At 53.2% G+C, this 70,077-nt stretch overlaps 3 long non-coding RNA genes across 3 annotated transcripts; 2 read left to right on the top strand and 1 right to left on the bottom strand.

The window, feature by feature from the left end:
• Positions 1 to 38,038: 38,038 nt before the first annotated feature.
• On the top strand, positions 38,039 to 43,556 carry LOC147649246 (uncharacterized). The gene is made up of 3 exons (XR_015279332.1): positions 38,039 to 39,536; positions 39,678 to 40,109; positions 40,171 to 43,556. It is a non-coding gene; the product is annotated as an uncharacterized LOC147649246 (long non-coding RNA).
• A 14,758-nt stretch (positions 43,557 to 58,314) lies between these two features.
• On the bottom strand, positions 58,315 to 62,879 carry LOC111939044 (uncharacterized). Its single transcript, XR_002869156.2, has 2 exons — positions 62,203 to 62,879; positions 58,315 to 61,513 (listed from the first exon to the last, which is right to left on the bottom strand). It is a non-coding gene; the product is annotated as an uncharacterized LOC111939044 (long non-coding RNA).
• On the top strand, positions 61,641 to 67,686 carry LOC147649245 (uncharacterized). The gene is made up of 2 exons (XR_015279331.1): positions 61,641 to 66,351; positions 67,075 to 67,686. It is a non-coding gene; the product is annotated as an uncharacterized LOC147649245 (long non-coding RNA).
• Positions 67,687 to 70,077: the final 2,391 nt, after the last annotated feature.

Raw genomic sequence — 70,077 nt, 5'->3', positions numbered from 1 at the left:
GTGCTCAGCCGGGAGCTCTGCACCTTCCCAGCGCTGCTGAGGTCACTCCCCAGCTCGCTGTGTGCCAGTGACAGGGCCAGGGTGGCACACGGGGAGCACAAACGAGCCACAGGGGCCCTGAGCTGCAGCAGAATCCCGACAGCAGGAGGGAGCTGCCCTGGCCTGGCCAGGAGAAGGGTTTGCTTCAGCCCCAGGAGAAGGGTTTGCTTCAGCCCCAGGAGAAGGGTTTGCTTCAGCCCCAGGAGAAGGGTTTGCTTCAGCCCCAGATCAGACACCTGCCCAGCCCGAGGTCCCCCTGAGCCCAGCTCCATCACCCCGGTGGCCCCAGCCGGGCTCTGCTGCCTCAGCAGCGTCCTCCCACCTTGGGATGGGCTGTGGGGAACCTGGAGCAGCCCCAGGACGTCCCCAGACCCAGGGACAGCCAGGAATTGCTGGGGACACCCAAATCCAATCGATTCAGTCCCCACAGAGGGGAAAAGTGTGGGTTTGTCTGAGATAAAGAAGAATTGCATTCCCACAGAGGGGAAAAGTGTGGGTTTGTCTCAGCCAGAGGGCCGAGAGGACCCTTTAATGGAGCCTTTTATTCACAGGCAGCCAGAGAGGCCCTGGGTTTGGTCCTTCCTGGGTTCCCAGGAGCTGCAGGAGGCCCTTCAGCCCCAAACCTGGGCAGGATGGAGGGCCCAGGGCAGGCTCCACACCTGGCAGGGAGGAACCTGCACGAAGGAACCCACCTGAGCCTCCTCCTGTGCCACTGCCAGGCCTCTCTGAATCTCTGATTGCAGGGATGAGCTCTCAGCACAGCCCCCACCGGCACCAGCAGCTCCGGGCTGAGCTGCAAGCAAAAAAAATATCAAATCCTGGCAGATGAGCTCCATTTCTGGGTGCTTTGCCATCTCCTCACCGCTGTTTTACACTGATGAGCTCGTTATGGAAAATGAGCTGTCGCCTCCCCATCGTCCCAGCGACGGGAAGCGGCAAACAGGGCCTGGGTTTATTTCTCCTGACAGCTTTGGGACACGCAGGGAGCTCGGCTGGGGGATGAATTTCCCTGGAAGTGAGGAGGAATGAGGTGTGGGATATCTCCCAGTTTGGGAGCAGTCTGGAAGCGCATCCCACAGGATGCAGTGACAGGGAACATCCACGGCCTCAGCAGAGCTCCTGGAGCCCTCCTGGAGCCCTCCTGGAACCCTCCTGGAACCCTTCTGGAGCCCTACTGGAATCCTCCTGGAATCTTCCTGGAACCCTCTTGGAATCCTCTTGGAATCCTCTTGGAATCCTCTTGGAACCCTCCTGGAATCCTCTTGGAATCCTCTTGGAACCCTCCTGGAACCCTCCTGGAACCCTCCTGGAATCCTCCTGGAACCCTCTTGGAATCCTCCTGGAACCCTCTTGGAATCCTCCTGGAACCCTCCTGGAATCCTCCTGGAATCCTCCTGGAACCCTCCTGGAATTCTGGAATTCTCCTGGAACCCTGGAGTGCTTACCCAGAGCTGGAGCAGGTGCCAGAGCATCTCCTGTGCGAGCACCTGGCTGCTGGGAGGACACAGAGCAGCACCAAGAGCCAGGGAATCCTGCTGGGGTCCCAAAGCTGGGGCTGAGCCCCTGGGGACGATGGCACTCAGCCAGAGCCACTGCTGGCAGAGGGGAAAGAAACATTCCGTGGGTATTGATGGATTGTAGCTCTGGTTTCTGTGGGGAGAGCTGGGGGATGGATGCACGGCTTGGGGACGTCGCTGTTTGGTTTTTAACTGCAGTGGAGAGCTGATGATGCTGAGGGTGAGCTTGCAGGGCAGAAACACTCCCAGACAGGAGCTCTGCATCAACAAGAACTTTCTGCCTCTTTCAACTCGGCCTTTTTTACCTGTGGAAATCAGCAGCCAGGATGGGAGGCTTTTAAAAGCCCAGCAGCCCTTCTTTTTAACCAGTTAGGGAGAGATTCATGTCACCTGCTGGCATCTCCAGGGTTGAAGGAGTGATTCCCCTTTCCCTGCCGCCCTGCCCTTGCCTTTCCCACGCTCTTTTCACACAGGGTCTGCTGCTGGTGTCGATCCTCACAGGAGTAAAGACAAACTCTGCTCCCAGTTATTTAAAACCTGCTGTAAAATCTCTTCCCAGGGCCCTGAAGGCTCCCAGGCCTGGCCTGGCTCTCCAGAGGGGCAGTAAAGCCAAGGCGAGGGGCTGAGGTCGTTCCTGGGGGTGTCAGAGCATCCTGAAAAGCCCAAGCCCATCCTTGGCCAGCTGCAGAGTCGGACAAGCGAGCCCTCAATGAGCTTTTGGGTTTTGTAGAGAAATAAAAATAGCTGGGAAGGAAGAGGAGGAAGCTGCCGGCCCAGAGCCGCTTCCTGAGCGTTCCCAGCTCAATGGGGTTTGATTGCTCCACACCTGCCCGCTCCTCCCAGGCTGAGGCAGGAAAAATAATCTCCCCTGATATGCAAATCCAGCAAATCTCGAAACGCAGCCGAGGAGAGCGAGAAATAAATCTGCAAATCTGAGCCACCAGCTTCAAACCGTTCCTGGAGAGAGATTTGGCTGATCTCCCCCTTCTCCCTGGCTCGGGAGTGAGGGAATGAAGGATTCTCATTCCTTTCACACCATTGGGAAAAATGTGAGCACGTTCTGTGTTTCATGGTCTGGGCACAGCCCACAGCACCAAACTCCTGCCTGCAGCCTCTCCCCGTGGATGGATCCTCTGCAGCCCCAGAACTCCCCAGCAGATAAAGGAAACATCCCTGGTTTCACGTCCCTCTCCTAAATCCGGTTTCCTTTCAGTGTTTTTATGTGTCCAGCGTTTCACCGGTTCTCCAGCAGCAGCCAATTACCGTTTTAATTTAATTAATTAGCAATTACAGTTAATTAACCCCATGAAATATTCTGTGTTTTTAGGAAAGAGCCCCGGCATCATCACTTACCTGAAATCCAAGCGCTGCCTCGGGGTGCAGTGCTGACAGTGGGGATATTTTATATTCCTGATTTCAATACAAGTGACTGCTGGAAATATTCATTTCCATTAACAGATGTTGGAATTATGTATTTAGGGAACACTCCACATTCTCCATCCACACTGCGACTCTGGAGAATGGAGTCATAAAAATGGAAATATTTTAGCTTTTTTCCTCCTTCAAAGCAGGAGCACCTTGAAGATTCTTAGAACTATTTTGGGCTGGGAAACCCATTTTTCTGATCAGCAGTAAGTGCACCTGACTGTGCTGAAAGCAGTGGTCCTTAACAGAGAGGCAGGAGGGTTTGTGTTCATTAAGCAGACCAGACTCTCGTCTCTCTGGCAGATAAATGATGTGGATATTTTTAATCCGCTGCCTTGACTTAGCATTTTCTCCTCTCTCAGCCTCTCCAAAAGATAACATCCAGATGAGCAGTTGATAATTAGCCCCCAAGGGCCACATGTACAATTTGATTTCAAAGGGAGACTTTCATGTTGGATATTGATTTAAAAACAAAAATAAAAGTGGCCTTTTCATCAAAAAGCAGCCTAAGAGTGCTCTGTGTGCCTGGAGCTTCCCTTCCCCAGCCCTGCCCACGTGGGGCCACCTGGCAAGCAGAAAAACCTCAGGTTTATTTATTAAAACTCATTTATTTTCTCCAGACAGGCTGGAGAATTTATTTGTTTGAAGGGCAGGCCTGGGTGTGATAATGGAACTGTGCCTGTTCCCAGCCTGGTGCTCTCTGTGATGGAGGAGCTGGAGCTTCCCAAGCTATGGAGCTCAGAGGAGCAGGAGGTGCAGGAGGGAAGAGCTGAAGCCGCTCCTGGAATGGGGGGGATCATCCCAGGGGGTGTTAATTGATCATCTCGGGGTTATTAATTAATCTGGGATGGTGCAGGGGTGGGAGAAAGCTCCAAACCCCCCCCCAGGGTTCTTGGATTAACTCCAGGTTTATTACCTCTGTTATTCAGAGTTAATTACACCTCGATGGATGTGTTTTAAATCTCAATTAATGTCCTGCACAATCAATTCATAGTTAATTAATCCAAGGGGCTGATCAGTGGGAAGAGAACCCACTGTGCAGGAAATCCCTGCCTGTGCCAGGACCGACCCAGCTGATTCAGGGGGGTTCAGGGGCCAGAACTGAGCTGAGCTGCGGCGTCAGGCTGGGATTGCTCCCCTCTCCTCGGAATATCTGAGGTGAAAAAGCAAGAAGGAGCCCAAACCCAAAGGAAGCTCCTATCAAAGGGGACAGCAGTAAAATCTCAGATATTTATTACAGATATTAAATTCTGTATTTCATTCTAATTAAATTTCATGCTTCATTCCAATCAGGAGCAGCATTGCCTGCCTAAGCAAGGAGGGTGTTGTTCTCTCTGTCAGCCAGATTTTGTATTTTTGGGTTGGATTTTTACCTTGAAATCCTTGGGGTTTGCAATTAGACCTATTTTTTCCCGGATTTTTTAATCCTCTTCCTGGGAGTGTTGGGCCAGGCCGGTCCTGGAGCATCCTGGGCTCTGCTTGGGCGCTCCTCTCTCTTTTAGGAAAATGAAATTTCTCCTGGAATCGTTTCCCTGCAGGAGCTGAAGCTCCCAGGCCCCAGCCAGGGAGCCCTTCCCACAGGCAGCTGGAGGGAAGGAAAACATCCAATTCCATGGAATTTGGGGACCCAAGCTCTCCTCAGCTGTTGGAACCCCCAGCAGAACCCCAAAAGGCTTTGAAGGAATACAGAATTCCCACATCAAGGATTCCCTCCTCCCCTCGGAGCGCAGAAAAGGAAATTTCATCAGGCACCATCGCTGTGGAAGGGAAATGAAAGACTGAGTCAAAGAGACAATGACTGAAGATTTAATTCTTCTCTGTCCTGTGAATTCAGAGCAAAAACTGACAGTTTTATGTTCTTTCAAGGGAAGCCTCTTAAATAAAAGCAAGAGCAGGGAGGGGGAAAGAGGGGAAGGAGGAGGGAGAGAAGGAAAAAGGGAAAACTGCTCGGAGCTATAACACGACCACAGGCAAGAACTCTTCATTAGCAGCTTCATTTTCAGCCAGGTACATTGAAGGAGTTTTGCCACCCTCTTAAAAGTTCATTTTCTCCTCATGCAGCACTTTCTGAGAGCATAAATCTTTCATCCTCTCATTTCCACTGGCCCCACGCGGCCGCAGCTGGGCTGAGCAGAGCTGGAGTTGTCTCCCTCAGACACCTCTTGTTCTGCAAGGAAAGAACTTTCCAGCAAATCCATCATGAAATCTTTTCCAATTGGTGCCCTGGATGGGGGTGGTGTTGTTTTTTAACTCAGAGAATTTATTTTTCACTCTGAGGAAAGCATCTGGAGCTTTCATTTCCAACCAGGAGTTTTGGGATCCAATTGAGGAGCTGCTGTCACTGGCAGCTGAGTCAAGGCACTGGCACTACTGCAAAGCAATAACTTTCTACCCAAACCAGTGAAAAATGTGATTTTGCTCCGTGAAAAAAGAAAGAAAAACAACAAAAACCAGATTTCCTCTGAAAAGAGAATTTATTTTCAGTTAACAAAACCCAAAAAAACAACACTCCTGAGTGACTTTGCCATCTTGCCCTAAATGATAAAACTTTAATGATTCAGGTGAAAGAATAAATTGGGTTTTGTTATTGAAAGAATGAATTGTTCAAGGCCAGGTTGGGACTGTGGCATTTCATGCCCATGGGATTTATGATCCCTTCCAACCCATCCCGTGCTTCCTTCAGCCCCAGCAGGGCTGTGGCAGCCAGGGCTGGGGCTGGGCTGCTCCAATCCTTCCTGGACAGAGGGAGAAGGAGCCTGTGGATCTCTGATCCCTGTCCCTGGCACACCCAGAGGGAGCACAGAGGGATTTCAGCACCGTTCCAGCCCTTTGGCTCCATCCCTGCTCTCCTGCTCCTTCTCCTGCACGGGTGGGTTTTTGCCTCGCCTCTTTGTGAAGCATTTCTTGAATGCAGGATGAAAGAGAAAAAAATAATATTTTCTTCTATTTCATTGAAGGGAAAGGCAAAACCAAGAAAGAAATGGAAAGAGCCCACGAGCCCTGAGAGATGAACACAGGCTGGGTCAATAACTGAGAGAGCTTTCAGAGACCACAGCTGGCAAGTGCTGCTTGGCCTGATTATTTCTGTATTCTTTAAAGTCTTTGTTATGTTGTAAAGCTCCAGAGTCCCTGGGACTGCAGCATTCCTGTGCATTATTCCTGCTCCCTGTGCATTCCTGATTCCTGTGCATTATTCCTGATCCCTGTGCATTATTCCTGCTCCCTGTGCATTATTCCTGCTCCCTGTGCATTATTCCTGATCCCTGTGCATTATTCCTGATCCCTGTGCATTATTCCTGCTCCCTGTGCATTATTCCTGATCCCTGTGCATTATTCCTGATCCCTGTGCATTATTCCTGCTCCCTGTGCATTATTCCTGATCCCTGTGCATTATTCCTGCTCCCTGTGCATTCCTGCTCCCTGTGCATTCCTGATCCCTGTGCATTATTCCTGATTCCTGTGCATTCCTGATCCCTGTGCATTATTCCTGATTCCTGTGCATTCCTGCTCCCTGTGCATTATTCCTGATCCCTGTGTTCCAGCCTGGGTTCATGGCTCACCTTGGGATCTATTCCAACCCGATCAATCCTGTGGCTGGAGTATTTCCATCTCTCCATCCTCTGAGCGATTCCCAGCGTTCCCTTTGGAATGTGGAGGAGCTGCTGCTGGGAACAAACAGATGCTCCATCTAAAGAAGTTACCAAGTGGTTCTGCCTTTAATTCCTGACCATGTTTATGTAAAATTAATTGCATCACATGTTCCGTGTATCTTTTAATTGCAAAACCAATTAACTTTAAAATGTTCTGCTTTGTAGTTCTCCTAATGGATGGCGTGGTTTTAGCTGGCTTTACAAAATCCATCTTTTGTTGGGACTGGGCAGGGAGCCATCCCCAGTTATCCTGCGAGTGAGTTCCCCTCAGCTGAGCCGGCTCCAAGCGCTCGATGCGCTGAAGTTGCTTCTCAAACATCGGATTTTGAGGGAAGCGTCTGTCAAGAGAGCTCACAGCCTTCCAGGGAAACGCTGGATCCCTCAGGAGGAGCGTGGCCGAGGTGTTGGACAGGATGATCCCACTGGGAACGCCCATCCCTGCAGCTGGGATTGCTGCTGGGGGCTCCAGAGCAGCCTCCAGCTCTGATGGGCAGGGCAGGCTCAGGCTGGATTTAGGGCAAGGTTCTTCCCCCAGAGGTGCTGGCACTGCCCAGGCTCCCCAGGGAATGGGCACGGCCCCGAGGCTGCCAGAGCTGCAGGGATGCCCAGGCTGGGGGTGCTGGGGGTCTGGGCAGCAGCTCCACAGCACCCCTGGCTCTCCTGGAGCTCCCTCTCTCCTTTCCCAAGCTGATCCACACCCAGCTGGCTCCTTTAGGGTGAAACCACAATCACCCCTCGTGTCCCTCCCCTCCTGAACTAAAATTCCTTTTCAGGAAGGAATTTCAGGCCACAAAGGGGAAGAGCACCATGAGCAAGCCCCAGATTTCCCAGCACCGTGACGGTGTGTGGTGTTTGATTATCCATTTCCTACTGCCCAGCATTCCAGAACCTTCCACTTCCCCTGGACACAAAAAATCTCCTTCACCTCAGCCACTTCAGGTTTCAGACAGAGAAGTGAGCAGCAGCCACACGATCCAACACCAGTGGAACCCATAAAACAAAGCTGATGACCAGTTTAAGGCCTCTGAATCCCTTGTTCCCACCTTTCCCTGGGAGTCATGGACATCATCCAGGCAGGCTGGGATCACACAAATCCCAGTCTCCAGGGGAACTGCCTGCTCCTCTCCTCCATGGCAGCACCACAGAGCCACCTGAGCAAGCATAAAACCAACAAACGATCCTGAAAAACACCCACAGACCCCCAGGAAAACTGCTGGCTGCTTTATTCCCAGATTTCTCCCTGCAAATCACAGCTAATCCTTGCAGATTCATTTAGATCAAAGTCTCCTGAGGGTTGCTTACAGGGAGTATTTACAGACCAGCACAGCCCATTCCCCTCCTGGGGACTGGGAAAAAGCACAGGAAAATCCCCAGCAAAGATTCAGGCATGGATTTATGGCAGGGGTCTGGATGGGATCCATTGCCCTGAAAATGCTGAGGATTTGGTCACATTCCAAAAAAAAAGTAAAAAATCAAAAGAACAGCTTTGGATGCATTTTCCTAGCTCTGGTCAGAAGGGATTCAGAGGAGCTGGGAAGGAATCCATTTCTATCCCCCTCTCCTGCCTGGGAGCAGGCACAATCCCCCTCATCCCAGGGGATTTACATCCTTTAGGGGACTCAGGCAGCAAATGCAATTTAATGCAGACAAGTGCAAAGCGCTGAGTGTGGAGGGACAAAGCAGGAGAGAGAGCAGCTGAACAGGAGCAGGGATCAGCCAGGGAATGAGGATGGTGATGAGGGTGATGAGGGTGATGATGGCCAGGAGGGGATTCATGGATCTGTGAGGAAAAATCCTGCAGTGATTGACACCCTCCTTATCAGCACAGAGCAGGAACTGAGCGCTGTTATTGCAGCTGTGCTTCAAAACAGGATCCCAGATCCCAGTGAGGTACAGGATCACAGATCCCAGTACAGGATCCCAGATCCCAGTACAGGATCCCAGATCCCAGTGAGGTACAGGATCCCAGATCCCAGTACAGGATCCCAGATCCCAGTACAGGATCCCAGATCCCAGTGAGGTACAGGATTCCAGATCCCAGTGAGGTACAGGATCCCAGATCCCAGTGAGGTACAGGATCCCAGATCCCAGTACAGGATTCCAGATCCCAGTGAGGTACAGGATCCCTGATCCCAGTACAGGATCCCTGATCCCAGAACAAGATCCCCAACCCCAACACCCTACAGAGATTTTCTGTATAATTCCTGTCCCCTAACCCTGACTGTTCACCCTGCAGGGGAGGTTTTGGGGTGACCCCATTGTGGCTTCCAGGGCCTGCAGGGGCTCCAGGAGAGCTGGAGAGGGACTGGGGACAAGGCCTGCAGGGACAGGACACAGGGAATGGCTTGAGATTGGAAAAGGGGAGATTGGGGTGGGATCTTGGGCAGGAATTGTTCCCTGGGAGGGTGGGGAGGGGCTGGGCTGGAATTGCCAGAGCAGCTGTGGCTGTCCCTGGATCCCTGGCAGTGCCCAAGGCCAGGCTGGACATTGGGGCTGGAGCAGCCTGGGACAGTGGGGGTGACCCTGGGACAGTGGGGGTGACCCTGGGGACAGTGGGGGTGACCCTGGGGACAGTGGGGGTGACCCTGGGGACAGTGGGAGGTGACCCTGGGACAGTGGGGGTGACCCTGGGGACAGTGGGGGTGACCCTGGTGACCCTGGGGACAGTGGGGGTGACCCTGGGACAGTGGGGGTGTCCCTGCCATGGAACTGGATGGGATTTCAGGTCCTTTCCAGCCCAGATCATCCCACGGTTCCCTGATCCTCCACACTCTCACAAAGTCTATTTTTATGTCCCTTTCAGACAATCAGCTCCAGCAGCAGCAGCACCCCCAGCTGGAAATTCTCCTTTTGTTGAGATCCCTCCAGCGCAGGTCGGGAGCGTTCCCTGGCTGGGGCCAGCTCTGGCTGCTCCTCTGCAGCTCAGGACGAGAGGTTTCCATGATTTTGTGTTCTCTGAAGGAGGAGATGAAATCACATCAGGGACTGCAGCCTGAGCACTGAAACACTCCCTGCCAATCACTGCCAGAGCAGCAGAAATTGCCTCTCTTCTCTCTCCAAAGAGCCCTTGTGGAGCCTCCATATAAAAATCAGACCTGGGAAGGGAACAATACCAGGAAAAGGTTCAGGGAGATGAAGGCACAAACTGAAGAGCCCCGGTGCACAGCTGGCGTTGAGAAAAATGTGGATAAGGGGGACAAAAATCGGAGCTAAATGCAAGTTTTCTGGGGTTTGTTAAAGCCCAGCACCCAGAGTGTGAATTTCTACACAAGTTCCCCCTCAGAACAATCCTGCCAGAGGTTTCCAAGCACTCCCAAATTAAAAGGGCAGCAGCTGGGTCCTGCCAGGAGATTTCTGGGCAGGTCACGGATGGGGAAGGAGGTGCAGGAATCACCTGGAGGGACAAGGAGCCCTTGGAGATCCCTCTGAGCAGGAATTGGTCTCATCTGTGCTTCAGCAAGAGAAGCCCTTGTGGAAATCCGAGTTTCCAGCTGCCCTGAGCACACCCAGAGCTGCCTGAGCAGCTGTGGACAGGTCCTGGGCTGGCTGAAACTTCCCGGAATTTGTGCTCCAATGTCACCCTGGCGCCTCCCAGCAGCATCTCCAGCTGCATGGTGGGTTAATGATTTGTAGCAGGTTTTTATCTGCCCATAGATCCATGCCACAGAAATGGAAAGGTTTATGGGCTTTAATTTTCATCCTGTTTTATGGAAGGGACAAAACAGTAATGAAAAATTGAAAAAATGATTGAAAAAGAGAGCAGCTGTTCTGAAAAGGGAGCGGGGGGTTCAGGAGTGAAGGGGGAAAGTTGCTGTTGTGCCCAGAGCTGCAGAAGAACTGCCTGATCTCTCATTCCTTCTCTACTTTGGCTCAGGGTGATGCAAACAAGGGTAAAAATAACACCCTAAGTGATGTTTGCCATGGTTTCCCTCTGGAAGAGCTCCAGGAGTGAGAATCCATCCCTGTGTCCTCCCGTGGAGCTGAGCCTGCTGGAGCACATTTCCAGGGATCCACAGCCACCCCAAAATCTGGTTCTGGTGGGCCCAGAGAAGCTTTGCCTCGTGGCAGGAGGTTCATTTATTGCTTTGTTTGACACGAGAAGTTCTGACCCTCCCTGGGAGCTGCCCACGGCTCCCACCGAACATTCCACGTCAGGAGGAGCGGGGAGAGAGAACAGCACCAAAGCCTGGATGGAGAACAGAGCAGGAGGAGAGGAGCCCAAGGCAATCCCTGCTCAGGGGCAGGGTCTGTGCCTGCTCAGGGATGGGAGGATTTGCTCTCCACGCTGCTGGAGCTCCCCCCAGGGCCGATGTAAATCACAAAGCACCAGGGGAATAGCAGGAATCATCCCTGAAGGAGCCTCTGCCAGCCCCTGGAACTGCAGTTCCACCTCCACCACTCCCAGGTGCCACAAGGGGATGGTTTGGGAGGGATTGGAAACCTCTCCTCGTTCCACCTCCTGCCCTGGGAACGGGGAGAGTGGGGCAGCTGTGCCCTGATCCCCCTTTGCTCCAGGCTGAGCCCCTTTCCCAGCCCACAGGGAGCACCAAAAAAATGAAACTTTGCCTTTAAAGCAGCCTCATATTGCTGGAGTGATAAAACCCTGTCAGTGATATATTTATATATATATCTAAATAAGCAGCTGGTCAGCTGTACTTAAAATATTCAAAGTAATTCTCCACTTAGCACTTCTATCTTGGAGTTATAAAGCAAGGTTGGCTGGCTGCTGACATTATTGAATTTCAAATAAAGAGACTCTGGAAGGCTGCTGGGGTGAGTTTTTTTCCTGCATTCTCTTAAAAATGCCTTGACAAATTAAACCAAGTTGTCTTCAGCCCTCAGCTGAGACGAACCTGCAGCTCCTGCTGCTGGGGTCACAAATAACACGGGGGCTCCTGGTTCCAGCTCCAACTTTGCACTCACCGAGGCGTCCTCAGGAAACCACCAGCAGATCCACCAAAATTGGATTTTTAAAATAAGTAAAGATACAAGAAGAGGGGAGAGGAGTGAATAAACAGGTGACTGATATTTGTGATGAAACTGGTGGATATCACATTTTTCTCCCCGGGGGAAGGAAAGACTCACATTGGCCATGTCACAGAGTCAGGGAAATGTGGAATAATTTGTGTTGGGAGGGATCTGAAAACTCATCTCACCCCACCCCAGCCATGGCAGGGTCACCCCCACTGTCCCCAGGGTCACCCCCACTGTCCCAGGGTCACCCCCACTGTCCCCAGGGTCACCTCCCACTGTCCCCAGGGTCACCCCCACTGTCCCAGGGTCACCTCTCACTGTCCCAGGGTCACCCCCACTGTCCCAGGGTCACCCCCACTGTCCCAGGCTGCTCCAGCCCCAATGTCCAGCCTGGCCTTGGGCACTGCCAGGGATCCAGGGACAGCCACAGCTGCTCTGGCAATTCCAGCCCAGCCCCTCCCCACCCTCCCAGGGAAGGATTTATCCCAAATCCCACCTAAGGCTGCCCCTAGCTCAGCCCCACAGGTGGGAGCAGGCTCTGTGTGTCCGTCCCTGCTGGCTTGGGGCAGGGACAGACGGAGCTGGGTCCTGGCCATGGCTCAGCTGCCAGCAGCCCTCGGGCTCGGAGCTTTGGGAACTCTCAGTGTTGGCCACGAAGCTCTCCAGGCCTTTTTTCCATCTCCCTGCCAGGTCTGAGTGCAGCTGATAAGGGATTCCAGAGGCTGGCTCTGCAGGCAGGGAGCACAAACAGCTTTTCCCGAGTTTTACATTTCCCGGCCGTTAATTTCACGAGGCTGCGGGGTGGAGTGAAACTCCAGGAGGGCTCAGGTTTTGTCAGCCTTGTCACAGCCATAAACTCCTCTAACAAGTCCATTGTGCATCCCTGATCTCATCTGCCTGCTCCTCTGGGCCCCTCTGCCTGGTCCCCTAAAGGAGCAGGGGATTGAGAACTCCTCTCCCCACCCTCACCATCCTCAGAGTAAAAAACTTATTTTCACTCTGAGTTTAAACCCATGGCCCTAAACACGAAGGATTTGAGACGTGGAAGGTGTCGGAGTCAACAAAACCCCCACCCCATTCAGCCACTTCAATCCTCTTCCAGAGCATTTACTGAGCACTCCAAGAGGAAAACCTGGAATTCTGCTGGGTTTGAGGACCCCCAGAATCTGCAGAGGGATTTGAGGACCCCCAGAATCTGCAGAGGGATTTGAGGACCCCCAGACCCTGCAGAGGGATTTGAGGACCCCCAGAATCTGCAGAGGGGTTTAGGGACCCCCAGAATCTGCAGAGGGATTTGAGGACCCCCAGAACCTGCAGAGGGATTTGAGGACCCCCAGAACCTGCAGAGGGGTTTAGGGACCCCCAGACCCTGCAGAGGGGTTTAGGGACCCCCAGAATCTGCAGAGGGATTTGAGGACCCCCAGACCCTGCAGAGGGGTTTAGGGACCCCCAGACCCTGCAGAGGGGTTTAGGGACCCCCAGAATCTGCAGAGGGATTTGAGGACCCCCAGACCCTGCAGAGGGATTTGAGGACCCCCAGACCCTGCAGAGGGGTTTAGGGACCCCCAGAACCTGCAGAGGGGTTTAGGGACCCCCCAGAACCGGCAGAGGGATTTGAGGACCCCCAGAGCCTGCAGAGGGATTTGAGGACCCCCAGAATCTGCAGAGGAATTTGAGGACCCCCAGAACCTGCAGAGGGGTTTAGAGACCCCCAGACCCTGCAGAGGGATTTGAGGACCCCCAGAATCTGCAGAGGGATTTGAGGACCCCCAGACCCTGCAGAGGGGTTTAGGGACCCCCAGAATCTGCAGAGGGATTTGAGGACCCCCAGACCCTGCAGAGGGATTTGAGGACCCCCAGACCCCGCAGAGGGATTTGAGGACCCCCAGACCCTGCAGAGGGGTTTAGGGACCCCCAGACCCTGCAGAGGGGTTTAGGGACCCCCAGACCCCGCAGAGGGGTTTGAGGACCCCCAGACCCTGCAGAGGGATTTGAGGACCCCCAGATCCTGCAGAGGGGTTTAGGGACCCCCAGACCCTGCAGAGGGATTTGAGGACCCCCAGACCCTGCAGAGGGACACCCTCACAGCTGGAGCTCTGCAGGAGCCACTGACAGAGTTTGTATTTCACAAAAATAACCCTCTTTGTACACTCTGACCTTTACTCTTAGAGGGAAGCAAAATATAGGTTCCATCTCCTTAACGTGCTGCAATTTGAAGCATTTGTCTTTTCAGGCTGGGGCCAAGGAGAAATTGGTGTTTGGGACACTTAAAGGTGCATTTGTGATGTGTCACAGCAGGACAGAACCTGCTGGAGGCTCCCAAATCCCCTCCTGAATTGAAGAGCTGAAGGTCAAGCCTAATTTCCCCCATTCTGCAGCACAGAAGGATTTTGAACCCCCTGGATTTTCAGCTTGCAAGGCAAGGAGCTTGGATGCCTCTGTTGCATTTGGTGATTTGGAAAGGTTATTTCTGCCCTCTCTGCCTTTCACTCGCTCCTTCTCCAAGTTTTATTCTGGGCTGTAAATGGGCTCCGGGCTGGGATAAAGAGAACAATTTTGGTGGCAATGCATCAGCTGGAAAACAAAGCAGAAATCTGAGGTGTTAAACGTTAAAAGCGAGGCGGGAGAGCTTTTTATGAAGTAAAATGATGTGTAAAATTGCTGGAAACGGGGCAGGGAAAGGCCAGCCTGTCCCTGTGTCCCCCTGCCCTTCCCAAAACCCGGCACTTGCTGCATTTTTGGGGCTCTGAGCTCGTTCCCTCCGGGGCTGGCTGGGTTTTGTCACTGTTTTTATCAGTGTCACACGCTCAGACACTCCAGGCAGTTATTGCCAAAGTGTTTCAAGTGTTCCGAGGCGCTTCTGGGTGCCAACAGAATTTAGTTGACAACATAATAATAAATCCAGCCCCAGCAGCACTTTTAATGAGCATGAAAGGTCTGAGTGATTCCCTTCACCCCTGGTATCTCTCTCCTCTCTGCTTTGCTCCACACTAGACAGGATTTATAGGATCTGAAGGGTGTTGTGAAGATTGTGCAGAACCACAATGGGTGTGTGTGAGATAATAGGGGAATTATAATAATGTCATTTATAAGATTTCCATCTCTAGCACAGCAAACAAGGAGAGCGGATTTTTGGAGCTTTTTTAAGACTTTGAACTACGGTACAAAAATCCAGTAAAAGCTTGGAGGGTTAATTTATGGCAGAGCTCCCACACCCGACTCTGGGAATGGAAATTCCTGATGGGATCATTAATTACCTGTGTGGTTTCTGTAGAATTGCTCACTCTGAGAGAACTGGAGTCAAAGTTCCCGTTGTTGGTTGGGGTTGGGACGGTGCAGAGCAGCTCTGAGCTGGAGTCATTTTCCCAATACAGTCTCTGATTTTCCCACCAGAGATAAAATCTCCAGAGTGCTCTGATTAAATTCCCTGCTGGAGAATGGGAGAGGAAGCAGAGATGGGACATAAATGATATTGGGTGTGGTTATGGACATGGAAACCATACAGCTCCAAAGAAGGGCTCTGCTGTGACACATCCGCTCCTGGGGCAGCCAGATTAATTCTTATTCCAGAAGAATTAATTAGGAAAGCAGCTAATAAACGATGTCTGAGCCCTCCTGGGGCAGCAGGGCTGGGGTTCCTTCCTGTGCCCGCCGTGCCCTGCCCAGCCTTTCCCTGCTCATTAATCCCATTAATTAATCCCATTCATTAATCCCATTAATCCCGGCTGCAGACAGGCCAGGACCGTCAGTCAGCACGCTGTGATCGGTACCAGAGCGTGCTGCTGGTGGGTGACAGGCAGCAATTCCTGTCCTGCCTTCCCTCCCTTCGGCTTCCCCAGCCCTGTCTCCTTCCCATCAGCTCGCCCTGCCCAGCAGCTCCTTCCCCAAAAAGCTTCCAGCTTTCCTTCCCCACCACTGGAAAATCCATCACAGGCTGGGGAAAAAGGGGAAAAAACAGTGCCAGGCTGGCCCAGGAGACTGCTCCCTCCACAAAACCTGGAGGATATTGCTGCCAGCTTTGTTTATTTGTGCCTTATCTCCCTCTTTCTCTCTGTATCTCTGGCTTCATTCACAGCAGCCACGGAGGCATCACGTTCTCCTCTTCCCAGATGGGATCTGCCAGTGCAGGGCTGTTCTGGCTGAGGAGCTTCCTGAGCAGCCCAGCACTAATATCAGAGCCTGATACGGCAGCCGCAGGAAAATTGCGTTTTTTCTGGGAGGAAACATTGTTCTGCTGAGCAGTGCTTGAGTCAGGGCAGCCAGCAGGGAGATCAGATCCTTGTCAGGGGACTGGACACGTTCTGCTGAGCACAGGGAAAGCCAAGGCAGCCAAGAAAGAGTCCAGAGAGGAGCAGCTGTGCCTGGAGATCACATTTTAGGACCGATACCTTTCCCCATCCATGGTTTCATTTACATATCAGAATAATTTCCTCCTGAATTCCTCAGCTTGCTGCAGTCCTGGAGATAATCTGCCTTTCAAAGGCTGCTGAGGGCCCTGGATGAGCCCTGGGCACTGGGAGCTCCTGGAGGAAGCACAGAAATCCTTCAGGAAGGATCGATATCTCTGAGTGTGTGTGGATGTCATTACCACAGTGACACGAGCCCCCACAATATCCTCTGCTTTTCATCCCCCAGATCAATAGCAAGGGAAAAACACCAAAAACCAAACCCAAATCAAGGAGTTTCTCCCTTTATCCTGGAATGAAAGTGGATTTTGATGTGCTTCATTTTTGTTTGTGGTGGGGAGACGTTGGCTGTGGGCCCAGCTGGTGCGAGCTGAGGGGTGTGGAGGTGCCAGGGGGTCCCACAGGCCCCGGGGCAGGACAGGGGCTCAGGGCCCACAGGGACAATTGTGTGGGAGGTAAAACCTCGACTTCAAACGCTTCCCACTCTGCTTTGCACTTCTGCTTGGCACAAAAAGGGGAACTCGAGGAGAGCAGGGCTGGGGAAGAGGCTGCTGTGGCCTGAGGAAAGGCTGGGGGTGCTCAGCTGGAGAGGAGAAGCTCCAGGGAGAGCTCAGAGCCCCCTCCAGGGCCTGCAGGGGCTCCAGGAGAGCTGGAGAGGGACTGGGGACAAGGCCTGCAGGGACAGGACCCAGGGAATGGCTTGAGATTGGAAAAGGGGAGATTGGGGTGGGATCTTGGGCAGGAATTGTTCCCTGGGAGGGTGGGGAGGGGCTGGGCTGGAATTGCCAGAGCAGCTGTGGCTGTCCCTGGATCCCTGGCAGTGCCCAAGGCCAGGCTGGACATTGGGGCTGGAGCAGCCTGGGACAGTGGGGGTGACTCTGGGGACAGTGGGGGTGCCCCTGGGACAGTGGGGGGTGACCCTGGGGACAGTGGGGGTGACCCTGGGACAGTGGGAGGTGACTCTGGGGACAGTGGGGGTGACCCTGGGGACAGTGGGGGTGACCCTGGGACAGTGGGAGGTGACTCTGGGGACAGTGGGGGTGACCCTGGGGACAGTGGGGGTGACCCTGGGACAGTGGGGGTGACCCTGGGGACAGTGGGGGTGACCCTGGGACAGTGGGGGTGACTCTGGGGACAGTGGGGGTGTCCCTGCCATGGCTGGGGTGGCCCTGGGTGGGATTTCAGGTCCCCACTCTGGGATTCCCTCATTCCAGCTCTGCTGCTCCGAGCCCTGTTCTCCTGGGAACGTCTCCCTGCTTCCCTCAGGTGTCCCAGAAATCAGCCCTGGGCACAGCGTTCATCTCATTTGGAGCAATTAACACCCAGGAACTGCAGATGATGCTCAGGGGAAGCAGGGAGGGTGATTACAGTGTCTGTAATTAAAAACAATGCCTGGGGGAGCTCCTGTGGGGAAGAATCCCTGTCCCTGTCCCTGTCCCTGTCCCTGTCCCTGTCCCTGTCCCTGTCCCTGTCCCTGTCCCATCCCTGTCCCTGTCCCTGTCCCTGTCCCTGTCCTGTCCTGTCCTGTCCTGGCAGGACTGTGAAGGACAAACATCCCCAGCCCCTGGGAGCTGCTTTGGTGCTGCTTCATCCACAGGGACAATTCCCAACATCTGCCTCCACCCTGGGCTCGGGGAAGCTCCTGGGGACCGGGAACGGAGCAGTCTGGGCACAGCAGGGGAAGGAGCCGGCTCTGGAGCATCAAGTGGCCGCCTTGGCACCGCCAGCGCGTCCGGCCCTCGCCATCTGCACCAACCATCAAAGCTCCCTTCGAAACCCGCATTTGCTGTAAATTAGAACATGTAATTAGAAAATGTGTCTGCTAATTGAGTCCCTTTGATGTCGGCTCCAAGATGCGTTGCGGATCCCACAGAGAGGGGGTTTTTAATGCCTTTTATTTATACACATTTCCCCCATTTATTGTTATTTGCAGCTCCGACTCTTGGCTGATCAGAAATATTCGGAAATTCATCGTGCAGAGAGCGGTGTCACTGGGGCTATTTATAAACACGGAGCTGGCGCAAAATGCCATTCAGCAAATTCCTTTTTTTAGGTTGCTTCTCTCCACACCCCCCTCCCCGCTCCTTTTTTCCCTTTCTGTTTCCAGCTCCAAAGTGAGACGTTTCTGATCCGAGCGGGGATGCTGCGGTAGGTGGCACTCCTCCCTCTCAGCTCCAGCAGGATCCTGCTTTCCTGGAGCACCGGGAATGCCGTGCCTGCAGCATCCCTGGAGCATCCGAGGTGTGAAGAGCAGGTGCTGGGCTCGTTCCCGGTGGGAATGGTGTCCCCAGGGCTCCCTGCAGCTTTAACCGGAGCTGTGCCCTCTGATCCCAGCCCGGGAAGGCACCAGGCTCTGTCTGGGCTGCTCCTGCTCCTGCCCAAGGGGCTGGAGCTGCTCGAGGAAGGAAGCACCGCAGACACACAAAATAAATGAAAAATATCTTATTACCCTCATGTGAGCTGAAGGAATTAATGAAATAAATGCACAAAAATATCCTCTGAGGAAAAGAGAGGAGCCAGCCCAGAACTCAATTTCCTGAAACCGGCTCCAGCAGCGAGTGGGGCCTTCCCAAGGCTTTACTCCTTGTAGGAAACATCCCCAGCGAGGGGAGAGGGAGGAGGATCAAACCCTGGGGCTCTGCAGCTCCGGGCTCTGCATCCCGGGACTCGAAGGGATGAGGGAGATGAGGGAGGGAGGAAGGAGCCCCAGAGGGATTCTGCAGCTGGGTCAGGAGGGATTCACCCCAACCTCTGCCCGCTCCACACGGGCTGAGCACAGCCAAGGCTTTCCTGGGATTGCTCCGTGGGACCGAGGAGGAGCTGGAGAGCGCCACGATCATCCCAGGCTGCTGCACAGACAGAACCCAGGGAGCTTCTCCCTGTCCCTGGGAACCAGGGATTGCTGTGATGGAACCCAGGGAGCTTCTCCCGGTCCCTGGGAACCAGGGATTGCTGTGGTGGAACCCAGGGAGCTTCTCCTTTGGAACCAGGGATTGCTGTGATGGAACCCAGGGAGCTTCTCCCTGTCCCTGGGAACCAGGGATTGCTGTGATGGAACCCAGGGAGCTTCTCCCTGGGAACCAGGGATTGCTGTGATGGAACCCAGGGAGCTTCTCCCTGTCCCTGGGAACCAGGGATTGCTGTCCTGGGTGTTTGCCCGTCCCTGGGGCTGGAGAGCCTCTGCAGGAAGGATTGTCCTGCAGCTCCCCGATCCCTGGGAGCCCTCAGAGCCAGCCCAGCCCTGCAGGACTGGCTCAGGATTTGGGCCCCAGTGAAGGGAACGCTGCCGTTCCCAAAGCCCCGGTGCCAGAGGCTGGAGGCAGGAATCAGGAAGGATGCACATTGCTGGAGACACACCAGCACAGCACAGGAGTTTAGTGCTCCTAATAAAAAAATCTAATTCCCCTAATCTGGAGGAAACACTAAAAGCTACATGCTACCAATTATTTCCTTCTAGTTTTAATTTACAGCAATCAGTTATAATGGATGAAATTAATTCTCAGTTTAATTCTGTTGGCTGTGTGCTTAGCATCCCATTTTTTTCCATCTCCCCTTTTCCCAGCTGGAAGTTATCTACATCCAGCCCCAGTGGTGCTGCTCTGGGAGGAACATTGGCCCTGATTATTTACAGCCATGCCAGCCTTCGCTGTGATTCCCCATTTGCTGCAGCTCTGGGGGGTTCAGTCACATCACTTCTGCCTTCCCAGAGATTTCAACATTGAAATGATGAACATCAACATCTGTATCCTCCATCCTTGGATCCCTGAGTCCATCCTTGGATCCCTGAGTCCATACTTGGAGTCCATCCTTGGATCCCTGAGTGCATCCATGGATCCCTGAGTGCATCCTTGGATCCCTGAGTCCATCCTTGGATCCCTGAGTCCATCCTTGGATCCCTGAGTGCATCCTTGGATCCCTGAGTCCATCCTTGGAGTCCATCCTTGGATCCCTGAGTGCATCCATGGATCCCTGAGTGCATCCTTGGATCCCTGAGTCCATCCTTGGATCCCTGAGTCCATCCTTGGATCCCTGAGTGCATCCATGGATCCCTGAGTCCATCCTTGGATCGCTGAGTGCATCCTTGGATCCCTGAGTCCATCCTTGGATCCCTGAGTGCATCCTTGGATCCCTGAGTCCATCCTTGGAGTCCATCCTTGGATCCCTGAGTCCATCCCTGGATCCCTGGGTGCATCCATGGATCCCTCAGTCCATCCCTGGATCCCTGAGTCCATCCCTGGATCCCTGGGTGCATCCCTGGATCCCTGAGTCCATCCCTGGATCCCTGGGTGCATCCATGGATCCCTGAGTCCATCCCTGGATCCCTGAGTCCATCCCTGAGCCTGGGCTCTCTCTGGGGCTCTCCTGAGTTATCCCAGTTAAACTGAAGCTTAGAGAGTCTAGAACTGGTCAGGAACCCTGCACAGAGTGAGGAGCACAATTCACCTCATCCCCTGATGGTTCCACTTCATCCCTGAGGGTCCATCTTTGTTTTCCTGGTGGGCCATCTTCATCCCTCTGATCACCTCTCTTCATTCCTGGGGGTTCATCTTCATCCCTGAGAGTTCATCTTCATCCCTGGGGATTCACCTTCATCCCTGAGGGATCATCTTCATCTCTGAGGGTTCATCTTTGTTTTCCTGGTGGGCCATCTTCATCCCTCTGATCATCTCTCTTCATCCCATGGATGAACCTTCATCCCTGGGGGTTCACCTTCATCCCTGAGGGTTCACCTCATCCCTCAGACGCTTCATCTCCATCCCTGATGGTTTTCCTTCATCCCTGAAGGTTCTCCTTCACCCCCCTGATGGATCACTCACCCCCCAGCTCAGCTGGGGCGCAGCGAGGATGCTCCAGTGGAGGCTGTGAGGATGAGGATGAGGATGAGGATGAGGATGAGGATGAGGATGAGGATGAGGATGAGGAGGGCCTGGAGCATCTCCCTGCCCAGGAAAGGCTGAAGGAGCTCCAGGGTCCTGGTGGGTCCCTTCCAGCTCGGGAATTCTGTGATTCCGAACCCACAGCTGGGACACCCCCGTTCCTGAGCCCTTGTGGGGAGCTCTGGATTCATCCCCATTTCCCCAGGGTTCTGTCACTGCAGGGAGCTGGAGCAGAGTCCAGGCAGAGTCAGAGCGCTGGGGTTTTTACAGCCAGCCCTCTGCAGAGGGTATTTTTGCCTGGCAAGTGCTAAGGGATGGCACAGCCCGAGCCAAAGCTGGCACGTGAGGTTTGTGTGGTGCTGGATGAGAGCAGGGACACACCGACACCTCTGGGCACCCCAGAGCAGCTCTGGGGGAGGCTGGCAGCAAAGTCCCCGTGCCCAGAGCCGTTCCCAGCGCTCCATCCCCTCCACACGGGAATGTCCTGCTCTGGAATGCCCCGAGTGAAACCCAGCCCACGCTGCCTTCCCCTGCCCAGAGTGACTGAGCCGCTCTGGTGAGGATGCACAGATCCCCCTGGGGCTCGGGGAGCGCTGATCCCCACATCCCCTGTGCCTCCAAGCGGTGCCAGACAGCGGGAACGGATGGAACCTTCCATTTCCCACAGGAAAATGCCAGACACTTTCGGTTTTCAGTGCCAGGAAACTCCTGTGTGACGCCCAGGTCTGGAGCCAGAGCCTCAATCCTCCCTTCCCCTTTTCCCCCACGGTCCCCAGCACAGATCTGTGGAAACCCTCTGGAATGGGAGCGGGGCTGGGACCGTGCAGAGCCTCGAGGGGAATGCACGGATAATGGGTGCAGCGCAGGGGTAATGAGGGAGTTATAGGAACTTTATTTATGGGCTCCACATTAAAGTGATGTCACAGCATTAAATCTTCCCCCCATTAGCGCTGGAGTGGAGAGCAGCAGTGATCACAGGAGATCTCTGAGAGCCGGGAAAGGCTCTGGAGACACATCCCACCCCCGGGCTGGGCTGGGACAGACAGCCAGGGCTGCACCAGAGCCCCAGGGAGCAAATCTGGACAGATCCCTGCTCTCTCAGAGCCCTCGGAGCTCACCCCGCTCCTTCCCCTCCTCCCTGGAGCTTTCCCCGTGCTTTGTTCGCCTCCACTCGGGGTCTGAGCCCCTCTCCCAGGTGAGGGCACTCAGGTGGGGACTGAGCTGCTCAGAGCTCCAGGGGACATCGCCGAGGGGCAGAAAAACACAGATTTGTGCTGTGAAAATGGCTCTGGTTTCACTGGGCCTGCTCTGCCTGTGCTCTCCATGAGCACGGGGTCAGCAGCCTCCCCCTGCTCCGTGCCAAGGCCTTCCAGGCAAAAGGGATCACTGCAGGAAAGGGAAGCCACCCCTGGCTTTGGAATTCCTTCCCAGAATCTGGAATTCCTTAAAGCCTACCTCAGCTGGGGGTGCATGAGAAGGACCACTTCATTCATTCACTGCCACACAACAGTGATGGCTCTCATTAAACCCAAAGCAGAAATATTTTCCTTTTTCCATTGGCCAAAAAGTTCTGAAAGTCCTTTGTGGTTCGGTTTTCCCATGACTTTGGAGAGCCGTCAACAGAAAGCAAAGATCATCCTGTAACTCCAGAGGTTCCAGTGCAGGGTTTGCTTTCTGCTAAATGCCTCTTCAAATATTCATCTGAAATTAATGGGGGAATGGATTTCCGTTCTGTGATGGAGACAATGAACCCAGATGTTCCCTGTGCTGCAGGGATTTCAATCCCGGCTTCATTTCAGCTGAGCTTTCTCCTCAGAGCTGCAGGGACGGTTCAGCTGCTGCATCCAACTCCCATTTAACCCAGGAAACAGAAATGAGCTGTTCTGATTGAAAAGAGGCTGGAAAGGGACTTTGGACAGGGAGGAATGGCTCCCAGTGCCAGAGGGCAGGGCTGGGTGGGATCCTGGGATCAGGGAATTGTTCCCTGGGAGGGTGGGGAGGGGCTGGGCTGGAATTGCCAGAGCAGCTGTGGCTGTCCCTGGATCCCTGGCAGTGCCCAAGGCCAGGCTGGACATTGGGGCTGGAGCAGCCTGGGACAGTGGGGGTGACCCTGGGACAGTGGGGGTGACCCTGGGACAGTGGGGGTGACCCTGGGGACAGTGGGGGTGACCCTGGGACAGTGGGGGTGATCCTGGGACAGTGGGGGTGACCCTGGGGACAGTGGGGGTGACCCTGGGACAGTGGGGGTGACCCTGCCATGGCTGGGGTGGCCCTGGGTGGGATTTCAGGTCCTTCCAAGCCAGCCCAGCCCAGGACCCCGAGCTCTCCCTGTGCCCCCTGGTTCCCCCAGAGCTCTCCGGTTCCTGCTCGGTTCAGCTCTCCGCTTTGGCTCCGTGCAGGGAGGATTTCCCTGCCCTCCCCAGTCCTTGATCCGTGCAGGGGCTGCACTTTCACCCTGCCCTGGCTGCCCCCAAATCCATCCCGGTGTGTTCAGAGCATCCCTGCCCTGCTCGGGGCTGTCACCGACACAAACCCACGCTCCTTTATTAAGCAAATTGCTCCCAGGGATGGAAGGAATCCGCAGCTCTGTCAGCTCACACAATCACACACTTGGAGAAAATGAGAGCTGAGATAGAAATCTCTACTTTCATCTTGAAATAATGACTTTTTCAATGTGTAAATCTTGTTTTCCTCAGCCAGCCCAGTGTCTGGACACTCTGCTGCTGCTGTTCCTTCCCGAGCAGCCAGGCCAGCTCTGGCTGCAGTGCCTGTGACCTCCCCGTGCTGTCCCATCCCTTCCCAGCCAAAGTCACTTCTCTAACCCTGGCCCCTCCCGGGGTTTGCTTTTCACAAAGGATCTTTATCCGTGCGTGTCCTGCCGTGCTGAGCAGCCCCAGCTCCTCGTGTCACATCTCATGAGCTCTGAAGTCACTTAGCACAGGCGTTCATTCTGCAGTGGAACTCTGCTGTGTGCCGCTTGCTCTCAGCTCTCGGCCTTTGGGATCTCCGTGCCACCGCTCCGTGCCTCAGTTTACCTTTCTCCCCTGCTCACTGGAGGAGGAAACGGATTTTTATTAATTTTTATTAATTTTTATTAATTTTTGCTGTGTTTTATTCTGATTTTTCTAGAAGCAGCGCAGCTCCTGGCAGCTGTTTGAGCTTTTGCAGAGGAGCACAAAGGGAGAGCAGGCGGGCCCGGGGCTGTGGGAGGCTCTGGTGCCCTGCTGCTCCCTCCCTGCAGCTCAGACATCCTCGGCTTCCCCTGCCCTGCCGTGCCCCCGCTGCCCAGCCCTGCCAGGGTGACTTCATTAACACTTGTAGGAGGCACCTGGAGTGGAAAATCGTTTGTGAGTGCCGGCTTTGGGCAGCGGGGAGGAGCTGTCACCGCGGCTCAGGGCTCCCCTGGACTGTCATCAGGGGTCCCCTGGACTGTCATCAGGGGTCCCCTGAACTGTCACCAGGGGTCCCCTGGAAATGTCACCAGGGCTCCCCTGGACTGTCACCAGAGCCCCCCTGAACTGTCACCAGGGGTCCCCTGAACTGTCACCAGAGCCCCCCTGAACTGTCACCAGGGGTCCCCTGAACTGTCACCAGGGCTCCCCTGAACTGTCACCAGAGCCCCCCTGAACTGTCACCAGAGCTCCCAGCCAGGAGGAGGGACACAGCAGGGCTGGCACTGTGCTGGGGACAGGGGACACAGCAGGGCTGGCACTGTGCTGGGACAGGGGACACAGCAGGGCTGGCACTGTGCTGGGGTGGGACAGGGGACAGGGGACACAGCAGGGCTGGCACTGTGCTGGGACAGGGGACACAGCAGGGCTGGCACTGTGCTGGGACAGGGGACACAGCAGGGCTGGCACTGTGCTGGGGTGGGACAGGGGACAGGGGACACAGCAGGGCTGGCACTGTGCTGGGGACAGGGGACACAGCAGGGCTGGCACTGTGCTGGGACAGGAGGGACACAGCAGGGCTGGCACTGTGCTGGGACAGGGGACACAGCAGGGCTGGCACTGTGCTGGGGTGGGACAGGGGACAGGGGACACAGCAGGGCTGGCACTGTGCTGGGACAGGGGACAGGAGGGACACAGCAGGGCTGGCACTGTGCTGGGGTGGGACAGGGGACAGGAGGGACACAGCAGGGCTGGCACTGTGCTGGGGTGGGACAGGGGACAGGAGGGACACAGCAGGGCTGGCACTGTGCTGGGGTGGGACAGGGGACAGGAGGGACACAGCAGGGCTGGCACTGTGCTGGGACAGGGGAGCTGAAGGACAAGGACAGCCTGGAAGAGCCGAGCTGGCCCAGACAAGCCAGCAGAGCTGTTGGCAGCAGGCTCAGCAGGGTCCTGTGCCTCTGATGCATTTTCACACCGACTTTTTGCATTCCCTCCATGTTTCTTTCTATTTCTACACCTGGATCATGGCCAGAACGAAAAAGAAGAAGGACAGATAGAAAACCTAGTGCTTTTCAATTAAACAGGAAGCTCTTTGCCATTGAAAGTGAGCTTATTTAGACATTAAATCAAAATCAAATGCTTGCACTATCAGTGCTGCTCACAGTCTGATAATTAATGATGGCTCTCCCCAGCGAAACCCTCGGTGTTCTGTCAGCACCGCTGTAAGCTTTGATCAAAAGCTTTTTAAGCAGTTTCAGAAGCTGGATGTGTAAAATAAAAATAACCCAGAGTGGTAATTCTCTGCCCAAGAAATAAATAATAAAGGCTGGGAGCGTTTAAGTGTTGGCTGTCAGCTCATCAAGGATTGCAGCGTCACGGGCTGAGGGAGCAGCGAGGGAGGGAGGGAGGGAAGGGGTTTCTGGGCACTGAGGTGGGCACTCCTTTACATCCCTCTGCCAGCAGGAAGGAGTCTCAAGGCAGATGTGAATTATTTCTGCACTCTCTGTGCTGGAAAGGGATCTGAGTGCTGCTGAAAATCAGGCTCAGTTGTTATGGAAATAACAGAAACCCAGGCAGAGCTGCCCAGCCCTGGCTGCGAGCTGGGAGGGGATGAGGAAGGAAAAGGAAGGAAAAAAGGAAGGGAAAAAGGAAGGGAAGGAAGGGAAGGAAGGGAAGGAAGGGAAGGAAGGGAAGGAAGGGAAGGAAGGGAAGGAAGGGAGGGAGGGAGGAAGGGAGGGAGGGAGGGAGGGAGGGAGGGAGGGAGGGAGGGAGGGAGGGAGGGAGGGAGGGAGGGAGGGAGGGAGGGAGGGAGGGAGGGAGGGAGGGAGGGAGGGAGGGAGGGAGGGAGGGAGGGAGGGAGGGAGGGAGGGAGGGAGGGAGGGAGGGAGGGAGGGAGGAAGGAAGGAAGGAAGGAAGGAAGGAAGGAAGGAAGGAAGGAAGGAAGGAAGGAAGGAAGGAAGGAAGGAAGGAAGGAAGGAAGGAAGGAAGGAAGGAAGGAAGGAAGGAAGGAAGGAAGGAAGGAAGGAAGGAAGGAAGGAAGGAAGGAAGGAAGGAAGGAAGGAAGGAAGGAAGGAAGGAAGGAAGGAAGGAAGGAAGGAAGGAAGGAAGGAAGGAAGGAAGGAAGGAAGGAAGGAAGGAAGGAAGGAAGGAAGGAAGGAAGGAAGGAAGGAAGGAAGGAAGGAAGGAAGGAAGGAAGGAAGGAAGGAAGGAAGGAAGGAAGGAAGGAAGGAAGGAAGGAAGGAAGGAAGGAAGGAAGGAAGGAAGGAAGGAAGTGTGGGCTTGGTGCCCTCTGGAACACACGGAATGTGGGAACTGGGAGTTGTGTGGAGCACTGGAGGGACAAGAGGCCTGGATTTGTCATCTCCAAGGGTCGTAATCGTGGTAATTAACGGTGTTTGTAGGTCCTGAGCTGGCTGCAGTAAGATTTTACACAGTGCATCTTGCACAGAACGATTTCCATTACCGGGAGCAGATAAAAACTGACACGGGCTCAGGGTGACTGGGGAAATCAATAAACAATAACACTTAGCATGAAAACAAATAAATTAACCCAATCAGAGGAGCCGCTGAGAGCCCATCAGACTTGTTAGACAGATGAAGTCAAATGTCAGTCCCCGGGCTGAGCAATTGCTCCGGCAGACACGCCAGGCTCCTCCGAGGGTGAATTTCTCAAGCTCTTTAGGACTGAGCTTGTTTCCATCTGCCAAACTCAGTCTGAATCAAGCAGAAGGAGACAGACAGGCTCCAAAATCCCTCATGGCCCTGGGAGGGGCTGCTGTGCTCTGCTCTCCGCGGTGCCTGGCCAGGGGCTCACAGCCCCCGAGCTCAGCCCTGCAGGGTGAGCTGGGACGAGCCCCTGCCCCGGCGGGTGGAACCAGCCTGCAGGAGGGAATCACTAATTAAAGTGATTAAAGCTCTCCTGTAATTGCAGGGGAATCAGAGAATGGTTTGTGTTGGGAGGGACCTGAAATCCCATTCCATGAGCAGGGTCACCCCCACTGTCCCAGGGTCACCCCCACTGTCCCCAAGGTCACACCCACTGTCCCAGGGACACCCCCAGGGTCACCCCCACTGTCCCAGGGTCACCCCCACTGTCCCCAAAGTCACCCCCAGTGTCCCAGGGACACCCCCACTGTCCCAGGGTCACCTCCCACTGTCCCAGGGTCACCCCCACTGTCCCAGGCTGCTCCAGCCCCAATGTCCAGCCTGGCCTTGGGCACTGCCAGGGATCCAGGGACAGCCACAGCTGCTCTGGCAATTCCAGCCCAGCCCCTCCCCACCCTTCTCCTCTCCAGGTGAGCCCCCCCAGCTCTCCCAGCCTCTCCCCACAGGCAATACCTGATTTTAACCTCACTTCTGGCTCATTTCCCACACAAACCCAGCTCCAGTCCCTGCACCAAGCTGGGAATTTCCTCCCCAGTCCAACCCCCAAGGTGGCACCTCCAGCCCCTCTGGTCCTGCTCCCTCCCCACACAGCTGGGCTGGGACCCTCCCCTTCCATCCCCTGAGGGGGATGGAAATGATTTATTTAAAATGATTTATTGAGTGATTTAATGTCAGCTGGACTGAGCCTGGCCTTGCTGGGCAGGAACAGCCAGGAACCAGCTCTGGCTCCCAGGGATCCTGGGATGAGCGAATCTGGGTCTCACCTCCAGCCCCCTTTGGGCTTCAGACCTCGAAAGGGCGTTTCCAAGAGAAGTTCCAAGGAAAAAGAAGTGGAAATCCATTTTTTTTCACCAGTGGGTGGATAATCCATAAAGTGTTTGTGTCTAATCTGAGGCTTTATTTAGATCAGTTCTTCTGAATTTTGACCTTTTCATCCTTAATTGTTTTCTGTCTTCATAAGTTCAATTAAATTTTTAATTGGAAAATCAGCTTTAACAGCAAAGCAGGGCTTTAAATGGAGAAAATATCGGAAGTTTCAGACTTCAGAACTTTCTGAACACTTAAAAGTCCAGAAAAATCAAAATGGACTTTTTTCTTTGGAAACTTCTGGCTCCAGCACATCAGTATTTCTCCGTGGGGGAAAAGATGAGGGAATTTCCTGGGCGATTTCCCAACATTTCTGGTACCTGCAGTAGCTGTTTAAAACCCTTTCACATCCTTTCACCCTCCCACACACACTGCTGAGAAATAAATCCCCTGGAAATGGAAATCAGGCTTGAAGTAAACAGATTAGTAATGGTTATTTGGTAACACTTTATTAATTAAATGTCCTAAATACATTTAAACCTAGGCATTTAATTTAGATTTATTGGGATAATTTAGATTTATAAGAATCGTTATTATACCTTAAGTACAGTAAATGCCAACTGATTTTTATGGACAATATTTACTGAGGTGTAACCACAGTGCAAAATTTAATTATCTCCATCCTGAGTTAGAAGGACAGGACAGAGGGTTCAGCCCCAGGACTGCTGGGGGCTGCCAGGGCTGGGAGCTCCGAGCTCTGCCCTGTCCTGAGCTTCCAGATCCTTCCCGGGAGTGCCAAGAGCTCCACAGGGAAATCTTTCACCTCCTGGTTCCCCTGGAGAGGAGAAGCTCCAGGGAGAGCTCAGAGCCCCCTCCAGGGCCTGCAGGGGCTCCAGGAGAGCTGGAGAGGGGCTGGGGACAAGGCCTGCAGGGACAGGACCCAGGGAATGGCTTGAGATTGGAAAAGGGGAGATTGGGGTGGGATCTTGGGCAGGAATTGTTCCCTGGGAGGGTGGGGAGGGGCTGGGCTGGAATTGCCAGAGCAGCTGTGGCTGTTCCCTGGATCCCTGGCAGTGCCCAAGGCCAGGCTGGGTGGGTTTGGAGCAGCCTGGGACACAAAAACTGCTTGAACAGGGCCTCAGGCTCCCAGATCCTGCAGAGGAATAAAGAGAGATAAATCTCCTGACTCACACCAATGCTGTGCTGGAAATGAAGACGGTTCTGTTGTGTGAACGTTCCGAGGAGCACGGAGCGCTCGGAACATGTTCCAAATGTCAAACGGATTATACTCCAGTGCCCTTATTGTTTCATATAATTCTCATCTAATGTCACCCCTGGCAACAATAACACAATATTCACTCTGATGTGGCCTCGCTGAATGTTTTTAAGCGATGAGGAGATTGCTGGGGGAGCGGGGGGGATGGAGAGGAGCCCCCAGTTCCATCCCTCAGGATTATGGAGTTTGCAGCTCCTGACACCTGCAGCCTGAGCAGCTCGGGCAGAGCTCCCATCAGGAGCTTTTTCTCTGCTGGAATACAATCAGGGAGCTCTGGGCTGGGAGCAAACAGCCCAGGAACACGGGCAGAGCAGAGGCAGAGGAGGGGACACATCAGCTGAACTTCCCCAGGCTGAGCAGAGCAAGGCCAGGCCAAAGGGAGCTGAATCCGTGGGGAGGGAGGGAGGGAGGGAGGGAGGGAGGGAGGGAGGGAGGGAGGGAGGGAGGGAGGGAGGGAGGGAGGGAGGGAGGGAGGGAGGGAGGGAGGGAGGGAGGGAGGGAGGGAGGGAGGGAGGGAGGGAGGGAGGGAGGGAGGGAGAAGGACTGTGAAGGTGGAAATGCCAAGAGGCAGTGTGGGTTCAGCCTCTGTTGTTTGGTTACTCCCTGGACCCAGAGGTCTCCCTGAAGCGATTCACGGACCCAGCAGCCAAACCTGGGGCCCCCTCCTGCTTCCAGGAGAATTCCTGGGCAAGGCCAGTGGCAACCCCACCCTGCAGCAGCAGCCCAGGCACCGGGGGAGAAGGGAAAAGCTCAGCTCCCCCTCCTCAGCCTCAGCAGGGTGAGTTCCAGCTGGGGCAGGGATAACTCTGGAATCTCTCCTGGAACAAATCCCTGTCCTGTCCTGCACAGGGCACCCAGCTCTGAGCATCCCTGTCCTGCACAGGGCACCCAGCTCTGAGCATCCCTGCCCTGCCCTGCACAGGGCACCCAGCTCTGAGCATCCCTGCCCTGCACAGGGCACCCAGCTCTGAGCATCCCTGTCCTGCACAGGGCACCCAGCTCTGAGCATCCCTGTCCTGCTCAGGGCACCCAGCTCTGAGCATCCCTGTCCTGCACAGGGCACCCAGCTCTGAGCATCCCTGTCCTGCTCAGGGCACCCAGCTCTGAGCATCCCTGTCCTGCACAGGGCACCCAGCTCTGAGCATCCCTGCCCTGCACAGGGCACCCAGCTCTGAGCATCCCTGTCCTGCCCTGCACAGGGCACCCAGCTCTGAGCATCCCTGTCCTGTCCTGCACAGGGCACCCAGCTCTGAGCATCCCTGTCCTGCACAGGGCACCCAGCTCTGAGCATCCCTGTCCTGCACAGGGCACCCAGCTCTGAGCATCCCTGTCCTGTCCTGCACAGGGCACCCAGCTCTGAGCATCCCTGCCCTGTCCTGCACAGGGCACCCAGCTCTGAGCATCCCTGTCCTGTCCTGCACAGGGCACCCAGCTCTGAGCATCCCTGCCCTGCACAGGGCACCCAGCTCTGAGCATCCCTGTCCTGCACAGGGCACCCAGCTCTGAGCATCCCTGCCCTGCCCTGCACAGGGCACCCAGCTCCGAGCATCCCTGCCCTGCACAGGGCACCCAGCTCTGAGCATCCCTGTCCTGCACAGGGCACCCAGCTCTGAGCATCCCTGTCCTGCACAGGGCACCCAGCTCTGAGCATCCCTGCCCTGCACAGGGCACCCAGCTCTGAGCATCCCCCTGTCCTGGGGGGCTGCACATCCCACCCTCCTGCCCCTGCTGAGCTCCACTTCCCACCAATCCCTTCATTCCACATAAACATCATCCCTGGGAATCCCTCAGATGAAAATAATATCAACAGAACTGATTGCCGTTTCCTGTGTGGCTGCCTGAGTAACGGGAACCAGATGATGTTTATCTTTAAAAAAAAATGAAAATGCCAATAAAAAGGTAATTTAAAAAACAAAAAAATTCACCTCCTGGTATTTTGCTGTTGCAGCTGGAGAAACAACGGGGCTGTGCCACATCTGTGTGTTCAAATCCAGCAGGAAAAACGGGCTTTGTTCCAGGGTTCAGGGAAGGTACAACCTCCATGGCCCCGTTTCCGAGTGGAACTCCTGATATTCAGAGCATAACTCCATTTTAAGCATTTCTGTGGGATGAGCTTAATAAATGAAGAGCTTGTGAACATTCCTGCTGGGAGCACAGGTCAGGGCTCCAGGGCTGGGCTGTGCCCTTTGCAAGGCAGAGCTGGAGGGGAGGTTTGTCGTGGGGAGAACGGTGTAAATCACTTCTGTTCAGAGATCTCAGCTCTTTATACAGATTCACACAGTTCTGGAGCTCCTTCCCCCACACCAACAGCATGAGATTAAAATAAGGGGGAAAAACCTCACTAAAATCCCATTTTGAACCCTCTGGCAGGACAGAGTGTAACTCTGGGGATGGATGAGGGACACTGAGGGAATTTATTGTCCCCTGTAAAGAGAAAACTTCATCCCATGAATATCAGAACGTTTCTATCTGAGCAGATGTCAAGCTCAGAGAACTCTTTCCAGCCCTTCCCACCTCCACTGCTTCCCAAAGTTTCCACCCTCAGGGTGGGATTATCACTGATTGATCCCTTTCCCCAGCTGAATTCTCAGGTGTTTATTTGCTTTGTGTCTTTCAATTCTGTGAACAAAATCCTGTTGTTTTTTTCTTTTGCCATTTTTGGTCCCGATTATAAAAGAAAGACTCGTCAAGTGCCACAAATGGAATGGCCAAATTGCAGCCCCAGGGGTGCCCATACCAAGGGAAATAAGGAAATCAGGGCATTTCTGTGCACGGGGAGAACAGAAATGTATTGGAGAGCCTGCTTTGAGCCCTGGGGCCTGCCTGAGTCCAGGGCAACCCTCCAGCTTCAGCCCATCCTGCAGGAAAAGGCCCAGACCTGCAAGGCTCTGCCCAGCCTCTGGAAAACAGTTTTATTTGGAGCTGAGCATTTCCTGCCCTCGCCACAGGGGCTGTGGCAGAACGAGAGACCTGCCTGTGGATTTTGTCCCCAGGAGCTCCCAGAAGCTCTCCAGGACAGCAGGGGCCTGGATCTGAGGGGTTCAGGGAAGCAAGAGAGGCAGGAATTGATGATGGAATCACGCCTCATTTGATCATTTCCATCCTTCGGTGTCTCCAGTGCAAGAGCAGAGGGTGAACAGGAAGATCCAGCAGTCGCTGGCAGCTCTGGATGTTGCAGAGGTGTTTTGTGATTCCCTGAGGTTCCCAGGAATGCAGAGCAGGCTCTGGGATCCCCTTGCTGCCACCCAGGGCTGTTTGCAAACCCCTGCTGGCCTCCAGATGTTTGGTGCAGGGAAGGAATGGGGTTATTCCCAGTCAGGAGGGGGCTGTGCCTCCCTGGCTGGCTCCAGGATGTCCTTGGATTGGGATCCACAGTAAATGTGATATCAGCACAGGCACCCACGCCTCTGAAGCCAGCGGCTAAATTTGGGATTTTTATGTTGTAATAAATCTTGTTCTCTACAAAGCCTGGACAAACCTTAAATCAAAACCTTTCTCCACTCCCCTCTCGTCAGTTATCGATTGGGGCATTATCCATGCAGTAACCACGAGGAGAACACGCCATAACCGTGATGGATCTGCCCAATTCCTGGCACCAATCCTGGGATAAGTGCCTGCTTTTCTGCCCACCCCTGGCTGTGCTTTATTCCAGAGGCCTTCTCCTCTGGCCCATCCTGGTGAAAGGATGGCAGCAGAGTGATGGACGAGGATTTTCCAGGTGACTTTCTGCCCAGGTAGCTGGCACCCCCCACAGTGGGCAAATCTCAGCCCTCTCCCAAAATAACGCTCCTCCAGGCAAAAAAATTGCTGTGAAAAGAGAAGGAAGGGAGGGAGGTGGAGAGGAGGAGTGAGGAGCAGATAAAGAGGTGTAAACAGGAAAAGTGTCCAGGTCAGAATTCCAAAGGCAGAGCCCTCAAACAAGAGACAGGAGCTCTAGAGGGTCAGAGAGGGCTCTGTGCAAACATGGGGTGCAGCAAAAGGATAAAACTGTTCCCAAATGCCCTGGGAATCCAAGTGCTTTGGGATCAGCATCATGGATTTATACATTTCTTTTCCTGCTGTCCCTCACAGGTGAATGTCCAGGGTCTCACTTCACTTCTGTTCCAAATCCTTCCTCCCCCCTTGCTGCTGCTGGCAGCACCCAAAACCCCTGCCAGTGTTTTGTTGAGGGCAAGGAGACTGGGGAAGGAAACAATTCTTCTGCCCTGTCTGGTTTTGCCATGTTAAACACCAAAAAGAAATGCTATTATGAACATACTGTAATTCAGACTCATCCCTGAGCAGATTTCACTTTGGTGGAATAAATTTATCCCCGCTGGATTTCAGAGCCGGCCGTGCCTGGGACCTAATGAATCCAACCAGCTCAGGATAACAATAATTTCTACAAATCTGCTTATCTGGGCTAAATGTTTATCCCTTTAGCTGCAAACCTCTTGATCCCAAATCATTGTTATAAAACATAAGCAGGGAGTGTCTGCACGAGGCTGTAATTGAAAGGCACTTATTTGCTCAGCTGCTCAGCACAGCGGCAGGGATTGAAGTGCTGGTACCTCCAGGTTCCCCATTTGATTCATTCCTGCAGAACAGCTCAGGGGAGGCTCTGAACAGCTCCTTGTGCAGAGGGCAGCCCGCAGGAGCTGCTGTGGGGAGCGTGGCCCAGGCTCCGGGGGCACAACAGGGGCAGCAAACTCAGCCTCTCCATAAAGCTGGGGCGAAACAGAGACAAAACTGCCGGGGCTGCCTGATCTGAGAGCGCTGAAATGCTGATTGTGGGCTGTGATTAATCTGGGGCTGGCTCACAGCGCTCCTGTCTCCAGTACAGAGTGTGCAGTGAGAGGATGGAGGGGGCTGAGGGAGTGGGAGAACATTCCCACTGTGGGATTGCCTGCACAGTCCCAGGGGATGAAGGAAAGGGGGACCCTGCAAGGGGGACCTGGCACTGTGGGGAAACCTCTGTGGCAATGCTGGGATCATCAAATAAAACAATCACAGGAAGGTCTGGGGTGAAAGGGACCTCAAATCCCACCCAGTGTCATCCCAGCCATGGCAGGGACACCCCCACTGTCCCCAGGGTCACCTCTCACTGTCCCAGGGTCACCCCCACTGTCCCCAGGGTCACCCCCACTGTCCCAGGGTCACCCCCACTGTCCCCAGGGTCACCCCCACTGTCCCAGGCTGCTCCAGCCCCAATGTCCAGCCTGGCCTTGGGCACTGCCAGGGATCCAGGGACAGCCACAGCTGCTCTGGCAATTCCAGCCCAGCCCCTCCCCACCCTCCCAGGGAACAATTCCTGCCCAAGATCCCATCTGGCAGAGGGAAGTCATTCCCCATGTCCTGTCCCTCTGTTCTTTGTCCAAAATCCTTCTCCATTTTTCCTGTAGCCTCTTCAGGTACTGGAAACCCAAGATTAGGTGGCCCCAAAGTCTTTTCTTCTCCAGGCTGAACAACCCCAGTGCTCTCAGCCTTTCCCTGTGGGACAGTCTCCTGCAGACCCCAGCGTGACACCTCCCCTGTGATCCCAAACAAGGGATTGCAGCTTTCCCTGAGCCCCCAGGGAAGGAGAGGATGTGGAGGAGCCAGTCCAGTGCAGGGCCAGCCCCAGGAGGATGGGGATTCCAGAGTCACCCTTCCCATGGGAATGCAGCAGCTAAAGCAGAGCTTTCCCTGGAACGGGGCTCAGGGCTGGACAGCAGAAGGGACAGGAGGGGCAGATGGCCCAGCACTCACCATTATTTCAGGTACACTGGACCTCGGTTGTTTCCAGCAGTGAAACCTTGGCTCTCGCTCCTGTGTCACTTGGCAATTTGTCTCCATCCAATATTGCTTCAGTAGCGCTCAGATAAACAAATTAAGGGAGGAGAAAGCAACAAATGCAGCTTAAGACTAATTCCCCTCCACCCCCTGAATCACTGAGGGCCTTGAAGAGTGTTCAGAGCCAAATTACACTTCAGTGCACAGGATTTAATTTGCATCTGCCAACTTCAGAAGGGGGATTTAGTCAGACAGGGCATTTGCATGCCATAAAAGGAGCTGATCTCTAATTAAACTAATATCGTGTTGGAGTTTCTGCAGCGATAACGGGGAAGACAAAACACGCAGGTCTTGGCAGGAGGAAGGAGCAGGCTGGGAGCACAGGAGGGGAACAGCTCCTCTAAAACCTGCCAGACAAACAGGGGCATTTCAGGGTGGTGGGAGGATCCTGTGCTAGAGATAGAAACAATTCCATAAAAGACTTCCAAAGTCTTGGCACCATTTATGCAGCGTTTATTCCCAGGAAATGCACCCAGGTGTTGGGAAGCTCCCTCAGCAGAGCCTGACAGCACCAATTCCTGGCAGGAACAGGATGATTTCCTGGTAAAAAAATATTAAAGTCCCTTCTCTTTTACATGATCTGACATTTCTGGGAACGTGAAGTCAAAACAGCTTTTCTAATTTTACTCTCCAGCTTTGATTGGGGCACAGCTTGGGGTTTGTCCAGGATTTTCAGCAGCCACTGAGTGAGAGGGAGGTGAGGCTTTGCCATGAGGTTCATTAATTCCTGATGTTCCTCCACACCCCAGCATTCCCAGCCCCACCCCTGGAAGGATGCTGAGGAGTCTGACAGCCAGAATCCCTTGAACAAATACACAAAACATCAAAGAGCCAAGCAGAGATCTGTTTTAGAATTGTCTTTGGCTCTGCCGGATCAATTCTGGTTTTTAACAATTCCTGCAAGGAGGAAACTCTTCCAGGGCAGCTCGGCCACAGGAGACAGACGGGTTTGCTACCTGCCATCAGAGTCAGGAAAACCAATAAACTCTGGCAATTATTGTCACAGACTAATGCATTTGGGGCCCAGGGAGGAACACAATTAGAATATCGAGCCTGATTTCTTGCTCTCCAATGTCCCCAAGTGATTCCTTTCCTGAGCCTGGGTCTGCAGCAGGAGGAGCCTTTGAGGGGGACACCCCACCTTGATTCAGAGACACCCCAGGACAGAGCAGCAGCCTCATCCTCGTGAGCCCTGCAGGGAGCAATCACTGCCTGCCTCAAACCTGGCCATGTACTCCCTGCTTTAGTTCTTCCAGTGCTCATCTCTGAGCTGCTGGAATCACACACAGATCCAACAGGGATCCTTCTCCTCCCATCCCTGGGACTGTCCAATGCTCCTTTGTGCACTCCATACCCCAAAGCTCCAGTTTGTGATGGGAAGGCCAGCTCCAGGTTAATTTTCAGATGATTTTTTATTTATTTCCCACTCAGGTGCTCCTGGCTTGCAGCACTTACCCAAGCAAACATCCCTGGTGCCTCTCTCCCAGGAAACAGATGCACGTGGATCAAACTGTGTTTATTTTCCCCCGGTGACTCAGGGCTGTGCATACGGCGCCGTGTGTGGCATTTCCCGCTCCTCAAAGAAAGCAAACTCCCACATGACATTAAAGCTTGGCTCTGGAGGAGTTCAGTGATTTAAAGATGAAAGCACCCGAGTGAAATACCCTTTGGACAGAGCTAAAGCAGGTGACTTTTCGAGGTGAGGGGATTTGTGTGTCGGGTTCTCATCTCTGCTCCAGCGATCCCCGGCTGGGCTAATCCCCTGCAAGGATAAAAGCTGCTGCTGGCCCTGCTGGGGAAAACAAGTTCTGCCCTGGCAGAAGTCAGTTCTTAGCAACCCCCTGAGTCATCAAAGCCTCCCAAACTCTTGGGGTTTGTGTTTCCTGAGCTGGTAAAGCAGCAGTGGGGTGGGGTGACCTTGGAGGGCAGAGACCAACCCTCCCCAGGTGACCTCACCTTCCCTGGATCCCACCTGCTCATGCCCGTGGGAAGGGAGAGGGCTGTCTCCAAGGGAAAAAGAAAGGGAGATGTTTCATTTTCTGCAGGATCAGCTCAGTTCTGACCCCCAGCCCCAGCTTTACTTCACCAAAATCCACAACTTCCAGTAGATTTATTTAAAAAGCAAAGGAAGAATCAGGAGAAGCTCATCCAATGTGCTGCTTTCCAGCCCTGGGCTCATCCCCTGTGATGGAGATCTCACCAGCCCTTTATTGATTAACAACCAGCGGGATCAAGTCTCCTTTTCATGCAGAAAATATCAAAATTAGGGCTTTCACTGCTGCTCGTGTTATCTCCAATTAACTGCACTGACATGATTTGTTCTCCCACAGCCTTTGTTGCATAACTAATCACAGCCAATAAATATAAACACAAAAATAATTAGCTGGAATCAGCTCGCCGCCCGTGCCAGACACAGCCTGGCAGCAGCAGGGGGGACACGTGCTCTTCCTGACATGATTCCAGTTAATTTTCCCTTCCATTTGGGCTTTTTTTCCTGCTTTGGGTGAAGGCAGGGGCTGAAGGTGCCTCTGAAGGGCTGCAGCCATGGTGACACAACCAGACACGGGATGTTGGCTCTCTCCAGGTGATTTGGGGATTAATTCCACCTCAGTTCTGGTCATCACCTCATTCCAGGTGATCCCAACATTCCAACATTCCCAGAGATCTCTGGGAATTCATGAAACAGAGAGAGGAGTCTCCAGCAAGGGCTTGGACCTGCAAGGGGGGAGGATGAGCAGAGGCCCTGCTGCTGCTCCTTGTCCTTCAAGGTGCCACCCCAAGGACTCGGGTGGTGCCACCAGCCTGGGAATGGCCCTGGCAGGGGACAGGACATGGCTCCCATGAGCTGCTCCCAAACTCAGCTGGGATGGGCTGGCTGGGGAGGAAAGAGATGGCAGGATTGAAGGATTGTGCAAATCCACCAATTCCCATGGCATTTTCTGTAGGAATTGTTTCATCTCAGTGCTGTCCTAAATCTGTTTGTTGTTTTTTTTTTTTTAAATCTGCAATTTGTTGCAATCTCCCCCCAAAATATAATTTATTTTTGGTTCCTAGAGAAAATCAAGCACTGCAAATGGTCGATCAGGCCTTGGGGATGTTCCTGTAGGGGAATGCCCCTGTCTGGGAGCACTGGTGCCATCGCCCTCGCAGACTGGGACCCTGCAGGTGAGACCTCCCACGCTGCTGAGCCGGGATTTTGTGTCTGGGCTGTGGGGATGTGACACAGCCCATGCTGGAAGTGGCTCAGTTCTGCTCACAAAGGTTTGTCCTTGAGGTTTCTGCTCCAGCACTCAGGAGCCTCCTGCCTTTCAAAGCTCTGCAGGATTCAGTGACACACCAGGAGCTTAACACGATTACCCCAACTTCCACTCCCCTTCCTTAGACTCACTCCCAGGGGCTATTTGTAATTTGCAGTTGGAGTTTATTCACTGTCTTTGAACAAAGAAATTTGATTTTCTTTTTCTTTTCGTGTCCTCTTAAATCCTGGCAGGTTTTTTTAAAAAAAAGGAATTAAAAACTCTTAATGCTTTCATGAGAGGCTAAAATTTCTCATGGAAAAGGAAATACTTCTGGCAAGCTGAACAGAAGAATTATATCAGAGCTGGAAGGAAAAATAAATCTTTGACCTGTTTTTGTAATTGTTCCTAATTCATTGTTATTTTTATCCTCACTGCCTATGACAGGGCCCCATTGCAGAGGGCTCTGCACGAACACAGAACATCACCAGCAGTAAAATCAGGTGACAGTGTCCTGCAGGATTGCTCCAGCAGTGCCAGACCCGGGCCTGGAGCCCTGCTGGATCCTTCAGTGAAAGCTCTGCTCCAGCAGGGAAAAATATCTTTAATTGCCACGTGGGATGAGGCTGCTTGGCCTTTGATGGCTCCTGCGAAGGAGGAATTTCTGTGGCCACGTCTGCAGCTGCAAAACCCCGATGTAAATACAGCCGCTCCCCCTCGGCGTGCACTGAGCATTAATTAAGGGAGCCGAGCGATGCCCACATTTTGTCAGAGAGCAGGAAATGTAACGAGGCTCCCAGGTAATGAGTTCCACTCACACGTACAGCAGCTCCCTGAAATAATGAGCTTTGGAAACAATGTGGAGGTGCTGCCTGGGTATTGATGTTGGGAACTCGCTGACCCTGCTGCCGGCAGGTCATGCTTTTCAGAGAACATCTCTCCTCCCTCGGGCTCCTTCTCACCAGGGCACAGAAATCCTGCCCACATCCCCTGCCAGCAGCCACAGCCTCCTCCTGAGCCTCTGTCCCCGTGGGGCTCTGCAGGATAAATCCCAGCCTGCTCCCCACCCCTCAGGGTTTGTGTGGGAGTGGGACTGTGGCTCTGCACTGCTCTGGGTCACCTGGAAATGATTCTGGAGGTAAAAGTGGTTCCAGTTCCCCGGGGATTCTCCCCCATCACACCCGGCCAGCTCCGTGTGGCAGAGGGACTTCAGCTCCATGTGGGGCCTTCCCTGTCCTCAGCTCCATATGGAGCTTTCCCTGTCCTCAGCTCCATGTGGAGCTTTCCCTGTCCTCAGCTCCATGTGGGGCCTTCCCTGTCCTCACCTCCATGTGGGGCCTTCCCTGTCCTCAGCTCCATGTGGGGCTTTCCCTGTCCTCAGCTCCATGTGGGGCCTTCCCTGTCCTCAGCTCTGGGGGCCACATTACACCAAAGGCTCTTCCATTTTCCAGGAAAAGGAAGGCTGGAAAAGTCCTGTTTGCCCATTCCCACCATGTACCAGCAAAAGATTGGCTCAGCCGCTCAGGGCCTGGTGCTGAGGAGCCCAAGGCCGTGGTTCAGGCCCTGCCATTCCCTGAGGTGCTGGATGTGACGGTGACACCTCGGGGTGCTCTGACTGCGGGGTCTGGGGGAGCAGGGCTGGGACAGCCCTGGAACCACAGGACAGGAGGGACACGAGGGGCTGGGGTGAGGCCAGGGCAGGGAATGGAGCTGGGAAAGGGCTGGAGAATCCCTGAGGGAGCTGGGAAGGGGCTGGAGAATTCCTGAGGGAGCTGGGAAGGGGCTGGAGAATTCCTGAGGGAGCTGGGAAGGGGTTGGAGAATTCCTGAGGGAGCTGGGAAGGGGCTGGAGAATTGCTGAGGGAGCTGGGAAAGGGCTGGAGAATTCCTGAGGGAGCTGGGAAGGGGCTCAGGCTGGAGCAAAGGAGGCTCAGGGGGAATTTCTGGCTCTGCACAAGTCCCTGGCAGGAGGGGACAGCCGGGGGGGTCGGGCTCTGCTCCCAGGAACAGGGACAGGAGGAGAGGGAACGGCCTCAGGCTGGGCCAGGGGAGCTCAGGGGGGACAGCAGCAGGAATTTCCCCATGGAAAGGGGATCAGGCCTGGGAACTGATCAGGGAGGTTTGGAGTGCCCATCCCTGGAGGGGTTTAAAAGCCCCCATGGCTGTGGCACTTGGGGACACGGGTTAGGGGTGGCTTTGGCAGTGCTGGGTTAAAGGTTGGATTCTTTGATCTTGGAGGGTCTTTCCAACATTATTGACTCTGTAATTCCATGCAAAACATCCCTCCCAGAAGCAGGGCTGTGCCCAGGCATTCCTGTATGGATTACAGCAGCAGGAGCAGATGGAATTGCCTGGAAAACAAAGCCCTGTAAGGACCCACCAAGAGGACACCGGGGGACAGAGCAGGAGCTCAGCTCTTGCGTGGAGGCAACTGGAACAAATCCAAGGCTCTGACCCAGCCCAGCTCTGAGCCAGCAGCGTTTTTAGAGAGCCCTTTCTGAGCTGCTGGCACTCTGTGAGCTGCAGATAAGAGGAGCGAGGTGGGACGTGGTTGTTTGGCTGTGTACACACCTCAGCTGACAGCTGAAATCTCCAGCCCTGGCTCCTGTGGCTGCAGCACATCCCAGCCCTCCCTGATTCCCTGCAATTCCAGCAGCCTGGAATGCAGCAGGAGCTGGGTCCCACCGGCCTCTCCCCACCCTCCCTGCAGTCAGAATTGATTACAAACACTCTCCAAATATTTTTTCCTTCCCTGCACTGCTCTAATCCACAGAGGCCCCTCAGCTTGGATGTACTGCCTGTTGCTCTCTGCAGCCTCCTCCTTTCTCTTCTTTCTCTTGGTAGACAAATTAAACCTTTTCCAGGCACACTGCAGAGGATGATTTCAATAGAGAGACTCAGGGCTGTATTCCCAGGGCAGGAATTCCTGCTTGCTCTGTGGAGGGTGGCCAGTTCCAGCCCCAGTCTGCAGAATTTCCACCTGTGCAAAGCCAGTCTGGCAGGGCCTGACTCTCCAGAGCATCCCAGGGCTGGATCCACACTGTCCTGACACCAGGGTCAGACTTACTGGGGGAAATATCCACAGCTTTAACTGTTGGCAGAGAGATGAACAAAATCCCAGCTGAAAACACAACATTTCTTGTGATTTCCCCCAGTTTTCAGTTGGTTCATGCAATTTCTTCGGGCTTTGGCCTTTCCCAACCTTGGCATTCTGTGAAAAGCTGCTTAAAACCTAATCCAGATGTTATCCCAGAACAGAACTGGGGTATATTTATCCATATACAGATATACAAACCACTTGCAGCAAATGATTGCTGAAGCAGCAAGGCCATGCTGCAAATATCCCTGATGGAAATCCTGCTTTCCCTGGCTCCAGAGGCTGATCACAAATTGTTGTGTCATGAATTCCAGCCCGCTGCTCTGCGCAAGATGGACAAAGAGATGAGATTATTTCCTCCTTCCACAGAAGCCTCTTCAGCTGAAACAACTCCAGTCCAGCTAATTCTGAGTTTTTACAGGGCTGGCTACATCCGTCCCCATTTGTATTCTCTAGGAAGAAAGCAGATTATGTTTTTCACCACAACAATGAGCGCTTCTGTCACAGTGAGCACTTCCAAAAGCAAAACAAGGCCTGTGCTGACAATGGCTCTGCTTCATTCATCCGAGTTCCCGCTCCAAAGGCTCCCTCCCAACAAAACCCCGGGAGAAACAAAAGGCAGGGCCGGTTTTACAGCAGGCTGGGCTCAGGAGAGGGGTCAGGGCTCCAGCAGCCCCCAGCTCATCACCAAACAACGGGCACAGACACTGCAAAAGGGAATTTAATGAGGAAAGGAGAAGAGTGAAAAGAATTCAGATGAGCAAGGAGAGACAGAAGCATCTGGTGCGTTACAGCTGTTGGAGGAAAAAGTGTTTTCTAACTCCCCAAAAGAATCAAAATACATCTAGATGTTGTTGGGGTTTTTTCTTCTTTCTCCAAACTTGAAATAATTAAAAAAAACCCACAAACCCACTCAGCCAAAAAAACCCTTCCTTCTTTTCCCACTGGACTGGAGCCAAGGCGGAGGGAGGCAGAAAATAAGGAGGATATGCAAAGCATCAAAATGTTCAGTGATCAAAATGGGAGATATTTTAACCCAAACAACAGCTTTCTGCTCAAATTCTCACTCTGCCTAAAAAGCTGCTCCGTGCTCAAAAACACACAGAGCAGGAGAGAGGGATTTTAACTAAAGTGACTTGAACCAGCTCAGTGCTTTCTCCTGCTGGTGACTTCCAAGCTTCAGGAATTAGGAGAAAGGTTAAAAAAAAACCCCACAGCTCCAAAGGAATGTGAGGATCAGGTGGAGTGGTTGTGATTTGTGTTATTTGGTTATTGTGAAAGATCACGAAATAACCCTGCCTGAGAAGCACCTGCAGCAGGAAATTATCCCTGATCCATCCAAAGCTCCTGGTGCTACAGGAAACCCTTTTTGGGGGAAAAGTCCTTCCTGGATTCTGTCATTTATCACAAATGCATTTCCTGGCACATTTCCACTTCCAAAACTTCACATTTCCACAAAAACTTCCTCCAACAACTCCCTGCAAGCTCCACCTCATTTCCTCCCAGGGCTCCTCCTGCCCTGCCCCTGACTCCAATTCTGACAATTCCCATTTCATCAGGATTTTCTTGTCTTAGAACCCCCCGAGGTTTTTCCATGAGCAGTTCTGGGGGTTGCTGTGGCCTCTGCACTGGGGAGAAAAGCAGCAGAAATGGTAAAACTGCTCCCAGGCTCAGGAGCCAGGAATCACCTGGGTTTTCCAAGTGTTTTTTCAAAGGGCTCTCCAGCATTTCCCGGGTATTTGCTCTCCATTTATGCATCTCAAGTGTTGTACACGAGCGGTGAGAGGCAAGGGCAAGACCTGAATGTTCTACTGGAAAAACCATTTAGCTGGGAATTTGATTTCCTTCAATTTTCTGATTTTTTTTTCCCCACTAGGGAGCAACAACCATATTGTAACTGAACTGACAATCACAGTGTCTTACTTCAAATGAAATTGTCAAAATATTGTGTCAGGAATCCTGTATGAAGTGATTTCTTTGGCTGTCACTCATATTTGCCATCCTAAAGAGTCTGGTTTCTATTAACAAAGATGCTCAATACATAAATAATCTCAAAAAACAGATACAGCTAAATTAGGAACAATCAGAAATATTAACAGCAACAATAATCTAACCTTTGAGAAGGTGCAAGAAAATTCAAATTAAAGAATAATGAAAAAGCCAAGTCTATTGAAACATCTGAAATTTGATATAATCAGTTAGCAAATACCATTAACTTGCTCCTCACACCCCACCTAATGATGTGTTTGCTCTGTGCCAATAATGATAACAATGCAGCAACTCCCTTTTATTCCCATTTCTGTGAGGTATAAAATCATTCCAGGAATCTCAGTACTTTGGCAAAATGAGATCTTTGGTGTGAGTCAGGAACTGAGGGTCTGGGATAAACCTGGGACCCAAAACTGCCGGGATGAGGGGCTGGGATAAACCTGGGACCCAAAACTGCAGGGATGGGGAACTGGGATAAACCTGGGACCCAAAACTGCTGGGATAAGGGGCTGGGATAAACCTGGGACCCAAAACTGCAGAGATGAGGGGCTGGGATAAACCTGGGACCCAAAACTGCCGGGATGAGGGGCTGGGATAAACCTGGGGTGCAGAACTGCTCAGGGTGGGATTATTGGGGTGTCTGGGCTGGGCCAGGGTTGGATCCACGATCCCTGGGGGTCCCTTCCAGCTCAGGACGTGCTGGGATCCTGTGATCTGTGAGTGGGAAGGATGGAAACTGTGAAAGGAGAGATTTAGGTGACACTTGGGCAGGTGCAGCTCCCTGTGAGGCTGCCCTGGACTGTGCTGGAGGGGCAAGGAGCTTTCCCAGGCCCAGCTGCGGCTCCAGGCGCCCTCAGGAGCTGCCAGGATGAGCCTTTGTCCCCTGCAAAGCAGCAGAACCCCAGGCTGGGCCAGGGCAGCTCAGGGGGGACAGCAGCAGGAATTTCCCCATGGGAAGCGAGCTCAGGCCTTGGAACTGCCCAGGGAGCTTTGGAGTGCCCATCCCTGGAGGAATTCCTGGATGCTCCTTTCAGGGCTCTGCTGGGGTCTGGGCACAGCTTGCACTCGATGATCCCGGAGCTCTTTTCCAACCCCAGTGATTTGGTGATTCCATAATTAAAAACCCCATCCCCCAGCGACCCTGCAGTGCCAGCACAGCCCCAAGGCTGTCCCCAAAGCCAGCAGGGTGTGAGCAGTGCCCAGGGTGTGAGCAGTGCCCCAGCCCTGCCCCGGGGCTGCCCAACAAAGGAACTGCAGCTCCTGCTGCTCGGCTCTGCAGAGTGGGAACAGCACAGGCTCACACGGGCATTCATCTTTTCAGCTTTCCTGGAATGAAACATCAGAGCTTTAACCTATTCTTTATTGCTATTCCAATGCCCTGGGTGGTACTTTTAAAAATAAACTCCTGAAAGTCAGCGGAAGGGAGAAGGGGAAAGAGCCTGAGAGCTGCTCACTCGCTCACTGTGCAAGCCCCAACCACTGAGAACAGAGAAAATCTGAAAATTCAGTCTGTTTGATTAAAAGACTGGTAATATTCAATATTCTGGAAGTTCTGAGTTCCAGACTCAGGGGTAAAAGAGAATTCAGCTTCTAATTTTAAAGGAAAAATAAGGCTTGGGACTCACAGGACTGAGGAATGAGATCAGGCAGCACAGGAAGGCCAAGGAACCCACGGGAAAGGCAAAACTGAGCCTTGCTCACTATTGGTTTGGATTTATGAAATCTTACTATTTTTAAAGCACATTTAGGGACCTGAAGGCTCCTTAAGTATCCAAACAGATATTTCCAAGAAAACTCTGCCAGGACAGAAACCTGATACCAAATTTTCTCATTATTTTGGCTGTGTTTACCTCTGCTGCTCCCCCTGTTCGTTCAAGTGGAGATCATAGAAAATACATTTGTAGGAACCTATGGGAAAAAGGGATTTATCCACATGCCTGGATTAATTTTGTGAGTTCTTTCAATTTTAGGGTCAGTTTTGTGGTCACAGGTGAGGTGAGGAGCTGAGGATGAGGGTTGGGTGGATTCCCAGCATCCTGGAGAAGAGACAGGGAGGAAGGAAAGGGAAAAGCCTCAGAGTTGCTTCTACAGACTCCCTACAACAAAGTCTTTCTCAACTGAGCTGAAAAGAGTTAAATAAGGTAAAGCTTCGTTTCAGCATCTCCCAGGTGAGGCTGAAGGTCCCTTTGGTGCTGCTGTGATGGGCAGTGGTTACGGGAAGGGAAATTGGCACTGACAGTAATCACAGCTGCTGTTCCAGCAGGGTTTGGGGAAAGGTTTGGGATGATCAGGGTGATTTTCTGTAAATGCCTGGGAGGGTGCAGCAGGATCCAGGTGGTTCTGGGGCAGGAGGGGATCTCTGTGTTCCTGACGCCAGAGCCTGCATTTCCAGCAGCTCCTGCTCCAAGGAATCCCCTCTGTGCCTGTCCTGGGAGCGCAGCTGCCTCCCCTGGGCCTGTCCCCTCTGCTCTCCCCAAGCCCAGGCTGATGGTGATGTTCCTCCTCCCTCCCCAGCGCTGCTCTGGGGGCTCCTGGACGGAGGGGAGGGGAGCAGCTCCTGGGAAGTCAGAGCAGGGAGGGTTCTGCTGCAGGATTTTTGGGTTTGGCTGCTGCTGAAGGAACTTTCCTGGGGAGGTGTGGGGAGTTTGTTGCTCACAGAACCCGTGTTGCGTGTTTGGGGGCTGTTGAGAGAACAGGGAGGGCTGTGAAGGTGCCTCTCCCCACTCCCATTTTCCCTGGGAGCAGAGTGGATCTGTCAGAGCCGCAGCCGGGCGTAAATCGAGCTCCGGAACCTCGCAAAGCGATTGGAGCAAGTGGTTTCACATTAAACACTAAATATTGCAGCTATTAAAGCACATTCATCATCCACAGCGGGTGCCTGAGCAGAAATGAGCTGTGGCACCTCCTGCAGTGCTGGCTGTGGGCACACTGAACACTGAGTGTCACCCACTGCCAGCCCAGAGGGGACACCTGGCACTCAGGTGAGGCTCAGCCCCGCCAGGGGTGACCTTCAGCTCAGCTCTGGTCAATCTGCACCATGCAAAGCCCAGAGAAGACTGGAAATGCTGATCAGAACTTGCCTGTCTCGTTAAGGAGGCTCATTCAGTGGAGCCTCTTGTTGCAGAAGTGTCTGTTCCTGGCTCCTGATGAATTCCCAGCGCTGGAGGAATTCCTGGCAGGAGGGGCAGCCACAAGGAGCCTGCGTTTTTCTCTCAAGTAACAAACCAGAGCACAAGAGGAAAGGGCCTCAGCTGGTGCCTGGGGAGGTTTAGGGGAAATTTCCTGGCTGGAAGGTGGGCTGAGCCTTGGAGCAGCCTGGGCTGGTGGAAGGTGTCACCCCTGGGCAGGCGATGGGAGGAGGGGAAGGCTGGATCCAGGTCTGGGGTCAGCTCTGCTGCCCTGCAGCCTTTCAAGGGCTGAGTATCCCCCTCAGTCAGGCTTTAGAGGAAGATTAATTGTTCCAAAGCCCGATTTACATTTCAAACCCCAGCCCAGGCCCGGTGTGAGATCAAAGTGAGAGTGGGCTTTGGGTGTATCGATCAGAGACCCACGATGCTGCCTCTTCCTGCCTCCCATGTCTGGTACGGGATCAAACAAGACTTTGGGAACAGAAGAACTCTCAGCATTGTTATTTTTTCCAGGTAAGGAGTTTGTAATCCCTGGTATTTCCATGTTCCCTCAAGGAGAAACCCTTCCTTTGTGCTTCCCAAATGTGGCCCTTTGCAGCCCCATCGCAGCCCAAGGCTCCAGCGCAGGGTGCAGCCGTGGCTCCTGCTGCTCACAGCCCACCCTCTGCCCCTGCCCTGCCTGTCCCCACACCCTGGCTCACACCTGCACCAGAACTCGGGGCCAGCTGGGGCTGCACTCAAAGCAGGAATTCTGTTCTAACTCTCAGGAAGAATTTCTTGCTGGAAAGGGGGGTCAGGCCTTAGAACTCCCCAGGGAGCTTTGGGGTGTCTGTCCCTGGACATGGCACTCGGTGCTCTGGGGACAAGGAGGGCATCAGGCACAGTCTGGAGCTTTTACAACCTCTGTGATTCCATGAAAACAGAAATCACCTTTCCAAGGACTGGCTGAGCTCCAGAGAGCAGAGGGAAGGGTTTAACATCCTGCAAAAGCACTGAACCTCAACGGGCTCTGCCTCCTGCCGTGGCTGAGGGAGGGGGCCAGAGAGGAGACCCCACTTTGGGGTAAAACAAAACAAAACATTTCCAGAGAGGAAACATCTCTTGGTACAGAGAGCTGAGAGGAGGCTCCTCTTGGGTGGGAAGCAGGAAATGTCCCTGCTGTGGCACTGCTGTGGCTCAGGGTGGGTGGCAGATGGTGCCAGTGATGCAGGGAAGGAGGGGATGGAGGATTTGGCTCGGCTGCAGGAGCCGATGATGCTGCTGCACCCTGGGGATGTTCGAGCAGAGGAAAGGCCCTGCAGTGACCAAAGGGCTGTCCCTGTGACCCAGCTCCGCTCCCACAGCTCCACCTGGGGAAGTTTTGCCTTGCTGAGGCTGCTGAGGGCAGGGGCTGGGCATTGATCCGTGCTGGGATCCAGCAGGGAGCTGCTGGAGCCGCTCCTTGGAGCTTAAAGCTGCCCAAACACCAGCTCCAGCCGGGGAAAGCTCGGCCTGCTCTGCCCTGCCCCTGCTGCTGCTCTCCCAGAAAAAGGCAGCACAGCCTGCCTGGGAAATAAATATTTACTTGTGAAGGGCAGCAGCAGCAGCAGCAGAGCTCTGCTCCTTCTGCAGCGTTTGCTCTGCAGGCCTGGAATGGAATTGTGCCCCCAGCTCTGCCCAGGGAGCTCTGCCAGCGGGGCAGGAGGACAGAGCTGCCAGGGAAGGGCTCTGCTGGCTGCTCCCCTCTGCTGGGCTGGGACCCTGAGCACAGCAGCTGCTCCACCCCAGGAAAAGCTCGGGATCCATGGGCTGGAGCACACCTGGCACGGGGCTGGGATGTGGGGCAGGTCTGTGGGTCACAGACAGCTCAGCCCTGGGTGTGGATGTTGTTCCTCGAGCCCCTGGAGCTGGGGCTGATCACTCCACGCTGAGGAGGATCCCAGCCCCTGGGACAGAAGAACAAACTCCCCCATCTCTAGCAAAGACTGAACCCAGCCTGGCCCTTCAGCCTCCAAGGACTGCCCAGATTTCCTCCATCCTGCCCCACGCAGTGAGTGACCAGACATTTCTGTGACCCAGTTCCAGGTTTAACCCTGGCCCAGCGCTGCCCCTGCCCTGCCCAGCCCTGCCCTTCACCTGACTTTGTTTTTGTGCACATTTACAGACTTTGAAGGACTGACACCAGGCTTTAACCCCAGGCACAGCAGAGTCACACCTGACTGTTTGGGATCTGATCTCCTGGAGCTCCTAAACTCTGCACCATCCATCCTTGCCAAATCTCCCTGTTCCATTTGTGTCTCACACTGCTGGGGCTGCATTCAGCAGCAGCTTTGCTCATCTAAACACAGGCTTTACCTTGGAGTCCCTGTCCAAGGGGCTCTCTGGGCTGTTCAGGGGATTTTGACTTCCCCAAATAAGGATTTTAACAACGGGCTGGCTCTGGAGCTGCAGTGAAACAGCAGGAGGAGAGCCCCAGCAGCAGCTTCAGGGAATGAGGTTCCACACACATTTTGTGTGTCAGCTTTATAAACAGAGCCCTGGGGGCTTCAGCCACTCCCCAGAGGGGTTTGTGCTCATCTTCCCACAGGATCACGGATCCAACCCTGACCCCCAGCACCCCCAGCCTGGGCATCCCTGCAGCTCTGGCAGCCTCGGGGCCGTGCCCGTTCCCTGGGGAGCCTGGGCAGTGCCAGCACCTCTGGGAGAAGAACCTTGCCCTAAATCCAGCCTGAGCCTGCCCTGCCCAGCTCCAGCCATTATTAATTAACAACAACAACATCTAATAAATGAACATTTTGTTCATCTTCTGTGAAGAAGCCCCAGTAAGCCCCAGGCAGGAGCAGAGTGTGTTCTGTGTGCCCTGCTGGGGATCTGGGGGTTTCAGAGATGTGGATTTGCACACTTTGGGCTTTTATTCCTCCCGTGCACTTCAGCCACAGCTCGGCAGCCCAGGGGTTTCACACAGGGTTCGTGCAGGGTCTGAGGTGGGAGCACCAAGTGAAAGCCCCCTGGAAAAGCTGGTCCAGCGTGGCCCCTGCAGCTCCAGAGCAGCTCCAGGACAGCTCCAGGGCAGTTCCTGCAGTGCTGTGGCTGCTCTGAGCCTGTCCCTCGCTCTCTGTGCTCTCTGTGCCCCCTGCACCTCGCAGGGACCTCGCTGTGCTGGGACAGTCACAGAGTGACCCCAGGGCTGAGGGAAACGCTCTGAGAGCACAACAAACAGCCTGGTTCTCAGCTCTCCTACCTCCTCCACACCTGTCTCGCCTCTCCCCACCTCCAGACACGAGTTAAGCACCAGAAGGCAGCTGAGATCAGTGGTGACTCGTTGTTGCTCTTTAATTCATGCAAATGTTCTTTTTAACTAGCTCAGAGTCTCAAACAGCCCTCTGGGGAACCTTCTGCATTTATGATTATTGAAACAAAAGTCTATTTCCTTTAAGCACAGAACAATTGGGGGACAGAGAGAAGGAAACTGTTTTCTTTTCTAGCAAATACAGTCAATGGAAAGGTCAGGTGCAAGCTGACATAGCAGTGCGTGAATCAGCACGGCAGAGAATTTTCTGGAATAGCAATAAAAATGTCCCATTCCAGGCACACAGAATCCCAGGGTTTTGTGTGGATTTAGGGTCTGCGGCAGGTTTGGTTTGGCAGCTTTGGTACCCTCAGGCCCTCCCAGCAGGTACAGCCAGAGCCTGGTGCCACTTCACAGCCGGAGCCCCAAGTTTGGCCAAAACCCTGGGGACAGGCACTGGGGTGGCCTCAGAGCCAGCACCAGCCAGGGGAGCTCAGGCTGCCTTTAGGGTGGCAGGAAAGAAACCCTTTCCTCCTCTCCATCCCTGGCTCCTGTGTTTGCAGCCACCTTTGGGTGCAGCTCCTCAGCTGTCTCCTGTCCAGCCCTCAGAACCAGCACAGATCCCATCCTGAGCTCCCCAAAATGTCACTGCTGGGGTGACACATCCTCTGCCCCAGGTGAGCGTCCCTCCCTGTCCCTCCCCGTCCCTCCCCGTCCCTCCCCATCCCTCCCCGTCCCTCCCCGTCCCTCCCTGTCCCTCCCTGTCCCTCCCTGTCTCTCTCTGGCTCTCAGGTCACCTCTGTCACCTCTCCAGGTGACAGAGGCAGGGACAGGGGCCCTTTGCCCACAGCCCCCCTGCACTGGATCATCCTGACTCTCTTGTGATAATGTCCCCACTCACACAGACCTGTAAAGAGGAAAACTGACATGGCCTCTAAAACCAATGAGCCAGTAAATAGAGGGCTATAAATAATCAGGAGAAAGGATTTAATGAGCAGCAGAACTCACTTGCAGGGCACTGGGTTCACAGGGGTGTCCCTCATCTCAAACTGCCTGCCGTGTCCCCGTCTCTGCCCAGCCCCTGCCCTGCTCCCTGCCCGGGCAGAGAGCTCGGCTGAGCCGTGTTTGGGGAGGGTTTGGAGCCCTGGCTGTGCTGGGACAGCTCTGTCCTGTCAGTGCTGCTGGGCACCATCAACCCTGAGAGCCCCAGGGCAGGGCAGGAGCAGAGCTCACACACCTTGTGATTTATGGGGTCATGGAATTGGTCAGGCTGGAGAAGATTAGAGTCCAGCCTTTAACCCAGCCCTGCAAAGGCCAGCACTGACCGTGCCCCAAGAGCCCCAAGAGATTTTCCAGCCTGAACCATTCCAGGTTCTGTGATCTGTGTGCAGAGCATCCCCATAGCTTCCTGCACAGCATTCACTGCCCCAGCAGCTCCAGCTGCTTTCTCTGTCCCCTCCCTGCCAGCTGTGCTGTCCCCCCTTCAGGGACATCATCTCTGGGGTCCCTGCAGCTGCCAGAGCGAGCCCAGGTGAGCCCCAGGCGCTGCAGGTGTTGCAGCAGCCTGATGCACATCACAAAGCTGCAGCAGCACACACTGGAGAATTTGTCTGGAGAATTTGTCCTGTGGGAGGCAGGCAGGCCCGGGCTGGAGGGGAGATGGCTCTGGGGGGAGCAGAGCTGTTTGCAGCTGCACAAGAGACTGTGCCAGGCCAAGTCGGAGGAATTGTCCCCATCAGTCACTGCCAGCAGGAACAGGCTGGGGCCGCTCGGGGAAAGTGCAGCTTAAGTGCTAAAGAAACATTTTCACTCAGAGAGGTTTCAAGTGGGTGAGTAACAGAATATCTGGAGCTGGAAGAGACTGGAAGGAACATCCAGTCCATGCTCCCTCCATTTGCTGCATCGACCACAGGGGTTTTTGGAGGAGTTTGGGGCCAGCAGCTGAAAAAGCTGCATTAACTCCTGGATGCAGCTGAGCAAAGCTGACAAACTTCATTTCCAGTTCCTCTGCCAGGCCCACGCTCTCCATGCACCAGGAAATCAGGGAGAAACAACGGGAACACCAGGGCTGGCTGGGAAAGCAACTCCTTTAACCCCTGTCCTAGGGGAACATCGCACTCCTGTCTCCAAACCAGAGTTCCTCCCTGCACAGGCCCCGTGCTTCCCCTGGAATAAAGAATTGTGCCAGGATGAAATATTTCTGTGAGGGAATGTGCTCCTTGCATAGTTATTAATTCATTACTGGCCGTAGCCAAACTCACTCCTCTACTAAGTCATCTATTAAATGAGCCAAATGAAATTTATTAACACAGCATTGATCATTTAAGTCTTTTAGCATAAAGCGTAATGGAACAGAAGCAGAAGTAATAATTCCTTGCCCGGCTTCTGGTCCATGTCTCATGCTCAGGGCCGTGTCAGGACTCCAGCTGTCCCCGGAGCTCCCTCCCAGGCAGGAATTTCACAGCAGCCGGGCAGGATCCTTTTGTTCAGAGCTTCCCTTTGGGCTTGGCCTGGAGGACTCTTGAAACCGAGTGGGAAAAGCAGAAGCGACCTTTAAACCAGGCCTGAGGAGCTCCAGGGCAGAAGGAAGGGCAGAAACAGCAGGGCTGTGGCTGTGCAGAAGGTGCCCAAACCCTGCTCGAGTTCTGAGCTGTTCCCAGGGGCTCCTCAGTGCCAGGGATTAATTTAAACCCCATCCCGGCGGTTTCCCCGTGCAGGAGGATGGCGCTGACCTCTCCCGGTCCCTCGTTCTGCCTGGCAAACTCTTCCCAATTATTTTCTCCCCACGCTGCTGTTTACATTCTGCACTCACATCTTCTGCCGCCTTCCCCATCACCTTCCCGCAGCCCGAGCCCTCCTAATCTGAAGTGCATTCCAGCCTTATCTCTGGCAAAGCAGAAGGGCAGGGGAGTCATCCTCATCCCCGGATCCTGCAGGAGCTGCAGCCAGCAGCGCTCAGCTCGGCTTTCACCGCGCTTTGAGGGACTCACAGACAATTCTCCTGTCAAGAGCACTGAGGACAAAATGAAACCTGCTTTTTTTTTCCCTTTCCCCCAAGGCTGCCCATTAATCTCTCCTCGACAATGATTGTGTGTCATGTTTCATTCTGGCTGTCACCGAGTTCACTCCATCCCCATCCCAGAGCCAAGCTGCAGGATGTGGGAGCTGGGATGTGGCTGCTGGGGGGAGCAGGACCCAGGGCAAGACCCTGGCAAGGTTTGCTGAAAAAATTGGGCTGGGTTCCAGTTGGACAAGTGTGAACCGGGGTTGGGATTGCTCTGCTACCACAGGGAGGGGGCATTTTGGAATTCTGGAGGAAGGAGCAGCAGCACAGTTGGTGTTGAGCAAACTGCGCTGGCTGAGGGGTCAGGAGGGACCTCAGAGAGCCACAAAAACCAGGTGGGCTCCTCTCTTCCTCCTGGCTGGCCTGGGAAACTCCCCAGATTCAGCCCCTCTCCCCTCGAGAAGGGTTTGTGAGCAATGAACCCCCAGGCCTCGGTGCCTTACCCTGGACACAGCCAGGACACGGTGTGGGGCAGGGGACTCTTCCTCAGAGGAACCATGTCAGCAAGGTTTCAAGTCCTTTTCCTCCACCCTCAGGTTCTGTTGCTTGTCCCCAGATCCACAGAATTGTTTATTGTCACCTGGACCATTTGCTGAGGCTTTGATATTGATCGGAGTCAGAGTGGAGCAAGGCGCTGCAAACAAAGCCCCGCTGACAGTGAGATCTCACTTCCCTGGCAGCAATAAAAGAGAGGTTCCAGGGAGCCTGGGAGGCAGCACAGACACCCCAGCTGGAATTACTGGGATTGAAGTGATCACCACAGACCCAGTTAGCACCCGAGCAGCAGCATTTGCGTAAAAACTACAAGCACAAAAACGCTCTGAAATGACAAATACAAGGAAACTGTATCAGATTTGCATTAAATTAGTGACTGTGTGAGAGATGCCATTTAAATGGCAGGTGACTAGAAAATTTCTCTCCGTTTTAGTGGAAGAGGCTGAAATGTTCATTTTCATGGTAAACAGTAACTGCACATTGATTTGGAGCTTGAAAGCCTCTCCACAAATAGCTTTCCGAGGGAGTGGGCTTGCAGCACACAAATCACAGCACTGCCTTGCCCTGCACAGCTCTGAAACTCGGCAGCACAGCTTGAGCTGCTTTCATGCACTTGGTAAAAAACCTGCAGTGACAACAACCAGAAAGCCAGAGCCCCCCTGAACCTGGGGGGGACAAAACAATTCCTGCAGCTCTCGGGGAGGGTGATCTGATGGATTATGGCCCAGCGGGGTGAGCAGGAGCAGCAGGGCCTGCAGGGATGGGGTTGGGATTTCCCTGCAGCTTTTGGGTCCCTCTGGATGGGCAGCCAGGTGAGATCCCAGTGCTGCCCATCACACCCCGGCTGCAGGAGGAAGCCCCCAGCCTGTCGGGGCTCTCGGTAGCCCCAGACTCAGCACAGACCCTGGGGACAGCCCTGTAACCCTCTGGATCCTCTCCCATCCCACTGCTGGGGCTGGGCTGGGGTTAAACCTCACAGGGAGCTTTGAAGTGAGAGCTTTTCAGAGTTACCCTCTGGCTGAATGAATTTGTCCCCTGCCATCTGAATGGGGCCATCTGGGGATGAAACATGACAGGTTTTCCCAAAATGGGCCCATTTGGAGAAGGCTTTTCTGCCCAGGTTTTGCTGTGCTCACAAGTAGATAACTTGCTCAGGTTCAGTACAGCCATATCATTCTCAAGGAAGTGTTTGAATGGCTTTAATGTGCCATGAATCAAAAGGAGAAATTCCACTCCTGGCAATTAAGATGGAATGGGTAATTCTTTTGTCTCCAAATTCCCTTTCTGAAGGAGGAAGGAGAAAACTGAGATTTCCAGTGCCTTTGTTCTCCCCAGCACGGGAGGAGCCGGGGTTGTACCCACAGTGTTGGCACACGTTTATCGGTGTCCCCCCAGCAGGAGCAGAATCCCTCGGAAAACTGAGGAGAGGAGGGAATCGGGAGCTGGAGTGAGCAGAGAACCCTCAGCTGCTCTCCCACACCTTGCTCCAAGGGCTTGACAAATTTACCAGCAACAGGAGCACCCGGGGCAGGGAGCGCTGGAACAGTCTGGAAATGCGGCACTGCAATCTGCCCTGAGAGGCAGAAAGGACCATCAATCACTCATCAATCACATGTCAATCAAATGTCAATCACACATCAATCAAACATCAATCACTCATCAATCACCTGTCAATCATTCATCAATCCCATGCTGATTTGCTCCCATCAGAGCCATGTTTGGACCAGAGGTGGGGAGGGAGCGGCTGTCAGCCCTGGAGGCAGGGGAAGGGCAAGGGGCTGGGCTGGGGGAGAACTGGGGATTGATTATCCAGGGAAGTGATGGGACACTGGGACAGGCAGGGCTGGGAGCTGCAGGGTCTGGGGACATTTGGGGAGGAGCTGCTGCTGCTTCAGGAGGGGCAGGAGAGGCTTTGGGGTGGCTTCAGAATAAAGCAGAGCACAAGGTCTGAGCAGGGTGGAAAGGAAGGAAAATCCCAGAATTACGGAATATCCTGAGCTGGAAGGACCCACAGGGTCACGGATCCAACCCTGACCCCCAGCACCCCCAGCCTGGGCATCCCTGCAGCTCTGGCAGCCTCGGGGCCGTGCCCATTCCCTGGGGAGCCTGGGCAGTGCCAGCACCTCTGGGGGAAGAACCTTGCCCTAAATCCAGCCTGAGCCTGGCCTGGCCCAGCTCCAGCCGTTCCCTGGGTCTGTCCCTGCTGGGGGGTGAAGGACACTCCTCCCTTCATTCCCCTCCTGGAGCTGAACCCAGGGGATGTGAGGCTGCTGTGCTCAGCCCTGCGGGCTCAGGCACTGGGGACCCCACACCCAGCAGGGCTCAGGTGGGATCTGAGGTGTTGGGGGGACCCCCAAAGCTCAAACCCACCCCAGGCAGAGCTGCTGGAAGTGTCTCACTTTTAACTGAGCCCCAGACCCACCTGGGAAATGAGAGCTCCCAAAATACTGCATATAAACTAAAAGAACCCAACACAGATCTCATATCGAGTCTGGAGTCAGGATTTTCCTCCTCATAAGGAACTTTAAGCCTTTGTAGGAATTATTTTGCCCATTCTTCAACCTGTCCAAGGCAGGGGGTGGGGCTGGATGTCCCACAAGGTCTCTTCCAATGCAGTCCATTCTGTGATTTCATAATTCTCCTGAGAGACTTCACAATTTATCATTCCTTTTCTTTGATTCTGGGATGGGATTTTTTCCCCCCCTGTAAAATTCTGAGCAGATGGAAAAGCTTTGGGGATCACTTAAACCTCCTGGGTTTCATGACTGAAATGTATCCCACCTGTTCTACTTTTTAAAACTGAATAGAATTTTAATACCAATGGGGGGAAAAAAATAAAAAGCTAAAATGAAAAATCGCTTCAAAAGGAAAATCAAAACAGTTCCACTCTGTGGCTTTTTTTTTTCTCTCAAATAAAACATGATTGAAGTCAACACGTTCCTGAGCAACATCTCACTCATCAAAAGTGGCATTTACTGACAGAACAACGTTTTTTCCCTGAAATGAGCTCTCAGTTTGGGATCCCTGGGTAATGACATTAAATGTGAGTCCTTGGTGCCTCTGACTGTGGAGAGAAGACACAAATGATAGTGTGGGCCAGTGATTATTCTCCTCTCCTCCACTAAAACAAAATAACCCATAATCATCCAGTGGAGCTTCTGCTCCACAGCCTCCCCAGCACAGCAGCCACGATTAGAGATCTGGAGCTGCCTCCCGAAAATGGGGGCAATGAACCACAGCACCGAACAAAGAGAGGTGCCACTAAGAGCTAAGAGACAACACTTTTCTTGGTTCAATGGCCAAATGGAAGAAAAAATACACTTTGAGTTAACCTGAATTGAAATTTTTTCAATTTTTCCAGTCAAGCAAAAAGTTGAAAAAAATTAATGGCAGATTGCTTTTTGTTTTCAGCCTCTTTTTATTTTCTGTTCCATTACTTTTCCAGCTCCTTTCAGGGGAAGTTTCAGAGCCTGTTTCATCACCTACAGGTTTGTAGTGGGGGAAAAAAACAAGTTTTGCCCAAAATTCTTTTGCCAGGTGGTGGGAATTTGGCTGGGCCTGGCAGAGGTGGGAACTGTCTGTGCTCACAGGACAGGGTGGCTCCATCTCAGCTGAGACCTCACCCCACATCCTTGATGGGACCCCATTTGCTCCTGCCTTTGGCACTGCTGCTGCTCCCAGGGGGATCCCTGCAGACAATTAATTGAGGAAAAAAAACCTCTCAATTCTGATTATTGAAGCTGTCCATGAGGTGGTTTGGTTTGGAAATGTCTCCCAATGGGAATAAACTAGACCAGGCCCCAGGGAATTCCTTCCCACTCCTGTCTTTGGGCTGTTCTTGTGCCAAAGCTGCAGATTTCCTTATACCAAAGTGTTTGGTCAATCTGAACCTGCTCCCAGAACCTGGACATGGGTGGTGAAACGTTCTCCGTGCTCAGCTCATGGTCCTGGCGAGGCTCCAGCCCTCCCAGGAGAGCTGCAGCTCTTCCCAGCTCTCCCGAGGAGTGAGCGAGATGCGGTTCCATTGAATCAGCACTTTCCAAATGTCAGTGGCAATTGCAATCCAAGCTGGAGCTGCAGCAGGCACAGCAGGGCTATAACAATAACAGGGACATTATCATGGAGTTAAGTGCCTGCATTAAACTCTGCACTCACCTGCCTGAGGAGTTTGTGGAGCCTGAGGCAGAAGTGCTGGAGCTGTGCACCCCTCAGGGAGCTGAGCACCCTCCTGTTTATCTTCCATCAGCGTTCATCTGCCTTCTCCAGCCTGGCCTTTCCTGCCCTGCACCTGTTTCTCAGCCTGTGAGAACCCACTCCCAGCCCTCCCACAATCATTCCCCACACCTCTGGGTAAAACATCTGCTCCCCTCTGGGTCACTCTCCACAACCCACTGGAGTTCACTGGACAACTGTGGCCAGAATGCCTCTCCTTCCTCTTCGTCTCCACTGCCAGGGAAGGAGCAGCTCACAGATGGTGCCTGCTTTTCCCAGCTCACCTCAGCCCACGGGCAGTGAGATGCAGAAGAGAAAACCCACAAGATTCTGTTTCTTGGGGTCCCCTCCTTTATTAAAAATGCTTGGGGAGAGGGACACAAAAAGTATTTCTGGTTTCATGTTCTCAGCAGCTCCATTTGGCAACAGAGACGGAGCTGAAAACTCCTTTAGCATTGCTGAAAGGAAACAGAATCCAAAGAGAAAAAATGTGCTCAGCAAAAGGTTCAGAGAGATGTGGATCTGCAGTGCTGTGGACTGGGAGGAACAGAACCACCCCGGGCCCTGCTGCAGCCTCCTGTGCTCCCCAGTCCATGAGGCACAGGAAAGGAGGGGCTGGAGCGAGAAATCCCGCCCTTTTCTCCCCTCACGTTTCCCGCCCTTTTCTCCCCTCACATTTTCCCGCCCTTTTCTCCCCTCACATTTTCCCGCCCTTTTCTCCCCTCATGCCGGCCGCCATTTTGTCTGCAGCAGCAGAGCTGTCCCTGCCGGGGGGAAGAGTCCTTCGGGGTGGATGTGCTGCCAGCAGGGCAGGCAGCCTGCGAGGGATGCACAGGGAATGTGTGCCCAGGGTCAAACTGCAAAATTTCCCTGGATGGGAGAAGCCCCTGGAGTGGAAAGGGACCGGGAGCATCCTGCTGACCCCACGGACAGACCTCAGGTGTTAACACAGGGCTGGCTCCTGTGCTGCTCTGCAGGGCAGGACGAGCCCATCCTGCATCCATCCCAGCTGCTGCTCCATGGAAATGTGTCCAGGAGAAGAGCAGCGAGGGGGGGAGCACCGAGGGGCTGAGGGAGAAGGGAGGAGGATCCAGCCAGAGCCAAAATGAGCCTCATGTTTTCCAGGCAGAGGGGCTGGCAGCTGAGGACTCTCATTTACACCCCAGGAGCTGCTGCAGACTGCAGTGGTGGCACGGCCGGGCACAGGGCAGGGAATATCGACCTGTGCATCCTCCAAAGATGGGAAGAGCAGAGGCTCATCAATCCCAGTCACCAAGGCAGGGAGAGTTATTGCCTGGCTCACACAGACTCCCAATTGCTTTGCCAGTTTGGCTCCAGCCCTCCAGTGAGTCAGAATGCAGCCACTCCATCACTCCTGAGCAGGGCTGGCAGTGCCAAAGCTCCAGCCCCAGAGAAGCCCAGCAGAGCCTCCCTGCTCCTGCAGGGCCAGGTCAGGCTGGCTGGGCTCCCTCTGCAGGCACTGGAGCAGGGGATGAGTTCCTCCCAGGAGTCACTGACCCTTCTCTAACAAAGGTTTTACAGATTGTGGCTGAGCTGCCTGTGCTGTGTTGGGATTTCCCAGAGAGCCAGCTCAGACCTGGGCCTGCATTCCAGCAACTGGGATTGCTTTCCAAGTGATGGCAGGAATCCCCCTGGAAGGAAACCTCATTTTCCTGGTTGCTTTGTGGCTCCTGAACTGACAATCTCCCAATCCATGGATTTTCTTGGCAGCTCTTCCATCATCTCCTTCTCTGTGTCTCCTCCCTGCCATAACACAGCATTCCTTCTTCCCTAATTCTGAGCACAGTGTAACTCCTGTGGGATCAGCTTACACGAACCCTGGTGGATGCAATCCTCATGAAACAGCTTCTTGATATCAACTTAAGTGAGCAGAGTGCCCAGAGCCATCTCAGAGCATGGACACAAATCCATCTGTTTGTGTTGATCCACAACATTTTCACTGGAGAGAGCTGGAAACTACCAAAAGTGAAGATTTGAGCTAAGGAAGCCCCAAAGTTCTGCTGTCCATGGGATGCCCTCACTGCCTTCCACTCAGAGAAGGTCTCCTGATCTTGTCCAAGAGCACAGAAGCATCAGAGGTCCCCAAGGCCATGGATGAGCCCATCCTTGGACAAAGCCTCCCCTGGCTCTGCAGCTCAGCCCAGCTCCAGGGCCCGGGGAACGCGCTGGGGTTGGAATTTGCTGAGCAAGGCCTGTAAAAATGAACACATCCCACCAGAGAAACAGTGGGGGATGATCAATGAGCACAGGCAAATGCAGGGAGAGGGGGGGATGGATCTGCTAAAGTGGCAGCAGATAAAATGTTTGTTCCTGCTGGGAACAGCGAGGTTGGCAAACCCCACCACGGCCCAGTGCCTTGGGTTAAGTGAGGAGGCCTCAGCCCCGTAAATTGTTCATCACCTCATCCAGAGGTGCAGCCTTGTAGCCTCCCTGGTCCAGTGAGCCCAGTAATGAAAGGCTTCAGAGCTGCAAGGGACAGGAGATCAAGTGCCCTGCTTGCTCCAGCTCTGATAGGATTTTAGATGAGGATTTATTTTGTTAATGATGTTTGTGGTGATCCATCTCCTCCTCATGCCAGGGTTATCCTGTGTGCTCTGCAGGAGGGGGAGCCTGGAGCCGTGCTCAGGAGACACTTCTATCCCAGGAGTGGAACTGGAATAACTGACTGAAACAAGGATCTGTTATCAAATCATTTGGCCCACAGAAAGATGCAGTGAAACTCACCCAAAACCATTCCAGTTCTGTATTTCTGATGTGACTTTTTGCTCAGCCCATGGCTTTCCTCCCTCATTAGCTCTGGCATCTGCCACTGACACCAGTTCTGATGGAACTCCATGGCCACTCCTCTCTCTGAAGCCTGGCTTTTGCCAGCAGTGGGAGCACAGAGGGATGTTCAGGGAGCTCTGCTGGACGTGGGGAGCAGGGAATTGAGGTTCCCCATTGGAAAGGCAGGTGGGAAGGAGGAGGAGACTGGAGGGAAGTGAGGGGGGAGCACCTGCACGGAGGCAGCAAAGGGAGGAGCACTGATGGTTTCAGATCCTCCCCTCCCTGTTTTTGACACATTACAAAAACTGCACAGCCTTGAGCCTGGGGGTTTCAATCAAGGCCAGGGTCTGGGGTTTGATTTTTCTTGGCACTGGGCAGCTTTGAAGCTTCCTCAAGGAAGAAAAGCCCCCCAGAGCCTGTCCCTGTGTGATGAGGAACCCAGCGCTCCTCGCAGAGCAGCAAACACGGGATGTGCCCAGCAGCCATCCAAGGCCATCCTATTTTCAGAAGTGGCTTAATCATGAGGTGTTCTAAGGACAGGGAATCGCATTTGTGCAGCAGAACAGACCCTGGGTCCCCAGGGTGCTTTGGAGAACGCTCCACACCATCCCCTGCAGCTCTGTCAAGTCTCCCGAGCTGCTTTTGCAGACGAGCTTCCCGAGGAGACGCTGGCCCTGGGCAGCAGAGCAGCTTTTGTTGCAGGAGCTCAGCCCTGCTGCTCTCAGCACAGCACACTGGGCTCCTGGGGCAGGGCAGGACCCCTGGGGAGGAAAACCCATCCCAAAAGGGCTGCATCTTCCTCTGGACTCCCCCTGGGGATGTCTGGTCTCCTCTGAACCCACCCTGATGTAGCTGGGGCCATGGCCCAGGGTGCTCATCTCAGGTGAGACCCTCTGCCCGCAGCTGGGGGAGGCTGTCCCGTGGTACCTGGGAGATGTTTAAGGACGTGATGAGGAAAGGGTTCCTGAGACATTTGGGGGCTCTGGAGCTCCTTCCCAATCCAGTCAAAGCCTTTGTGAGCTCCTCGGGTACTCTCTCCCTCCCACCTTGGGAATGTTTGACATTTCCCCAGCTGCTCTCCCTTGCTCAGAGAGAGAATTCTGAATTACCTCCCATGGGAAGGGAGGCAGGGAAGGAATAATGGAGCTTCTGCTTCTTTTGAAATGTCTTGGAGCATCCTAAAAAAAAAAAAGAGCCTGTCAATTCCAGCTTGTAACTTCCTTTAAAACGTTTCTGTCCCCAAGACTTTACTGTTGTTTTAAAGTTCTTGTGACCTTTATTTTCTGCCTTTAGTTTCCTAAGTAATAAAACTGTAAGGAGCAAGATGGGATTTGGGGGTTTTTCCTTTCCTCTCGCTTGAGACAGAGCTCTGTTTGAAGGCACAAGGTGAATGAAGCGAGATTTGAGCTGAGCAGAGGCTGTGGCAGTCCTGGAGCTGACTGATAGCAAAACAATCAGTCAGTTATTAGGAGACACAAATCACTGTCACAGATTAAGAGCTGAAAATAATAACCATGCAAAGCTTGGAGGGAGGCAAGGCAGAGGCAAAGGTCATTAATTGACTGGGGAGAGTTTTGGCTACAAGTTCCTGGGGAATTATCTCTTCTTTTTTAAGCAAAGAAAAAAAAAATATCTAGTTCTCTTATCAGTGGCAGTGTGCAGTGATTGCTGGTGCTTCCTCTTCCTCAGTGTTAATTCACTGTTCCACAGATCCCAAGTAATTACTCATCCTTGCAGTTTTTCTGTTATTTTATTTATGTGTTTGCTGTTTCTGTAATGCTCCTGCTCTCTATCTAAACACAAAGCAAGATTAGGAATGCTCAGTAATTAAGAACTCCAGGAGATAAATGAAGCCTCTTTCAGACACCTGGAAAGTCTTCCATGGTCTCCTCTTGATCATCCCCTTCTTCCAATGCATTTCTTTGATTTCTGCCTCAGTTGTCCAGCTAGAAATGATCTTTTTGAGCCTTGAATGGGGAATTGTGCTCCACACTCCAGAGGAAAAGGGAAATAATCAGCCAGCCCCACTGCACATGCAGGTTGGTGCTTGTGCCTCCCAGAGAGCACCCCAGAGCTCAGGCTGCTGACATCCAGGGAAACGGAGCTGCATTCATGCCAAAGGCACCATTTCAGCTGGCTCAGACTCTTCTAAACTCTTCTGAGCTTTATTCTGAGTCCAGTGACATCAATCAGGGCAGGACCCTCCAGGCCCAGAAGTTTTCTCAGTGAAATGATCACAGAATTGGAGAACAATCAGAGCTGGAGCCACAAGGATCATCAATTCAGCTCCTGGCCCTGCACAGGCCAATCTCAAGAATCACCCCATGAAATTGCAGCAAAAGGCAGGAATTTCTGGCACATTACCCTCCCTCAGGCTCTCCCCAGAGTCAGGGCAATTTCTGTGCTCTCACAGGAGAGTAAACAGCCAGAAGTGCCTCTAAAACACATCAAAACCATCACAAATCATCCCAAGGAAAGAGGGGCAGGGTGAGCTCAGCCCCACGCTGAGGCAGCCCAAGGCCGAGGATGTGTTTACACACTGCCTTAGTGCACTGGGCTAATCCCCCTTAAATCCCACCTTAGTTAATTGCAATTATTAAAGAGGGGATTAAACTTCTCAGCCTCCCCTGTGGAGACAAACTCTCCCTGGAAAGTCTTCCTGTGGTGTCCTGCAAACACCAGGCCTGGCTTTGGGCAGGGGGTGGCCAAAGACCCCCCAAAATCTGCTGTGGCTGGGGGTCTGCAGCCCCTGCACTGAGCTCCAGGCAGCTCCTGGGGCTCATTAATCCCCTCTCGTTATTCATTAACACCAATTAGCTGCCCCCACACCTCAGCCCCTGCTCTGCTCCTGGTGACAGCAGCCCAGCCTTGTTCCCACTCCATGAAAACATCTTTAACAAGGGCTCCCATCTCCCTGCTGGTTCCAGGGCGCCAGTAGCTGTCACCACAGCTTACAAAATAATCATTATTCCTCTCAAAAGCATAGACGGGAACAATCCACACGTAATTTAATCCTCATTTTTCATTTTGATACCACACAAAGCTCAACCGGTCGAATTTTAAAAAATTACTTTTTGCCTCCCTTCTCATTTAGCCTCATACTCTGCTGGTGAGGAGAGAGGAAAAACAGAGGAAGGAAATAGAAACCTCAGAAAAAAATCTTTGTTTTATTTCAGTGCAAATCCACTTCAATCTAAATGTATTTTCTCTTTGTTTGCATTGAAACCGAAACTAACACAGGCACTTTCATGAAATATTGAAACACATGGATTACTACAAATATTTTTCCTTCTCCAAACGCAGGGAGCGTTTGTAATTCTGATTTCCACAGGCAAATCCTCCAAAGTAAAGGCACTGAGCACCCAGAGAGCGTTTGTGGGTTCCATGTTCAGCCATCCCTGCACCCTGCTCCAGCCTCACAAACACCCCACACAGCAAAGGAGCGATGCTTGCCCCAGTGAGAGCAGCAAACCCAAACCATTTAAAGCAGAGTTTGATTCTGTCCCTGCCCCAGAGCAATTCCAGCCTCAGGCTGGATCCCACCTGAGGGACTGCAGGAGCAGGTACAACAGCTCTTGGTGCTTCACAGCGCTTCCTACCCCTGCTAACACTGAGAAAGTTGCTGATGTGTTTGCTCAGCTCTTCCTTGCTGGAAAAAAAATGAATTTTTTGAGGTTGGCCGCAGCGATTTCCTAAGCTGAGGATAAATAATTAGATTGTTTTGCCCAGGAAATGTGAAAGCCTTTTAGAAAAACTAAAAACTAAAATGTCAAAGTTTTTTAGAAAAACTGAAAACAACAACAAAAAATTATTTGTTTGTTTGAATTACATGTTCCAGGAATTAATTAATTTTAAATTTAATTTAAAAAAACACCCACAAGAAATAAGAAAGTAAAGGGAAAGGAAGGAAGGTGTCCTCTTTTCTTCTGTCTCATGTCTTCTATCTTTTTCAGTTGCCTTTGAGAATCATTTCTGGACCTTTCAGGGTCATCTCCGAGCCTTTGAGGATCATTTCTGGAAATTTTAAAATAATTTCTGGATATTTAAGGATAATTTCTGGACATTTTAGGATTCTTTCTGGACATTTGAGGATCATTTCTGGACGTTTAAGGAGATAATTTCTGGGTCATTCCTGAGGGTGTTGTTGGTGAGGGACTGATGCAGCAGCTCCCCGTGCTTGTGCTGACATTCCCTGAGTTCTCTTCTCCCCACCCCGAGGATCCAGCAGCAATCACCTGGATTTATATATTTTATACATTATCCTTCCCCTCTCACCCTTTTTGTGTGTGTGAAGAAATGTGAAATGTTTGAGGGTTGTTACAGGAGGCAGAGGAATCAGCGCGTGCGACCTTCCCTCGGCGGCCCCAGGACCAGGAGCCCTTCCCTGCCTGGGATCTGTGGCTGCTCCCCTCCACTCCCAGCTCCTCCAGGAGCTCCATGCATAATGCAGCAGCACTTCTGATTGAAGTCAAAAAAATCTGCTGACAGAATGTAGTGTCAGGCATCTGGGGAGATGTCTAATTAATTATTATAATTGACATCCACACCAGATGTCTGATAGACGATGGTCTCTTTGTTGATAAAAGGTTTGGGTAATTCTGTTTGAACAGCACTTTGAGAACAATATGTTTTCCATTTAGGTCACAGGGAAAAAAAAAAATATATATATATATTTATTTTTTTTTCCCCAGGAAATTGAATTCTGTCAGAAAGCAGCATTCTTTGGTCTTGCCTTCCAACTCCTAACCAGCCTTGAAAAAGCCTGGGATGAAGGATGCAATGGAAAAACATCCATCAGTGCACTGACCAGTGATCAAAAGCACTTAGGGTGCAGGATCTGCCACTATTTTTTATTTTTTATAGTCACAAAGAGGAGCAGCCGATCTGACATCCATAAAAAATAATCCAAATGAAAAAGGGGAAACCTCAATCAAAGAGCTGTTCTCACACGGGGAGCTGATACTTCAGCTTATCAAAGAAGGGCAACAGTTCTGGAGGTTTTTCAAGTAATTTTCACACACCTCGAGGTCAGAAGGGACAAAGCAAAGTGAAACCTGAACCCTTTAGCCCCAAACTCCAACCAGCTCCCAGCCCAGAGCCCTGCAGACAGGAAATGCTGGGCTCCTTCCTGCCTCAGCAATCCACCTGCTCCTGCATCTCTGCTGTTCCCTTTGGCCTGGCCTGCTGGGGAGAGATCTCCTCATGGTGTGCACACTGGAGAGAAGCAGAAAGTACAGAAAATCCAGCTTTGTGAGCTTTCCAGGGTGTCTGATGGACCTCAGAAGTGCCATTTCAGAAACGAGCACCTCGCTAGGGCAGCCTGCGGCTCACCCAGGATTTCACACACCTCAACAACACCAACAGCTTGGCTCGCTGTTCCTCCACCACAGCAGACAACTGGAGATGCTCAGGTGATGCTGGGGCGATCCTGGTGCTCCCTGAGCTGCCAGGACCTTGAGCCATCCCTGGGCTCAGACACGAGCTGGCGTTGAACGCAGAGAGAGCACCCGATGTCCATCGCCCCAAAGTGCCTCTCCAGCAGCCTCAGAGCGGCTCTGTGTGGACATCGAGTGAGGGTGAAGTACAGAAAGCTCTGCCTCTGTTCACTCCACACATTTTTGTATGTTTTATTGCCAGCTCCAATGCAGAACGTGTGGATTTCCAGGAGCTGCACTCGGGCCAGGGAGCACCACTCAGTTTTAATCCATATAAATGGTGATCTGGATGCCTTTTGCGGTGCAAAGCTCCTGTAAATTTAAGCAGAGCATCCACAGCCCCAGTGTGGGGCACAGCAGTCACTTGTGGAGCTGGTGTGGGGCTGACACTGATGAGTGACACTGGCAGAGGGGCTCCTGCCGTACCCTTGGAGCCATTTCTCAGGTTCCCTGCTCAAGCCCAGCTGCAGCTGCTTCAGCTGGGCCCTGCTCTGACTCAGCCACTCTGAGCAAAGTCTGACAGATTGCCTTCAATTGCCTGTTGAAGTCCCCCAGCTAAAAGGAACTGCAGATATTCCAAGGTATTCTGATGCCCAAAGCAGCACAGAGGCTCCAGTCATCATTTCTAAGTCCGCAAGTGCCAATTTGCATCCCAGATTCCCAATTTCCTTCCCAGATGTGGCTGGCAGATGCAGGCACCTGACCTCACAGAGAGACCTAATTTTAAAGGCAATCCAGGCACTTGTTTCAGAGCTGCATTTTACCTAATTTTCATCAGCTGGAATTTTAATGTCTTTTTTTGGCAATTTACGGGGAGTCCCTTTCCAGTTAAAGGAGATCTGTAGCTGTTATTCTGTGCAGTTGTGCCTGATGTGCTCCTCTTGGGGTGGAGAGTTACCTGATACCTCTGTGTGTAACTCCAAGGGTTTGCATCGCTTCTGGAAACAGAATCCCAGAATGGATTTGGGTTGGAAGGGACCTTAAAGATCTCCTGTTCCATCCCAGCCATGGCAGGGACACCTCCACTGTCCCCAGGGTCACCCCTACTGTCCCAGGCTGCTCCAGCCCCAATGTCCAGCCTGGCCTTGGGCACTGCCAGGGATCCAGGGACAGCCACAGCTGCTCTGGCAATTCCAGCCCAGCCCCTCCCCACCCTCCCAGGGAACAATTCCTGCCCAAGATCCCACCCATCCCTGCCCTCTTTTCAGGACACAAAGTCTCCCTGTCAGTCCATCCCTAGTTTTGGGCTGTACAGGCCCCAATAAGAAACCAGAAGTCTGGAATAATTTGCTTTTATCCTGCAGTTTTTTCTGGCAGGGATCTCCTGAGGTCAGGTTAGTCAGCACGTGGAGAGTCTCAGGCAGCCCTGGGAGATGCCTTCAGGAGTCCTGGAGCTGATTAAAGCCAGGGGAGCAGTCACAGATACAAAGGCATCGAGAGACACAGGCAGAAAGGTTTGGCTTTGAAGAGACAAGAGAGAGAAACAGCCGAAGAGGGAGCACCTTGGAGGAACTGCAGAGATTAACACCTTTCACTTTCAGCCAGGTTTTCCCTCTGGATTTTGCCCACAGGAACAGCGCTGTGGCCATTATGGAAATTTCCCCTAAAACAGCAGGAATTGTTTGCTCACTTCCAGCCATGAAAAGCTGTTTCTCCCCACTCAGCTGCTGGGTGAGCACAAGGCAGTGGGAGCTGGAGGTGTTGCCGTTCCCTTTGGTTCCTGGAGATCGCTCATTAGAAAATCCTGCTTTGCATAATTTGTTCGAGCACAGGAAAATCTGACATATTGGGGCTCACATTCTTCTGGATATTTTTTTTTGCAACGAGAAACAAACTTTAATGAGAGTACAAAGTGATTTGACTGCGTCTGAGAAGGGAGTCAGAGGAAAGTAAATTGGTTTCCTCCTTCATAAAAATATCTACTGTGGTTGGTTTAAGCAGCTCCTGCTGTTTGGGGAAGGAACCTGAGATCTGGAGGTGAAGTTTCCTTGTTAGCAAAGGTTTGGCTTTGCCATCCTTTCTTTGAGTTGTACCCAAAGAGAAATCCCAGGTCACACGGTCACAGTTTGAGCTCCGTCCCCTGCAGGGATGGGGAGGGAACTGGGGAACAGCCGGCCAAAAATCCAGGGATTAGAAGTCCTTGGAGTTTTCCTGGGTTGGTGACAGTCCCAAAGGCTGGGCAGGAGACCTCCAGAGCTTCGTTCCCCTGCGTTCCCTACCCTTTACACCATCATCAGCTGGGTGCCAGGGATGTCTCTCCAGGGGAGCTCCATGGCCTGGCAGAGCTGCTCCCTGTGCCAGGCCTGAGGCACCTTGGAACCGCTCTGGGCTTTCAATCAGTGTCTAAATGGGGTGGTGAGGAGGGGTTCATGGATGTGGAGAGCTGTGGAGAAAAACATTGTGTGTGAAAAGGGACTGCTTAGAACACCGGTAGCAGAGGAGCCGTCCTCCTCTCACTCCAACACGGGCCCAGCCACGACGGCTCTGAGGGCCGGTGCTGCCTCTGGAAGGAGCCGGCTCCTGCTGCTCCCCAAGGAAATCGCAGGCAGGAGGCAGAAATGCGGGGCAGGCTCCTCTTCGGGCCGGGCCGGGCTCCCCTCGGTGCCGGGAGAGCTCTGGGGCTGCCGGGGCAGGGTCCTCTCGGTCCTGGTAGGGTCCCGGGGCTCCTCTCGGTCCTGGTAGGGTCCCGGGGCTCCTCTCGGTGCCGGCGGGGCCCCGCGTTGCCGGCCAAGGGCAGCAGGAGCGCGGGAGGCGAAGCGGCCGTGAGGGGACAGGCTGAGCAGGGGAGGCCGCAGGGGAAGAGCGGCCCTGGCGCTCAGCACAACAATAAATCCCTGTTCTCTGCTGGGGACAGCTGAGCGAAGGGCTCGGAAGGGCTGGGCTGAGGGGTCAGGGGTGGGATGGGGCAGGGTAGGCTCCATGAGCCAAGGACAGAAGAGCGGCAGCAGTGCAGAGCTCGGGCCCTGAGCAGGGACCGGCTCTCGCTGCTCCTCACAACCCTGTGGAATTAAACACATCCCGGGAGGATGAAAGCTTCTGGGGTAGCGTCTGTAAACGATTTCGGCCAGAAAATAGAAATAAAATAATTTTTTTAAAAAAAAAACTGAAAAAGCGAGAGCACTTACCCTGCCATTTTCAGACCAGAACATTCTGACTGTTTCAAAAAACACTGCTTTTATTTCAAAATGGATTTAGATGTGTGAAGAGTAAAAATAATCACACAATTCAGACTGAAATAAAGAGGTTTTGTTTTGTGCCAGGCAAATGCTGACAGGCAGCGTTAACCTCTGAGAGGCTGCGGAGTGGCTGGAGGAGGTGCTGATTCATGCAAGGGAAGAGCTGTTTGCAATAAGACTGAGAATTAACTGTTTTTGCCCCCTGAAATTTTGCCACAGAATATTGTAGGTTTCAAAGGAGCAGCAGGGAATGAATCCATGAAGGGCTATTAAATACAAAATCATCAACGGGCAGCAGCAAGCTGGGAAAATATTGGGAAAACAACCAAGCAAAGCACCCCATTGTTCCTGCACACAGCTCCTGGTGTCCCATTAACCACTCCGGAGATGAAAACCTGGGTTACCTCGGCCTTTGCTGTGACCCAGCTGCTCTTGTAGATCATCAACCAAACCTGAAAATGCTCTTGTTTTTGCCTGTGATTTCCCAGCCTGAGTCATGAACTGAGTCACTGCCCCCAGCAGGCTCTGATGCCGCTCCTCAGCCCCAGTGCTCCTGCAGAGCTTCACCTTGCTCAAACTTCCCCATAACACCCTTCTTCTCCAGTGCCCGCATCCTCCTGTCCTCCCTGGCACGGTGAGCATCCCTGGGAGGGGCTGTAGCCGAGATCTTCCAGTGGGGAGCTGGGATTCCACAACAGCTGAGTTTGGAAATGAACCCTGGATCCAAACCCCAGCCTTGACCTTGGCCACCAAACCCCCTCTGTCATCTTCATCTCCTAAAAACGTGCGGATGTTGGTGCAGCAGCCAAGCAAAGCAGGGAAACAAAGACATTGCACAGGAAATTAAAGGCATTTTCTGACAAAATACACAAAAATCCCTTCAGCAGTGAGACAAAGCTGCTGAGTGACCCCAGAGCTCCTGCTCTGAGTGCAGGCAGCTCCCTCTGCCCTTCTGTCCAAACTGTCCCTGTCCTCTGGCCTTTGTGCCACGTTCCCAGGAAACGCTGGAGGAGCAAAGGAGCCTGCAGAGAAATGCTGGGATGGGGATGGAGACACCTCACACAGGGACAGGAGGGTGGCAGCTGCTCCCCGAGCTGCGCTGAGCCTCTCCTGCCAGCTGTGATCCTGATT

This window comes from Cyanistes caeruleus, chromosome 26, assembly GCF_971803275.1.
Source record: "Cyanistes caeruleus chromosome 26, bCyaCae1.hap1.1, whole genome shotgun sequence".
In the NCBI taxonomy this organism is placed as follows: domain Eukaryota; kingdom Metazoa; phylum Chordata; class Aves; order Passeriformes; family Paridae; genus Cyanistes; species Cyanistes caeruleus.
The sequence above is the reverse complement of the archived record's forward strand: the minus strand, read 5'-3'. Positions and strand labels throughout refer to the sequence as shown.